The sequence below is a fragment of the Solanum dulcamara genome, chromosome 11 (genome assembly GCF_947179165.1).
Source record: "Solanum dulcamara chromosome 11, daSolDulc1.2, whole genome shotgun sequence".
NCBI lineage: Eukaryota > Viridiplantae > Streptophyta > Magnoliopsida > Solanales > Solanaceae > Solanum > Solanum dulcamara.
The window spans coordinates 36,311,850-36,383,938 of record NC_077247.1 but is presented as its reverse complement, the minus strand read 5'-3'; the positions used below and the strand labels follow the sequence as shown (position 1 = coordinate 36,383,938).

Below are 72,089 nucleotides of genomic sequence, written 5' to 3'. Positions count from 1 at the left end.
TTTGATTTTAGCTTGAATTTTTTTTAAAACATATAATTTGAATTTCTAAGATTGTATTTTTTTCCTCATAAACATCAATGGATCGGAGATATCTAGACTCTCCTCTATATGAAAATTCTACGTGAAAACTATCAAACTTAATTCTTATATAATTTTAACAAATGGGGAAATTATAATATTAATAAATGATATGTCGAATTAATAAATGGCATCTTTGTGGGGTCCAGTTTCTATTGTTTCCAATCATAAAAGGCTGCATTTCTTCTTTCAGCAAGTCAAAAATTGATGTAATTTACAATTGCAAATTGTAAAGGTCAAAGAAGGTGGCACAATTTGTCAAGTGATATGCAAATTTCATCTATAAAAGGAGTTCTTCAGCTCCTCATTTAATCACATCAAATTCAGAGACAGAGAGAAAAATATTTAGAGAGTTGTGACGTTTTCATAGACTATATATAAGAAAATAGTCTGTGAAAAAAAATAGAGCGTGATCGATATTTTTAGTAAGGTGGGAGATCAAAAGAGTGTTATTCCTTTTGAGTGTGTGGTAGTCATTTTTGAGTATTGTACTTGGTACTACTCCGTGTAAAATTCCTTACTATAGTGATATCAGTTGCTCCTCTTAGCTCATGCTTTTTTTCTCTATTTAAAAAGGTTTCCACGTAAAATTCTTGATGTCATTATTTTTTCATTTTATTTCTACTATTTTGACTATATATATTTTGTGTTAGTCTGCGTTTTCCCAACAAACTGGTATCAGATTAAGGTTTTATCTTAGTATGCTTTGTGGTTGCAGCATAATCTCAACTTCCACATCATAAAAGATTTACTTTAATTTGCAATAGTTATATGTTTTGGGGGAAAACTATGGAAACCAACACTAGTAGAATGGTTACTTTGAATGGTGTTAATTTTGTTATTTGGAAGGAAAAAATGGAAGATTTGTTTTATATCATGAATTTTTATCAACCAGTCTTTACCACTGTAAAGCTTGATAATAAAACAGATGAAGAGTGGAATCTGTTGCACAGACATACTTGTGGATTTATTAGGCAATGGATTGACGATAATATATTGAACCATATTTTTGGGGTGACACATGCTCGTACCTATGGGAGCATCTTGAAAGCTTGTATGCTCGGAAGACTGGAAATAACAAAATGTTCTTAATAAAGCAAATGTTAAGTTTAAAATATTATGATGGTTCTTCGATGACAGATCACCTGAATAATTTTCAGGGAATCATGAACCAATTATCTATTATGGACATTAAATTTTGACGAAGAAATTCAAGGCTTGCTTCAACTTGGTTCCCTACCAGACTATTAGAAAATATTTAGAACTTCATTGTTAAATTCTACTCCAAATGGTGTGATCTCTATGAATTCCGTCAAGAGTAGTGTCTTGAACGATGATATGAGAAGAAAATCTCAAGGTTCTTCTTTGTCGAATGTCCTAGTAACTGGCTCCGAGGAGAAAAATAAAAATCGTGGTTCTCAGAATAGAAAATATAGCAGGAGCAAATCTAGAGGCAGGCTTAAGGATATTGAGTGCTATCATTGTGGAATGAAAGGGCACACAAAGAAGTTCAGCCAGAAAATGAAGAGGGAAAACAAAGACAGAGAGGAAAAATAAAGAAGATGATAATGAAAATTACCTAGCCACCGTCTCCATCGAAGATCTTATTACCGTTTTTGACACAGACATGATAAATATTTCTTGTGATGAGTCAAGCTAGGTTGTGGACACTGGTGCCACATCTCATGTGACATCAAGGAAGGATTTCTTCTCTTCCTATACTCTTGGTGATTTTGTAACCTTGAGTATGGGTAATGAGATTGTATCTAGAGTGGTTGGTATTGGTACAGTTTGTTTGGAAACTAGTGTGGGAACTAAACTAGTTTTGAACAATGTAAAACATGCACCTGACGTTCGTCTGCACCTAATTTCTGTTGGTTCTCTAGATGATAAATGATATGTTAGTACCAATGGTGGTGGAAATTGAAAATTCATTAAGAATTCCTTGGTTGTGGCTCTTGGTAACAAACATCGTGATTTATATTGTACTATGACCTCTACTTGTGCAAATATGGTGAATGCAGTTGAGGGCGATAAATCTTCAACGTTATGAAATAAGAGGCTTAGCCACATTAGTGAGAAAGAACTTAATATTTTGGCTAAGAAGAAATTGTTGTCAGATTTCCAAAGTGCAAAATTAGAAAAATGTGAGTACTTCTTGGCTGGAAAACAAATTAGAGTTTCCTTTAAGTCTAGCCCTCCTTCAAGAAAGACAGAGTTGCTTGAGTTGGTGCACTATAATTTATGCGGTCCAATAAAGACAAGGATTCTGGGTGGTGAACTCTACTTTGTCAGTTTCATTGATGACTGCTCAAGAAAACTTTGGATCTATATTTTGAAGACTAAATACCAAGTGTTAGATGTCTTTAAGCAGTTTCAGGCTTTAGTTGAAAGAGAAACTGGAAGGAAACTAAAATGTATTCATACTGATAATGGTAGTGGATATTGTGGACCATTTGATGAATACTGCAAGCATCAAGATATTAAATACCAGAAGACTCCTCGTAAGACTCGTCAGCTTAAGAGATTGGTTGAGAGAATGAATAGGACCTTGATAGAAAGAGTTAAATATTTGCTTTCTAAAGCAAAGTTGCCGAACTCTTTTTGGATAAAGCCTTATTAACCGCTGCACATGTTATGAACTTATCTCATGTTATTGCTTTGCAAAGTGATGTTTCAAATAGAGTTTGGTATGGCAAATATATTTCTTATGACCATTTGAGAGTATTTGGTTGCAAAGCTTTTGTACATGTGCCGAAAGATGAGAGGTCAAAGTTAGATGCCAAGAAAAAGCAGTGATTTTTGTTAGATATAGTCTTGATAAATTTGGTTAGAGGCTATATGATCCAATTGAGAAGAAGCTTATGAGAAGCCGCGATATTGTATTCATGGAAAATCAAACCATTAAAGTTATTGAAAAGCGGAAAAACTAGAATCTTCAGATTTTGGTGGCATAGTCCATCTTGATCAAGTTCCTCATACAAGTTGCATGATGTTGATGGGCTGATGATTATACGGATGCTCAGAATCAAGTCCAGATCAACATGTTGATATTGATGATAACAATGATGTTGTTATTGATGATGCTCCTGCTCATAAAGTTATGGACGAATCAAATATTCTTTTTAAGAGGTCCACAATACAACATATTTCTTCCTCTCGTTATTCACCCATAGAGTATATGCTACTCACTAAAGGAGGTGAACCTGAGTGTTATGAGGAGGCTTGAAAGATGAGCATAAGGATTAATGGATTGAAGCCATGTAAGATGAGACCCTTGAAGGACAAGTGGGTGTTCAAATTTAAAGTTGAAAAACACAACTTGAAGCCAAGATGCAAAGCTAGATTGGTTGTTAAGGAATTCGGCGAAAAAAGGGTATTGACTTTGACGAAATATTTTCTCATGTCATGAAAATATCCTTTATTCGTACAGTTCTTGGTTTGACTGCTAGTCTTAATTTAGAGATTGAGCAGATGGATGTGAAGACGGCTTTCCTTCATGGTGACCTAGAAAAAGAAATTTATATGGAACAATCTAAGGGCTTCAAAGTAAATGGTAAAGAAAATTTTGTGTGAAAACTCAAAAAGTGTCTCTACGAGCTAAAGCAAGCTCCTAGACAGTGGTACAAGAAGTTTGAATATGTTATGGAGGAGCAAGGCTACAAAAAGACTTTCTCAGATCACTGTGTGTTTGTACAAAAATTTTCTGACAATGATTTTATCATCCTCTTACTATATGTGGATTATATGTTGATTGTGGGCAAAAATATTTTCAAGATTAACAAGTTGAAGAAAGAGTTGTGTAAGTCTTTTGCTACCAAAGACTTGGGTCATGCCAAGTAAATTTTGGGCATGAGAATTACTCATTTCAGAGATGAAAGAAAGATTTATCTTTCACAAGAGAAGTACATTAAACGTATATTAGAGCGCATCAACATGAAGAATGTTAAGTCTATTAGCACACCTCTTGCTGGTCATATGAAGTTGAGCAAGAAAATATGTCCTACAACTCGAAAGGAAAAAAAGATCATGGCCAAAGTTTCATATTCCTCTATCGTCAAAAGTTTAATGTATACAATGGTATGCACTAGACCTAATATTGCTCACATAGTTGGTATTGTCAGAAGATTTCTCGATAATCCAGGAAAATATCATTGAGAAGCTGTAAAGTGTATACTCAAGTATCTGAGAGGAAGCTTAGATAAATATTTATGTTTTGGAGGATCAAATTCAATCTTGAAAGGCTATACAGATGCTGATATGGCAGGTGACCTTGATAACAAAAAATTCACTACTAGGTATTTATTTACTTTTTCAGAGGGAGCTATATAATGACAATCAAAGTTGCTGAAGTGTGTTGCACTATCTACAATTGAAACTGAGTATATTGCATCTACTAAAGCTGGCAAAGAGATGATATGGCTCAAGCAATTTCTTCAAGAGCTTAGCTTGCATCAAAAGGAGTATTTCATCAATTGTGACAGTCAAAGTGCAATAGACTTGAGTAAGAGCTCTATTTACCATGCAATGACAAAATACATAGACGTGAGATTTCTCTAGATTCGAAAAAATATAAAAAACGAATCTATGCAGGTTGAAAAAATCTCTACAAATGAGAATGTTGCAGATATACTGACCAAAGTGATAACAAGGGACAAGTTCAAATTGTGCAAAGAACTTGTTAGCATGAGCTCTCTGAGAAGATGAAGATACCTCCTTCTGGTGTACGGAATTGGAGGAGGAGATTTATGGGGTCTAGTCCTCATTGTTTCCAATCATAAAATGCTGCAATTCTTCTTTTAGCAAGTGAAAAATTACTGCCTTCAATTTGCAATGGTCCAAAAAGGTGTCACAATTTGTTTGACAAATTATGAACAGTGAAATGTAAATTTTACCTATTAAATGAGCTCTTTAACTCCTTATTTAATCACATCAAATTCATAGACAGAGAGAAAAATATTTAGAGAGCTGTGAGATTTCCATAGACTATATATAATAAAATAGTCTGTGAAAAAAATAGAGTGTGATGGATATTTTTAATAAGGTGGAGATCAAAAGAGTTTTATTCCTTTTGAGTGTGTGGTAGTTATTTTTGAGTATTGTTCTTGGTACTACCCAGTGTACAATTCCTTACTATAGTGATATCAGTTGCTCCTCTTGACCCATGTTTTCTTTCCTTATTTAAAAAGGTTTTCATGTACAATTCTTGGTGTCGTTATTTTTTTATTTTATTTCTACTATTTTGACTATATATATTTTATGTTAGTCCGCATTTTTCCAATATGTTGGGATCGCACGTATAGCTACCCTAACTTCACATTAGTATGATATTGTCTGCTTTGGATCAAACCCTCATGAATTTATTTTTGGGTACGTCCCAAAAGGCTTCATACTAATAGAGTTGGGTAAACACTTATATATTGGTTCATTTGTTCTTCTCCATCTGATGTAGGATGAGTTTGTTACCCAATAATCCTCCCCTTAAATCAAGACCAAACAATTCGTAACTTCTCCTTCAGTGATAATACATTTGTTCTACTAACCATCTTGCACTGCCACTACTAACTAGTGGGACACGCTGCTTGACCACCACTTTGCCAAGAAGACTTTCGACACATAGCATCAACTGCATATCTCCAATCACTAAGTCATTCCATCTGATCTGCCAAATTATCTTGCATCGCTGTTATCACCCAATGGGACATGTCGCCTGAACCACCACTTGACAGGAAGACTTTTGACATAAGGCATCCCTGCAGATCTCTGGTGTTGTTGTCACACCGAGAATTTCTCACAACCTGTAGTCCACTACTTTGACACACCAAGAACTGACTCTGATACCACATGTTGGGACCGCGCATACTGCCACCCTAACTCCACATTAGTATGACATTGTCCGCTCTGGGTCAAGCCCTTATAGATTTATTTTTGGGCACATTCTAAAAGGCCTCATACTAATAAAGTTGGGTGAGCACATATATATCGATTAATTTCTTCTTCTCCATCGGATAAGGGATGGCTTTGTTACCCAATAATCTTCATGTCAGTGATAAAAAAAAATTAAAAAGAGTGTTGGTTCCTTATATTTAGGGAATGATTAAGGACTGAAAAAGTTTATAAAATTGATCAAAGAAAAAGTTAATCATTCCTTTTTTTTGTTGAGGCAAGGTCAGTGGTCCCATTAACTATTTTATTACTAATTTTTAAAGATTTGCAAGTTGCAACTAAAGAAAAAATAAATAAGAATATAAAAACAAAATATTAAAAGCAATATGTAAGGACAATTCCCATATTTTATTTCCCGTAACAATTTAGACACCTCATAAAAGAAATCCTTTTATAGAAGCATATTCATAAACTAAAAAAAAAGATTTTGAATTCCTATATTATTTGTATTAGGACATATATGATTAGTATTTGTTTAGTTTTTTCTAAAAATAAGACAGTTTTACTTACAATAGCTTTTGTTTGTTTTTTGTTAGGTGTCATGACTCTGACCCGCTGTGATTGACACCCACACTAACCTTCCGATGGTATAACCACTATTACAACCCTCACTAACAACATTCGTAAGAGATAAGAAATTTAAAGATGCAGAAGTAAGTTAATAATGAAAAACAAAGCTGAGTTCTTATAAATTCAGGATGATCTAGTCGACAAACCAACATGCGGAAATAAAACCTAAGAACTGAAAGTCGATGTGCCAAAACTCTGAATAAATAAAAAGTCTAGGAAAGGGGATGCAACCCCCAAAAGTCATAAACAATAACACTGTCTAAATTCTAAGTCTTGGAAGAAGGACTAGAATAAGGAAAACCCATGGTAGCCTGGAAGAATTGGTTCATCCTTCAACTCTGGCACCTAAAGATCTTCTAATCTAGGTCTCTTAGTAGCCGTCTAAATATGCCCTGTACTCAACAAAGACAGAGCAAGTGTAGTATCAGTACACAAAGACAAAGTGTATTAGTAAGTTCACGCGGCTAGCCAGTAATGAGACATAAATAAGTAACTATAACACCAAAATACATATATATAGAATAGACTTAACCATTAACATCTCACAGTCAATACTCAACATGATCACAGTTAAACATTCCCAATTACCACGCAATTTCACATAAGGATCCTCTCGTAGGACCTGCAAACACCCAATTATGGGTCGGAACATGACACTCGGTCCAAAGTTTGTATCAGATATGACACCCTATCCAAATGTGTGTTATAACGTGAAAATCAATCCAAATATGTGTCGGAATGTGACACCCGATCCAAGCATACAAATTTAATTACAATCACAATGAATAATCCAACAATCATATCTACCAAGAACAGGTTCATTGTAAGTCATAGCAGTAAATAATTATTTCACATAATTCATTTCATTTTTTCCTATTCATATACACATATGCATACAACGGAGCAATATAAGAAGTACATGTGTCACATACGGAAAGACAAACCATAACTTATCTCGAAATCAAGCTTTGACAACTCTAAAGTGCAGGAGATTTCCCTTTTCGGGTTCGTTTAACTTGTTATTGGTCTAAAGGGCAGCCCGGTGCATTTAAGCTCCCGCTATGCGCAGGGTCCGGGGATAGCTTGTTATTGGTCTAAAAATAATAAATACATACAAAGGATTGTCGCACCCTATTTTCGAACGGGTCGAAATAGTTCACAACATAAAAATGTCTATGCCTCGGATTTTGAAAATGTTTAGAGTCGCCACCTAATTTTAAGGAAAATATTAGAAAAACCATTATAAATGTAAACTCTGTTATGATTTACGAAATCTGTGAGATTCTAAGTAAGGTTTTTTAGTTACTCGAGGGGAATGTATTAGGCATCCCTCAGAACCTATCCGAAGATAGTCCTTAAATTTAGTTTTAGAAAAATGATTAGGGATATTTATTCATTTTTGTTTGTTTTAGAAATATTAAGAAGAAGAGTTTTTATTAAATTTGAAAAAAATGGTGAAAATATAAGGTATGTCATATATATACGTCTTATATATGAATGACCCAAATTTAATAATAATGTATTTATTGTATAGTAAAAATAAATAATAAATAATATACTTAAATATATAAAAATACAAATGTATATTTTAAAATCATTTGAATAAATAACTAAATTTATGGTAAAATGAATGTCTAGTATTAGCAATGGTTACTTTATTTGTAGCCACAATAAAAAGAAAATGAATAAGATAAGTGTAGATATATGAATGTGTAATATATTATAAATCTAATTTGGGTGAAATCTCTAATAAGATTGAGAATGCCTAAAAATCATTGAGTTTTAAAATATTAAACTACCCCAAATATATATACAAACAAAAATATTTAAAAGTCGACAGAAAATAAAATTATCTGCATTCTTATTTTCTTCGGCTCAGCGTCGGCTTATTAATCGGAAGACAAAATATATAAAGTTTTTGTCATTTTTTTGCTCGGGTCAACTTCCATCATTTCCGAAGGGCCTAACTACTCCTACCCCTCTTAAGTTTATTTATTATTATAATCCTAGAGCGATCTAAAAGAAATAATAAAACTAACGTCTTAAAAGGTATGTAACGTCCCAATTTAATATCCAAAAGGCATTGGATATACTATTTAGGATAGGTTTTAGACCAAAAAATGTAGGTTTCTTAATTAGACACATCGTCAAACAAAACAGATAGGATGAGCAGTTAGCACATAAAGTCTCAAGTAAGCCTCTAAATTAATTAATTAGCATGTTTGAAAACACATATAAATTGTGAAGGTCATAATGATTATGTGTGTGCGTACAATCAGACACAGGTATCATAAACATAAAAACTTGAATAATATGATGGGCAAATATAATTACTTAGGTAATTATAATAAAATAAGCATGCTTGGTAATTTTAGTTATTAACTAATAATATTTTATAAAATACTATTTACATGACTTCAGTTAAGAGCATGCTGAAAATTTTATTGAACACTATAGATATGATTTTCTAAACGTTGATATACTAAAGATGTATTAAAATATAGACATGATTTCAAATATAGAATAACATGATAAATATTTATTAGAACCCTAGGGGCATGAATTCTACTCATAATTGTTATGAAAAAATATTTATGAAGGACTACAACAACAACAACAATAACAACCCAGAGAAGTCCCACATCGTGGGGTCTGGGAAGGGTAGAGTATACGCAGACCTGACTCCTACCAATGTAGGACGGCTGTTTCCGAAAGACCCTCGGCTAATATCCATTTAATTGACATGTTAGAATTATAATACCTATAAACATAATTGTTATATGATAAAATATGCGAGAAATATTGTTAGATCTCATGGACCCAATAGGCTCAAAATATTCTTACCAACATAGTTTTCTATATGCTTGAAATAATATTAAACCCTATAAACGATACCTAGATGATTAGTATGTTGAAATTTATTTTTAATATTATTTATAGACATGGTGTCTAAATGAAATGACATGTTGAAAATTGATTAAAACTGTAAGCATGGTTTTAAAATAAAATAACATGACAAATATTTATCAAATCCTATAGACATGGTCTCTATATATAAACTATGATAAACATTTGTTGGTTTTAATAAAAGGTGCTAAAATCTTTATTAAGTGTCACGACCCAACCCCGTAGGCCGTGACTGGTGCCCGAATTGAGCACCCAAACGTACCCTTATCCCAAATTAGCCTTTTAACCGAATAAACAAAGGTAGTGATTAGAAACAAATTGCTAAATAGATCAAAAAAATAGATGTAGGCACGAGGGCTGATAGGCCGTCACAAAACACACAAAACCCAAACCATATATACAAAATCCACAACATAACTCTGTCTACAGACCTCTACAGATGATAGCATAGTCATATGATGGGACAGGGCCCCGTCGTACCCCTGACCAAAATATCCAAATATACAGAGATAAAGTCAGTACCAAAATACAAGCTCCGAACAAGGGAGCACTGTCAACGACGCAGCAAATATCCTAAATAGATGGATCAGCAAATCAAACTTCGGTACCTGCGGGCATGTAACGCAGCCCCTCCGAAGAAAGGGGGTCAGTACGGAAAATGTACCGAATATGTAAAGCATGCACTGTAATATATAAAATCATAATCTGAATAGTATATGCAAAACAAGAAATCAACGTTTAGAATTTCAAAATGCTTATCAAAATCTCAAACCATATATGCACAGACATATGCCATATCCGACCCCATTATGGACTCGGTGAACAAAGTGTGGTTTCCCTCCCATCATCGGCACCACGGCACAGCATAACACCAGAGTAGGGAATATCTCCATAACAAATCATATCATATCAGATGGCCATATCAAATCATATCATATCACAAACATATATGTACATGGCACAGCATAACTCCGTGGCATAACATTTACCACCCCATGTACATGTCATACCTGCCCCCTCACGTTGGGACACGGCGAACAATGCAGAGAAATACGCACGAAAATATATCCTGGCCCAGGCTCAGTAAAAGAAGCATTGAGGCATCCACGAGTGGAGTAGTGAGAAACTAAATGCAATTTAAATTACAAAACATTTATACAGACTCGATGGCATAATTTCGATAACAAATCATAAAAGGAAACTTGAATAATAATAATAATAGTACAAGTACTTCCAATATCACAATAGTTTACGTAAAAATAGTATTTTTCGAATTATCTCCATACTTCCAAATATATTATGAGAATTATCGGAATAATTATTCATATAATATTAGGAAGCATAGCAAAGAGTTTCTTTCAAATTCTACCTACCGTAATTCAAACGGAATAACAAAGAAAAATTCAAAATAGTGGAGCCCTCCTCGATCAAATGAAGTGGCGTATACAAATCACGTGCGTTAGACTTCATAACATTATTTAGAAGAGTTTCAAGGTATTCAGAATTCATTTGTGCAAAATCTAGAAGTTTAGACAATTTTTCCAAAACTATTCATAATTACCTAATTCAATTCTATTGAATAGAAAAGGGAAATTTTCGAGCTTCGATTTCGAAGAGTGGAGTGATCCCCGAGGTTCGTATTCACTCCTATTACATCTAGGACATGCCAATAGAAGAAAATGTAAAGCTTTACATACCTTTTTGGCCTTTTACGGTTGTCCAAGTTCAATTCCCGTTTCCTCCAAAATCTACAATTGGTCACATTTACCAATTACTATTCATAAGACTTTAAGAATTCAATTTTTCCAATACTTGTCTATAAAAATTTTGGCAGCATCTCCCCTATATATATGACACCCCGAGATTACAACTCGGCCACAATATTAACAACCAAGCCAACAACAACACCAATTCCATCGATAATCAATTTAACACACCATAACATAAATTGGTGTAATTTTTCAATTAGTGCAACAACTTTCAACCAAACTTTGCATTTCCAAATAAATATGAATATCTCATATCCATAATTAATTTCAACTCATTCCAACATAAGTGAAAAATATTTCAAGTAAGTTATCCAATTTTTATCAATTCCATATTTCACTCAAAAATTCCATAAATACAACAAAAATATTATAATTCATTTTCTTCCTCCAACTTCATAATCAAATTCATTTCCTTCTTTCAACTTCACAACCAACAACAACACTCCATACTTTTAATAATTTACCTCCATATTCTTATAATATCATACTCAAATTACATAATTCCTACAAACTAGTTTAATATCAACTTACACCATTTAAACTTTATTTATATCCCCAAGATCATAACCACAACTAACAAATTATACAAACTTAATTTTTTTCCAATTACATCACTTAACCCATATTTCCAACTTCAATAAATTTCATCCAACTTCCATTTTCAACATCAAATAACTATCATAACTACTATACAAATACTACACAAAAATTGAATAAATCTTACTCATATAAAAACATGTATACATGGCACCATATTACCATATAAACTTTCATATTTCCATAAATCCCACACACCTTCACATACTACAACATCAACAAACTTCATAACACAAAGAAATTATATTAATTCTTACATTTTCTTTCACTTCCCCAAATCTCCAAATCAACTAAACAAGTCTCCAAACTTCCAAAACAACTACACCATGTTGTAGAGCACCCTTGACTTAGTAGGAATCCTAGGAGAAAATAATTTTTGGAGCAAGATTTCAATTTTCTCCCTATTTTTTTTCTTTGATCGATTTTTCCCTTATTTTCTTTTCCTTTGTTTTTTTTTCTTCTTTCTTGAATTGTCTTGAAAGTTCTAAGAGTTGATGATTTAAAGGCCTTCATGAGAAATTCCAACTTTGCCCCAAATCTTTTTTAATATTTCCAAGTTGAAATTCCAATTTTGCCCTCAACCTTTTATAGTATTTCCACATGAGAAATTCTAATTTTTCCCTTAACCTTTTATAGTATTTCCACATGAGAAATTTCAATTTTTTACCCTTAACAAATTTTTAATATTTCCACATCTCAATTTAGTCATAAGAATTTTGTATCCAACAAGGTCAAACATAGCCTTGCCTTTGACTTATTACCATTATCCTCAAATTGTCCTAATGTGAAAAATATGGGTTGTAACATTAAGAATCTAGAGGTATGATTTTTTTGTTAACAATATTATACTAAAAATATTTTATAACGGCCTATAGACATGAATTCTACATAACAGATAAACTATTTATTAACTTAAATGCATGATTTATATATATTGACCACATTCTACATTAAACATGATTTCTATATGGTTAAAAATCTTATGGCCATGGTTTCCAAATAAAGTATGTATTGGAACATTAATTAAATTCTATAGATGTAGTTTCTATATGAGTCAATATGATAAAAATATTTGTAATCTTGTAAGCGTAAATTAAATCTTATAAAAATACTAAAAATATTCATTAAGTACTAAAGACGTGATTTATGTATATTTCTTACGGTGAAAATATTGGTTTTTATATGCTTGCAATATTATTCAATTCTATAAACATAGTTCTATATGACATAATATTATAAAAATATTTATAGCAAATAAATAGGTATTGTATCTATTAAAGTAGTCTATTAAACTTATTAAATCTTAAACATGATTTCTATAAAAATTAATATGCTAAAGTCATGTAGGTATAGTTTCAATTAATATGCTGAAAATATTACGCTTAAACCGTGACATATGATTTAATTAACATGCTGGAAATTATTTATCGAAAGCATGTGTACATGATATGTAATAATATAATGATTGATAGTTTGAATAAAATATACAAGAGTTGGGCATGTTGTTTAGTATATATAAATATATGAAAATATTAAAATTGATAAACTAATTAAAGTATAGGGTTTATCAATATTTATTTGTGTGGTAAACGTATTTCATTTAAAATTAAAATCTGAAAGTCAACAGAAATAATTAAAATAACTAATTTCTTTTGGTATATTTGTTTAGCGCACGCAACCACATAAAATTTGTGTCAAAGTAAAAAAAAAAAGTAGCACGTAGATTTCCCCTCCCTTTAGACTATCCCCAATTTCATTATTATTATTATGAAGAGTAGAGTTTACAAGATTATTACAAAATTAAAACAAAAGGTAAATGGACAAATAATACAAAATGTAAACGAAATAATGACATTTTAAACTTTCGCACTCCTCGTGTCTTGAACTTTGAAGTTCAAACCCTGCTAAATCATAAAGAAAACACAACCAATATACAAATATATTGTCACGCCCCGAGAGGGTACCCTAGGCGTGGCCGGCACTCAGAAACCATTTCTGGCTTCCGAGAGAACCACTTGGTCTCATTTCTTATTTATTCATCAGCGGAAGACTTAAGAATACTAATGTGGGCTTGTCATAATCAAAGGAAAAATAGATAATTATTATAAGAAGTAGTTTCTAAGGAGAACTACTCCGATTACATCATCAGACTCTGTCTATGAAGCCTCTAATACTCTTAGATGGTGCCAATGACATATCCATGGCTACCTCAAAAGAAACATCACACTCAACAATAATAAAAGGATAAGGAGTTCCTTCGAATACAAGAAGGACTCACCAAATAGCTGAAAAGAAATGATCTTCAACGATGCGCCTGTTGAGGATCTCTAACACCTGTATCTGCATCATAAAACGATGCAGGTCGAATGACGTCAGTACGTGGAATGTACGAGTATGTAAAATGGCAGGAAGGTAAGGAAAGATATCAAGAAACTCCTCTCAAGAAAACTCAGCTCAGAACTCAACATTATCTCAACATCAATATGTAATGCAAGTTTAAAATATAATAATAATAGTAATAAATAATGCTTACTCAGTTGGGAGTTTCTCTAACCGACAACCATCACTTATGAGCTAGCGATGATACAACGAAGCGATGTCGTTGCCACATCCATCCAATACCTTGCCAGGGTAAAGGACATCACCATCTTGGATCCATTCATCAAAGTCCTCGTTTTGGGACTTAAGAGGCATAGCCTCCATCCTACGCTGGTTACGTAGTTCTGGGGTTTGAGTCAATTAAACTCTTACCCAACTCGGTGCTCAATACTACTCCCAAAATATGTGCTCATATTAAACTCATCATCTAGTCTCATTGGACTTTAATTTAAATCATCAAACTCATTTCATTTTATGTTCATCAATCATTATACTTCCAAAAAATATCATTTACATCTCATCAAAACATCTTGCTCAAAATATCATTTGCTCAAATTCATTCTAACTCAACTCTTTTGCTCTTTCAAAACTCAATAAAATACATATATAGTATTAATTCATATAACTTTCTTTTTATCAATGAAAATAATAAAAGCCAACATCTTTACTCAAAACATGTGTAAAAATATTCATGAACATCAAATCAATTAGGATTCATGGGAAAGTAGCCATGAACAATAATTCCAATAATATGAGAGATAACAATAATAATAATAATAATAATAATGCATAAATATATCTAACTCAATAGGAGAAGAATTATTTCATTTAGAATTCACGATTTGGATAAAACTCAACTATAACTCAATTATAATGAATTTAAATATTGGGCGCATGGAAGAACTCAATCCAATGCTATGAAAGCCTTACATACCTTAAATCCGAAGGTTTACTCCGAATTGGAATACTCTTGGATCCCTAGCCTTTTCTTCTCGCCGGAGAGTTTTGTGTACTACCCGGAGTATAAGAATAACCGGAGTAGTATTTTTATACTACTAAAACTAAAACTATATTTAAGAAGAAGTATATAGAGAGAAGAAATGCTTAGGAAAGCTTGATGAATAAAATGAGGAAATAAGGTGGGTATTTATAGGTGAGAAAGAGGGACCTAACAATAAATAAAATAATTATAAAGAAAAATCTGAAAATTTAATGAAATATATTGATGTCATGGATGATGTTAAATGGAGGACAATTTATGTCATGCATGATGTCAAATGCATCTAGATGTTTCCATGGTAGGTAAGATGAGTTCTTTTTAACAGAATACTCATTTTCGAAGCTACGTTTGAATAAGATAAATTCCTTATTAGGATTTGGTTTCTTCATAAGAATTGTAGATATGGAAGTCTAGTTTCATATCGTTCAAGAATCAACCAATTTGGAGCAACCTACAGTGAGATATGAATTTTCTTCTATCAACACTCAATTCCGTCACAGCACTATATCTTGCAAAGATTAATTTATTTGACCTACTTATACTCCGAATTTGAAGTTATGTTCTTCATGAAAGTTGTAGGTAAGGATGTTGTGATTACCCAGAAATTTGAATCACCTAATTTGGACCAACCTATGAAAAGTTATGCCCAAAATACAAAGACTGTATTATTTTTGTCGAGAATTGAAATACCGACATACAACATTTTAGGGGTTGTTACATATATAGAGAGATATATCATGATTATATAATTTGCTACAACAAAGCAAGCAAATAGAACAAGAACACATTTCAAAAATAATAAACCAATATATCAAAGAAAGTGGGAACTAACCTGGATACTTCATGTATTTTAGTTTGACAAGATATAATATGTAAGAACCTAGAGTAAAGACAGTATAATAAAATAGGAAAAGAAAGTACTAACCAGTTATTATGAGTTTTATATCAACGAAAGCGGTAGCATATCTGAGATCCAAACAAGTCGGAGTAGCAAAGAGGCAAAAGAAAGAACTTAAAGCAATTAGGTATTTTGTTAAAAGCTTCTCTAAGTTCTGGTGTTCTTTTTGTTTTGTTTTGTTTTGTTTTTGTGTCCTTGTCTCTCTCTTTTTTTTTCTATGTTTTTCTCTCTTCTGTTTTTCCTTCTCCTGTTTTTTCTTCTTCTGTTTTTTGTGTGTGTCTTTGTGTCTACTTATATTGATCAATCTATTGGTAAGAATACCATCAAGTCAACAAAGACAAAATAGCCAAAAACTTTAATTCAAAAATTTCAAATAAGTGGACAATCAATCAAATTAATAACAACTTTTCAAGATTTACTCCTAAAATCATTCAAAAGATGTTTCATTTCAAAATAGTGGAGCATTAACCTTAAAGTGGTGGGACATTAAAATATTTAAAGTTGATAGTAACTTTACTTTAAAATTTCATAAAGGGACAAAATTAATTATGACACAATACAAAATGATTATATCATATTAGCAATTACTATAATTAATTTTAACACTAAAAACTTCAATCAACAAAAATTGTCATATCAAGTAAAACAAATTTAACCTTCTTCCTAAATTCAAATGAGAAAAACAAAATGTCATTTATCAAATAAACTATTCCGATAGACATCCGGATTAAAAGATATGTATTTTATACACTGGTGAATAATAACAATCTTATTGTAGAAAACAACATTCAACTATACTTATACATAATTAAATATAAAAATGTAAACATGGACAGAAAACAAACAATACAAACATGTATAATAATCTTAATCGATTAATAAGCAAGTAAACATCTAAAAATGAACTATATTTTGTGCATAATTAAAATGTAAGAACATGAATATGAACACTAATATCAACATGGACATGAACATGAACAAAAAAAATAGATATATGCTTTGTAATACTAATCGATTAGGAACTAACAAACAACTTCGAATCTCAAGTTTAACAAATCATTTGAGGTAGACAATCAACCCAATATTTATTTTAAAAACAAAAATCTTGAATGAACAATACATGAATCATGATTAATTAAATCTTCCAAACAAGGAACATATCAAGAGTATTGAATACATAAATACAATCAGCCCAACATCAACACAACAATCCTACAAAATTTAGATTTTACAAGAAACATAACATATATATCTATATACACATATAATGAAGTAAACTTTAAATGCAACCATACCAACAACAACCATATGAAATCTAAGTTTGCAAGAAACACGATATATATATAAATCTATATACGTATATAATAAAATAAAAGTAAAATGAAATCATACCAAGACGGATCTATGAAGATCCGTTTTCGATTTATTGTTTTGTTCGTTTAGCAACGACGCTCGAAGAGATCGTCTTCACTGGTTGGTGGCCGCCGTCGTCACTGTCGCTGTGCGTCGTCGTCGTTGGAGATGCGAGGAAGGAGCAGCAGTTGCTGCTGCTGCGTTCGTGTTGCTCGCTGGAGGTGTTGCTGCCGATTGGAGCTGCTACCGTCAGTGGCTCGCCGTTGCAGCTGCTGGTCGCTGGAGCTTGCTGTCACTGGTTGGAGTTGCTGCTGTTCGCGTGCTGTAGCTACTGGACAGCATCGCCAGCTGCTTGGAGCTCACTATCGCAGCTGCTAAGCGTCATCAATGGCTGCTGGCCAGTGAGGGAGATGGATGTGGAGCGGTAGAGGGAGAGAAGAAGAGAGTGAGGGAGGCGGCTGCTATGGCCTTTGTTGTTTCTTCTCCTTTGGAGAAGATGATGAATAGAGAGAGAGAGTTAGGTGAAAGAGGTAGAGAGAGAATAAGATAGTTTTAGGGTTTTGGGTGTGAAAAAGGATAAGAACGAATGAGAGTCGTCCGATCAAAATGCAATCTATGGTTGAGATTATAATTTGATATAAAAATAGACTACATTAAATTTAATTAGGATATAATTATAAGTAGTCATACAAATAAAATGTCATATGATTAGTTGTCAAATACATGTTGAATAAGTAAAATCATAAATCTATAAAATTATAATATTATATATGTAAAGTAAATATGCATGTACATACAATATAAATATTTTTGTATATATACACATAAATGCCACTTATATATATTATATACTAAAAATAGATGTTTAATAGGTATGTTAACATAAACAAATTAAAATATATAACAAACTTAAATAATAACCCTTTTATATACATATGTACATAAGACCTATTAAAATACGTATATATTAATATGAAGAAGTAAATTACAAAAAATAAACTTAGTAAATAACATATTTTATAAAGAAATACTTATGTATATACTAAAAATAGATATGACAAACAATTTAACTAAAATTCACAATAAACTTAATTAAGTAATAACCTTATATGCATATACATATAAGTCGTATTAAAATAGGTATGCAATATGCACAAATTAATATGAATAAGTAAATTGGTAAAATATACCTAATTAAGTAATATTTATACAAAGAAAACACACACACACATATAATATATATTAAATAATGCGAAAAAAATATATTTGAATGTACAAAGCTTGTTATTTTCATAAACGGTAAAAAAAAAATGTTAATAATATTAACAAATAGAAAAAAATATATTATGAGCTATGAACGCCAAAATATATGATTTTTTATTATTATTATTACTATTTTTGGTAAAAACTAAAAATTTTAACTTTATACATATATATATAATACAAGAACATAATTTTTAAAAATGCCTATCTATTAAGATAGTGATTCAAAAAATAATTATAGGTCGATCAAAATTGGGTGTCAACAAGGATTAATAAATTGATCTAATATTACGACCATCATAAGTTTGTTGAATTGACAACATGACTCGAATGCATTTTGTAATTGTTTAAAGTTGAATTTTCATTGGCTGATATTTTATATTGAAGGAGTAAGGGATAATTCAGCCAGTGTAGTACATTAGGGGACTCAAATCAAGGTATGTAACAGTGCCCCATTTCCTTCATTTTCAAGTACGAATATATGTCATTGATAAGACTAGTACTCCTATATTTAAAACTCATATCAAGGTATGGTATGGTACTATTAAAAGGTTGAAAAGACATGGTGATGATCTATAGTTGGTTATGATAGATGAATGTGACGTAAATGACGATATACATCTACAATTATTGTTGTAGTTAAAAATCAAGTTTGGAGATCCCTTATAGTGGGCACTGTGAGCTGGTCTTATACATATTTTCATTAAGAAATAGTCATGTTTATGAGTTCCATGATTCCATATGACTTAGGCCAAAGAATTAAAAATTATTTGTGATTATCGACATAATAAGTTAATAACGAAAGTCCAATTATATAATTATCGACACGTGTAAAAGAATCACTTATAGACAGAATATATATGTATACATACAGATTCTTAATGTTAGAGAGTTATATAGAAGTAGAATTATACGTGCTCTTATTCAAGATATACGTTAAGGCGACATAAATACCTTTAGTACACTGTTCATAAGCCTACTAGACTCTTCATGGAATCTAAACCTTATTAAGGTTGTTTTAAGTATTTAGTAGGCGTACTTATATGCTATCTTAAAGCTTTATACATTATATGTCCATAATTGCAGTTCACGAGTCCTAGAGATGCCTATTGACATTGTAGTCGTATAGTCAGCTTGCATATATACTATGCTTATTAGATATACTAGATATGAGCACGGTTGACTCAGTACGTGATAATGGTTATGACTTTATGTTACACTACCGATGGGATAATATCAATAGGCAGATACAGTAATAGCTGTGACTATAGTTCACCATACCACCACGACGGGTATGTCTGGTAGGCAGATGTTTATCAATTTACTATACCACCGAGATGGCCACTTGGCTGGACAGGGCTACCATTATGATGGGACTAGCATATAGTGAGCCCTTAGAGCAGTATGATTTATAAATGTGCTTACTTACATATCTCCTTCTAGAAAGGTTATGTTGTTATCTTATTTTAGCTCTCGAGGATAGAAGTTGTCTCTATCCCTAACATACTGGTAATGTTATTCGTACTAACATCCCTTTGCCGGGGGATGGTGCGTTCATGCTGCAGGTATAGGTAGATCTCCTAGTCGTCAAGTGTAGTAGGAGTCCGATTTCAGTTGAGAGTTGGTATACTCTTTTCATTTAGGAGCTAGGTTCTAGTTTGCTAGTATTATGTTATGATCCTTTGTATGGGTAGGCCAGGGCCCTGTCATGTGCATTATGTTAGTTACTTTTTAGAGGTTTTTGTGGACGTGTATGTACAGTTTAGTTCAGTTTAGTTTTATGGTCTTGTCAGCTTTCGTTGCTCAGTTCAATTGTATTATGGCCTAGCTGACCTTATGTAGTTTTTTCAGATTTTATTTAGCTGCGACCTTGTCAGTCCAGATTGTTGTGAAAGGTGGCCTGATTGGCCTAAGTGTTGCAGTTTCAGATGTTATATAGCCGTCTTTTTTATTTAGTCAGTATCGAGGTCAGTCTCACCCTCCCTAGTTTTGGGGTATATATGAATTATAACATAATTCCTCTCTTAGGCCCCACTCATGATCCTAACCCCCATCTAAGGCTATTTTCCACCATTAGTTTCAGATCAAAACCCTCCCCCAATGATCAGAAAGAATTCCCCCTAGGTCGCTTCTAGTCTCTTAAGAACGAAGTAGGATGACTAAAAGCCATTTTGCGACTTTCCTCTTCTTTATTATCATCTGTCTTACCATAATGGAACCATCTCGCTCTGGCGGCCCCGCCTTTGCAGAATTATTCCCGCTCTTGCGAGATATGCAAAGACAGAGAGCTTGTAAAAAGTGTTCAAGTCCCTCATATCACAACATGCCCTTCTCCTAAGATCTCTTAACATATACTCTTCATGCCAAGTTTAATTCTGAGAGTTTTACTCGCCCGAATACGATTTCATAAAGCCATACAAACTCCGTACCATCTTGGATATCAACTAGATAAATCAAACTATAGGTTCAATACCCATTCATTTTTGGATCACCCTAGACCTCACCTGACTCATAATTCATCCAACTCTAGCCTAGACTCAATTTTTCTCAAGTCACCACCCGAAGTTTTCTGGTTCAGATTCCTTCCCTATTGACTTATTTGTTAAAACAGGTAGGTCGTTACATTAAGACTCTTACTATATTGTGTAATTTATTTTCTAAAAGTAAGTCAGTTTTATTTATGGTAGCTTTTGTTTTTTTATCAAGTGTATTGATAGTTTCGTGAGAGGACCAGTTGTTATCTGGCATTCTGGGGAATAATATTCTTACATGTATAGAGGTTGAGGTGTTGATATTACTTTGAACAATCCCACCCATTCAGTGATAGATTTGAGTTTAGGATTTGGAAGGAAGTATAATACCATCTAAGGACACGAGTATGTGAATTGGGTGACCAAGTTATAGTATCGGTAGTATCTCATGGAGATCAGGCATAAGAGTAGAGTTTGTATTGTTATGTTAGAAGTCAGCTACTTAGAGCACAAAGTCCAGGTGGTAGAAGAGTGTAGCTATCAAGTGAGGATCAAAATTGGCCAAGAGTTGTGATTGTGGGGTGACCGAGTTCTGTATAGTAAGGAAATAGCCGATCTAAAATGGTTGATAAAGTCTTGTTTACTAGTAGGAATAGGGTGTTGTCATATGGCCTTGGGAGTGTGTAAGGCTAGCACGGTAGATTTAGTGGTGAGATAATTTCGTAAGACCTATCTATGCTATAGAAAGTATAATTGGATGTATGATCGGAATTCACAATGGGCCAATAGTTAATATGAGAGTGGCTTATTACAAGAGTTTTTGCGAGGAGGTGAACGTAAGTTAATGGAGGGACGTTGGTGTAACTCCTTGATGCTTGTGTTTTCTTCTGTTGGTTCCTATATATTATGCGGTGAATATCAGGTTGACCAATGATGCCTACTAATACGTGTTGTTTATACTGATAATATTCTTGTTAAGCCATTTATTTTATTTATACTCTGCCTCTGTAGAATATCATGTACTTGTTTTAGACTAGTATCCTTGGGGGTGTTAGATGGTTTCTGTATTAGACTTGAGTCTTTAAATTAGTGCAGGCGTTTTTATAACTTCTCCGGCTCATTATTGTACTCTCTTCAACTTTCGCATTATTAATTCTTTTTAGGAGATTAAGAGTTCTCCTACTTAGGTGTTAGAGTAGGTGCATGCACGTCCAAGTGAGTTGGGTCGTGACACGTGTAAAGTTCAAAGTAGACGAAAAAAATAAACAAAGAGATCAGTACTTTATAACCACTAAGTAAATACATGTTGATTTATCCAATAAATCTCTCCAACAATACATAATTGAAGAACTGCTTAAGCTTTTGTGAATTTTCTTCATATGAATCTGTCAAATCTTTAACTTTAAATGGTTAATTAACCAATTGTAGTGAGGAGTCACAATATAAGTAAGTTGTCACGACCCAAAAACTGAGGTCATGATGGCACACATCTCAAAACCCAATCTGATGTGTAACCCTAAAAATAAAATTCATACAAGACTCCCAAAGGGGAAAGTGATTCCATGATTTAAATAAAAAGAAAAAAAACAATGAAAAAATTATCCCAAAACCTGATGTCATAAGTATAAAGAGCATCTAATACAAGGTTCGAATCTGAAGATATAACATAAGTTTCTGAATGATACAAAAGACTGAAAAATAAAGATAGACTAGTGACGATCCGAATTCTGGGACCTCACCACTAATCTGACAATTACACAATCCGCTAGAATATTAACTGCCACGTGGGGTACCCCAACTAGTATCTGCATCAAAAAGGGACACAGAAGTAGGGGTGAGTACAATTCACATGTACTCAGTAGGTTTTAGCTGACTGAGTATAAGGAATTAATCAAACCTATGAAATAAACTAAGGAACGCTTCCACCTGCATACAGAAAAGTCCCACTTCGGCATCGGTGCCGCCAGTTTATATATATAGTGGCACGAGTAAAGTAAACCCATAATAACAACTCATAATCACAATTAATCAAATAATTCAAGCAGCACAAATGTCAATGCAATGCAATATGATGATGCAATGATGTGGTGGTACGGTGGAATCAAGACTGTCGCACAGCCTATCGTATACACCTGCCGAGCTGTGCTACCAAGCAGGACCCATGGGGGTCTCGCAGACCATATACCTCAATCACAATATCTCATTATCCTTGCCACCTCCTCGTGGTCAAGGGATCACAATACATCCACTACCCTGCCGAAAAACTGCCTCGGTCAAGGACTCAAGATACAAAGGTTAGGATCACAATGCATCCACTACCCTGCCGGAAAACTGCCTCGGTCAGGGACTCAAGATACAAAGGTTGGGATCACAATGCATCCACTACCCTGTCGGAAAACTGCCTCGGTCAGGGACTCAAGATACAAAGGTTTAAAGGTGTTTCATTTTCTTTCTCAAAAAGAATTTCCATATTTCTCAACTTCCCATGTTTCATGATATGATGAATGCATCAAAACACATATGCATGGAAGTAATAATCAACTCACATGTGGTATAAGGTTCAAAGTTCTCAAAACTTAACCTACTCATGATATTCACCCTCAATAAATAGTAACGGAAAGAACACACTTTTATTTAAATATTCACCCCTTTCTTAATAATATTTAAATACTCAAGTATGCTCAAAACCCCCAACTTAATCTCTCAGGCGGCATCACAAGTCAAATAATATACTCAAGCCTCTCTCTTAGGCAAATCATAATTCACATGCTCTCAAAGCAAATAAGATAACAAATAAGGCCCCCACACGGGCTATGTAATACAAATAAATCCCGTCACGGCAACACATTAATAAATAAGCCTCCACACGGGCATCACAATATATATAACATTCTCAACTCATACTACAATCCCATCCCAAAGTCTATAATATATGAATGACTAATTACCTCATCTCAAAGAAAGATAGCCAAACCTACCTCAATTGCCGAAACCGCACTCGAATACCTCCACCGGACAAGCAACTCTCGAATTCAGTGTTCAGAATGACAACCCACTATTAACAATAAAACATACACGTCACAAGGAGTCCAATGACACCCATATTGATAGGTTTCGGAACCAGGGGTAAAATGGTCCAAAAATTAACTATTTTCAAAAAGGGTCAAATCTGGAAATTTATTAAACAATCCCATTTTATTGGTAATAAGGAACTCATGATTGAAAAACCCATAAAAATAGAGCTCAAAATGAGTTGGAAATCACAATTTTCCTTAAATTCGGATTAGGGAAGAAACAAAGATTTTTGGGGTTTGAAACTAAAATTTAAGAGTTAAAATCGTTAAAAACTTAATGAAAAAGGAAGGTTTTAGGTCAAAAATCACTTACCCAACACTTTGCCTCAAAAATTTCTTCTCAAATCACCTCAAGGAGTTCAAGAACTCAAACAAATGATGAAAAATATTGAAATGGGAAGAAAAGGGCATTTTCTGCCCAAAAAGTTACTGTTCACGCGTTTTTGTACAATTTTTTTGAAAATCACCCTCAAGGTCATTACATCAGTCCACAAGGAAAATCATAAACAAAGAATCCTAAACAAAGAAATTAAACCTAAACAACCTAAATATGACAAGAATATTTAAAGGAAAATTATTCAATAAATGATGACATGCAATAATATTCAACATTAATCACAAATAATGAGACAACTCTTTTAGGTAGAAATTACCTCTACACGACACTCTTCGGTCTTTCCCGATCACTCTAATATGTAGCCATATTAATTACAAACAAAGTGGATCATGAATAACCCAAAATAAAGCTCCCAAGCTGAGATACTGAATTTTGAAAGATTGTAAGTGAGCTGATTTACGACTAGTTTTAATTTAAAACACCAATCAAAATGCCCTTCGCGATCACAAAGCTCTAAGCTTGCGATCGCACCACCAAGGGACAAGGCATCATGCATGTGAAGGGTGGCTTGCAATCGCGCAAGGCAACGCGTCACCAGGCCTTCACGAACATGGAGGCCAATTCAATGGCCATTGCGATCGCGGACCCTAGGCACACCAACGCGAAAAAGGATTTGGTGCTACACTAGCTGATGTACATTACTTGGTTTAGCCCAACTTAAAAATCTGTGACGAAGTACTTGGGATTCGATCAAAATTTTATGCGAGCAAATGAGATATGCTACCCCGCCAAATTTAACATTACGAACTCAACGTAGATGTCGAAACTTCTAATCGAGTTTGTATCAACAAAAAATGGGTCTCATACCCAATCTCTATTTTAAGCCAAATTATAAAGGAGGGCTCAGAATGAGCCTAGAAACCTCGAGATCCGCACGAAAGGTTCTTTTAGGCCAAAATCAACATTTTAATGCTAACTGAACCATCAAAATTGCATTCTGAGGCTGTCTTCTTGGAGTTTTGATTGAATTTACCCGTTCAAACTTCAAGAGCTCTAAAATATGAAAACTTACATAAAACCCAAACGAACGACCAGATGACCGAACTATCAGTCCCAGTAAGTCATAAATGACTTGGATCACTACAGAAAAGCTCTAAATGCTAAAAAGATCATAAAATGGAGGAAATAACCTAGAGGGTCATTACACCTGTGTACTTATATCAAAAAATATTTTTGTATGGTCAAAGTAAATTCCCTGAATGGTCATCCATCTTTGAGAAATTGCCTCCTAATATCACTTTTATTTCTTTTAGGGTGATTAATGACATGTATACAACAACAACAACAACAACCCAGTGAAATCCCACATCGTGGGGTCTGGGGAGGGTAGAGTGTACGCAGACCTGACTCCTACCAATGTAGGACGGCTGTTTCCGAAAGACCCTCGGCTCAATAAAAGTATAGAACAAGGTTAGACAAGAATATTAGAGTAAATAAGTAGATAACAAAAACGGTCCAAACAATAGTATAATCAAAGCACAAAAAATAGTAGATATTATTATTGGATAATAACATAAATACCATAAATAACATACAGCAGAGTACCAGAAATCATAGTGCGTTAATACGCCTACGAATCAGGGAGAATAAAACCACTATGAACTAGCCTTCTACCCTAATGTGTGTCCTCCACACCCTCCTATCTAGGGTCATATCCTCGGTAAGTCGTAAATGCGCCATGTCCTGTCTGATCACCTCTCCCCAATATTTCTTCGGCCTACCCCTACCTCTTCTGAAACCATCCATGGCCAGCCTCTCATATCTCCGCACTGGTGCCTCTGGGACTCTCCTCTTCACATGTCCAAACCATCTCAGTCGCGTTTCCCGCATCTTGTCTTCCACCGAGACCACTCCTACCTTTTCTCGAATAGCCTCATTTCTAATCCTGTCACTCCTGGTATGCCCACACATCCATCTCAACATTCTCATCTCGGCAACCTTCATCTTTTGCACGTGGGAGACCTTAACTGGCCAACACTCTACCCCATATAACATAGCTGGTCTAACGACCACTTTGTAGATCTTGCCCTTAAGTTGTGGTGGCACCTTCTTGTCACATAACACACCGGAGGCAAGCCTCCATTTCATCCATCCTGCCCCAATACGGTGTGTGACATCCTCGTCGATCTCTCCGCTGTCTTGCATGATAGAACCAAGGTACTTAAAACTACTTCTCTTTTGGATGGCTTGGTCCCCGAGCCTAACTTCCGCGCCAACCTCTTGAGGTGTCTCACTGAACTTGCACTCTAGGTACTCTGTCTTGGTTCTACTCAGCTTAAACCCCTTAGACTCCAAGGTTCGTCTCCAATCTTCCAGTGTAGCGTTAACTCCGCTACGAGTCTCATCGATGAGGACTATGTCGTCCGCAAAAAGCATACACCATGGTACCTCACCTTGAATTTGTCGCGTCAATCCATCCATCACCAAGGCAAATAGGAATGGGCTAAGAGCTGATCCTTGATGCAACCCCATCATAACTGGAAAGTGTTCTGAGTCCCCTCCTACTGTCCTTACCCTGGTTTTGGCACCCTCGTACATGTCCTTGATCACCCTTATGTACGCTACAGGTACACCTTTAGCCTCCAAACATCTCCATAGTATCTCTCGTGGGACTTTATCGTAAGCCTTTTCCAAGTCGATGAACACCATATGCAAGTCTCTCTTCCTCTCCCTATATTGCTCTATTAGTCTCCTCATAAGGTGGATGGCTTCTGTAGTTGAGCGTCCCGGCATAAATCCGAACTGGTTCTCTGAAATAGACACGCCTCTCCTCACCCTCATCTCTACCACTCTTTCCCACACTTTCATAGTATGGCTTAGAAGCTTAATACCTCTATAGTTGTCACAGCTCTGGCTATCCCCTTTATTTTTGTAAAGCGGGATCATGATGCTCGATCTCCATTCTACGAGCATCGTTGCCGTTGTAAAGATGACATTAAATAATCTAGTCAGCCATTCCAAACCTACCGAGCCCGCACTCTTCCAAAATTCTCCAGGGATCTCGTCAGGTCCGGTCGCTCTTCCCCAGCGCATCCTACGAACAGCATCCTTAAGCTCATCGACCGTAATACTCCTACAACCCCCAAAATCGTGACTCATTCCTGTATGTTCCAAATTTCCCAACACAATTTCTCTGTCCCCTTTGTCATTCAAAAGTTTATGGAAGTATGACTGCCATCTTTGTTTGATAAGGGTCTCCTCTACCAATACTTTTCCGTCTTCGTCTTTAATGCACTTCACTTGATCCACATCGTGTGCCCTTCTCTCCCGGGCCCTGGCTAGCCTGAATAATTTTCTTTCCCCACCTTTCTCTTCCAGTTCAGCATAAAGACGTTCAAAAGCTGCCATTTTCGCCGTTGCAACCGCCAACTTCGCCTCCTTCCTCGCTATCTTATACAGTTCTCCATTCGTCCACTTCTCCACCTCATCCTTGCTCTCCATCAACTTAACATACGCCACCTTCTTTGCTTCCACTTTCCCTTGCACTTCTCCATTCCACCACCAGTCCCCTCGATGCCGACTACGACTACCTGTCGAGACTCCTAGCACTTCCTTTGCTACAACCCTAATAAAACTAGCTGTCCTTTCCCACATATCGTTCGCATCCCCACTACTATCCCAGGCCCCCATATCCTTCAATTTCTCTCCCATCTCAAGGGCACTAACCGTTGTCAAACTCCCCCATCTGATTCTAGGTCGTTCTTCCCCGACCCTCCTCGTCCTTGTCATCTTTATCCCTAAATCCATCACTAAGAGCTTATGTCGGGTTGTAAGGTTGTCGATCGGGATGACCTTACAGTCTTTGCACAAACCCTTATCATCCTTCCTGAGGAGTAAGAAATCTATCTTAGTTTTAGCTACTGAACTACGGAAGGTTACCAAGTGATCCTCCTTCTTTGGAAAACTCGAGTTGGCTATCACTAACCCGAAAGCTCTTGCGAAGTCCAATAGTGCGGTTCCTCCTCCATTTCTGTCCCCGAAGCCAAAGCCCCCATGCACATCATCATACCCTCCCGAAATAGATTTGATGTGCCCATTGAAATCCCCTCCCACGACAAGCTTCTCAGTAGGTGGTATGCCTCCCACTAACTCGTCCAACTCCTCCCAAAAGCGCCTCTTATACTCCTCGCATAAGCCCGCTTGCGGCGCATAAGCACTAATAACGTTCAACGTGATCCCTTCAACGACCATTTTAATCGACATCATCCTATCATTGACTCTCCTAACCTCCACCACCTGATCCCTTAAATCACTGTCTATTAAAATGCCTACCCCATTTCTATACTTCGATTTACCAGAAAACCAAAGCTTATACCCGTCTACTTCCTTAGCTTTAGAGCCGACCCATTTTATCTCCTGGACACAGGCTATATTAATCTTCCTCTTCTTTAGAATCTTAACTAGTTCTATGGATTTACCCGTTAACGTCCCAATGTTCCAAGAACCTATTCTCAGTCTAGACGCTCCTTTAACCCACTTACCTCTCCTTACCCTCGTCCCCGTCCATGAGCGAAAACATGACCCTAGTCTACCATCACTATCCAAAGCCACGAAAACACGCACGAACTAGTAAATTATTCACAAGTCTAAAGTTAGCAAGATGCAACGATAGGTGTATGATCAAAAAATATATGAAAATCGGAGGTACCAACTCCACTCGAAATGAACCTGGTTCACGCCGGAAAATACTGTTAACGCCGAAAACAATAAATCTAGGCCAGATCTGAGAGAGATGCACGATTTGTATCTCTGATTTGCGATGGTAGAATTTTTGGAGTAGATTTGGCAGCAGTGCGTGGATTTTTGTCTCCTTCTAGGTCACTGATTTTCAACCTCGCCGGAGTTGTACAGATCTGTACACCTGCAAAACAAAGAAAAAATAAACAGGAAAAGGGGAAAAGGGGAGTACAATCGTTGCTAATTTCCAAAGAAATTATATATAATAGTTTTCAGGCAAGTAATTTGAGCAATAGGAGCAGAGACGGTGATGAGGAAAGAGGCAGCGGCGGAGGTTATAACCGGAACTGAAGCAAAATCGGTGAATGTCCAAATGGGAGCCGAGACGGTGAATGTCCAAATGGGAGCAGAGATATGAAATAGATATTAAAAAAGAAGTGTTCTGATGATGATGTGGTTATTAACATAAATTGTGATAATAATCCTAGAGTGGAAACTGAGTTCTCCTCCTCCGTAACTAATAAGCAAATACAAGAAATCAAGAACAGTAACAATAAGTGGAGAAAGAGAACGGAAAATCAAGAACAATAATGGTAAGAAAAAATCAAGAACAATAACTGTAAGCAAAAAAAACAAGAACAATAGGCTACCACAACTAACTCAAACTGATCTAGAAGTAATATTAGAAGATGAATTGGTGCACACGAAATCAGTTAAGGAAAAAAAGAACCTGGAGCTGCAGACAGTGGCTGGAAAGATGCCAGCGTCAGCAGTGGCGGAGGTGTGAGATCTGGAAACCCTTTGCCGAGGAAAGATCGGAGAAAGATTTTGATCGGAAAACCGTGGATAAAAATAAACAGAAAATGCGCCTGATTAATGACATGTATGAGAGTGTTAAAACCAGGGTAAGGACAGTAGGAGGGGACTCAGAGCACTTTCCAGTTGTGATGGGGTTGCATCAAAGATCAGCTATTAGTCCATTTTTATTTGCCTTGGTGATGGATGGATTGATGCGACAAATTCAAGGTGAAGTGCTATGGTATATGCTTTTTGCGGACGACATATTCCTGATCGATGAGACTTGTAGCGAAGTTAACGTTAAGTTGTAGGATTGGAGACAAACCTTGGAGTCTAAAGGGTTTAAATTGAGTAGGACCAAGACAAAGTACTTAGAGTGCAAGTTCAGTGAGACACCTCAAGAGGTTGGCGCAGAAGTTAAGCTTGGGGACCAGGCCATCCAAAAGAAAAGTAGTGTCAAGTACCTTGGGTCTATTATGCAAGGCAGCGGAGAGATTGACGATGATGTTATACATCGTATTGGGGTAGGGTGGATGAAATAGAGGCTCGCTTCCGATATGCTATGTGATAAGAAAGTGCCACCACAACTTAAGGGCGAGTTCTACAAAGTGGTGGTTAGACTGGCTATGTTATATGGGGCAGAGTGTTGACCAGTTAAGGTCTCTCACATTCAAAAGATGAAAGTTACCGAGATGAGAATGTTGAGATGGATATGTGGGCATACTAGGAGCGACAGAATTAGAAATGAGGCTATTCGAGATAAGGTAGGAGTGGCCTCAGAAGAAGACAAGATGCGGAAAATGCGATTGAGATGGTTTGGGCATGTGAAGATGAGAGACACAGATGCCCTAGTGCGGATGTGTGACAGGTTGGCCATGGATGATTTCAGAAGAGGTAGAGGAGGCCAAAGATATATTGGGGAGAGGTGATTATACAAGACATAGCGCAGTTAAATCTTACCGAGGACATGAACTTAGATAGGAGGGTGTGGAGGATTTATATTAGAGTAGAAGGCTAGTACAAAGTCTTGTTATTCTTCGTTATTAGTAGGCGCATTAGCGCGCTATAATTTCTTGTGCTATGATTTCTATTATTATATACTACTCTCTGTACTTTGATTACTTTATTTTATCTATGACGTTTTTGTTATTTATTATTTGCTTTTACATAACACTTTGAACATCTTATACTTCTTAGCAGTATCTAACCTCTTTTTATGCTTTTATTGAGCCAAGGATCTCTCAAAAACATCTGTCCTATCGTAGTAGGAGTAAGGTCTGCGTACACTTTACCCTTCCTAGACCCCACGTTGTGAGATTTCACTGGGTTGTTGTTGTATTCCTATTTTTCTCAAATTATATTTTACATAAAAAAACATTTTTCTATCATAGTTAGATGTCATGTCACATTAAACTTTTGTTTAATAATACATTTATTAACTCTTTAAAAAAGGGAAAGCCTGGTGCACTAAGCCTCCCGCTATGCGCAGGGTCCGGGGAAGGGCCCGACCACAAGGGTCTATTGTACGCAGCCTTACCTTGCATTTCTGCCAGAGGATGTTTTCAAGGCTTGAACCCGTGACTTCCTGATCACATGGCAACAACTTTACCAGTTACTCCAACGCTTCCCTTCACATTTATTAACTCTTTAACCTAATCAAATTTTATATTCGATAAAAAATAATATAGAGAGGCTTGTTTAATTTTCTATGCTACTCTAGATTTAACAATTCATTTATTAACTAGTAAAATTTGATCAACTCGGCTGACACAGAAGAGAGAGAGAGAGAGAGAGAGAGCGCAATTCCTAAGCAAAGGGTGAGTGTCAAAAAAAAAAGATGTACAAGCTAGTCTATCAAAAGGAGAAAGCAAGGGAGAGAGATTTTAGGTTTCTTTAGGGTAGACTGAAAACCAAGCCAATCTCGAAATAAAAAAAAAGAAACTTGATACCTTATTGTTTGGACTTTCATTAAGGATAGAACTAGAATTGAAAAAGTTGCAATAGATGGATAACATCTTCATGGGATCGATGACTTCTTTAGGAAAAGTTTGGCCTCAATAAGATGAGGACTTTTTCAGAAGGATAAAGTCATGGTATTCCTAATGCTGATTCTCTTTTATGATGATATTCTATTGAATGGAGGCTACCTTCTTACTTGGCAAGATTGGGTAGACTTATAGTACAATTGGATTGATGGATGGTGCACTATCCTTTTTTCAATTATTTCTCAGTAAAATCAATGAGTACAACTTATTAAAAGAAAACTACAAAAACGATTTTAGAGCTAGTTGTCAACTCTGGAACTTATGTTCTCTCTTTTATACTGGAGTCATATCTTATCTAAATTCTTATTCCCACCCTTTCACTTGGCGTTGAAAGAGATTTGAGATTCCGTAAGTATCTCAGTGATTGCTTTTTAAGAAGGGCTTGGAAGAAGTTCTATCACTTCACTTTATTCTAGAGATTTGATCTCACCGGGCCGATGAAGGAGATGAAAGAGATGGGTGATCCGGAAACAACAAGAGAGGGCTTGTAGCCCCCCTCTCATTCTTCCCCATGCCTATTTGTTCACCCGAGATGCAAAACTCATTTTTTTCTATGAATAGATAGAGCCAAGTTACATTCCGAAAAATTATAAAGGTATATAGACTCTTTCCGCCCTTTTTTTATGTCTACTTGAGGACTTATGTTAATGTTTTGGCAAAAGAATGTTCGTCTTTTGTAATAAATAAATCCATGATACAAACTAATATATATTCTACCCATAAACTAACACGAAAAAGGAAAGACGATGCATAATAAAGGTGAAGACGATGGAAGCAAGATTGAGTTGCTATAGAATAGGGGCAATCTTAAGAAACTAGTCTAATTATTTCCTCGATAGAGCAAAACTAAATTTTGTAGGAAGAGAAGTTCACACACAAGCAAATACTCATGAATATAATGTAAAATAAAAAATTTGCTATAACATTGATTTTTTTTTCTATATTTAATTATTCATCGGCATCAATTAATGTTGTCTCTACGAGAAGTAAGTATAAAATATTTGAATGAATTAACAAATGAATTATTAAATCTTAAAATAACGTAGAAAAATTAGTAAATCTTTTTGTATTAATTTTTTATTGAATAGAAAAAATTGTTAGGTTAAAGGGTTAGTAAATATCTTATTAAGGATTTTTCTTTGATGTAACATGGTATCGAAATAGCAGAGAAATCAATTTTTTATTATATCAAGTATATTTCAAGAAAAATAAGGATAGTTAGATTGATATTATAATCTTAAGAAGTAAAAGTGATATTAGAAGATAAATTCTCAAAGATTGAGGAATTTACTCTATGGTCGTATAAATAATTAAAGTGACCTTTGTCAAAAATTACCTAACATAATCTACCAACACCGCTGTATCTGACGTGGCTTCACATTATTGGTGGATTCTGAGCTGTCACGAAACCTAGCAGTAACCAAATCATTACCCTTCTTTTTCAGGTATATAAATGGTGATAAAGACATTAGCAACCCCTTTTGAGTGAACTTTCTGCTTAAAACCTTTTTTCTTTCTGCAAAATTTTCTATAAACACAATCGTTAACCTTCATTAATCGTTTTACATATTTATCGCCGGCAGTGACCGGAAGTTGCAGCCGCCGGCGCAGTAAGTGGAAGGACTTGTAAGCTAGCTTTTGAAGATGAAGATTTTTGTGAAGACTTTGAAAGGCACGCACTTCGAGATCGAAGTGAAACCCGAAGACACAGTAATTTTCGATCTCTCCATATCTTTTTGTATTGTATGATATACATGCTTTCATGTGTTTATGTTTGTGAATTGTGTTCAATTATCAAATTGAGTTGTTGTAGCGGCGATTGGACTCTGATTAGGGTTTCCTCGCGGCTGATGCAGATTAGGACTTTAAGTCATCGATTACTTAAAAAAAGTAACTGACTGCTCCTCTGGAGTAATGAATGTGGAATTGTAACAAAAAAAGTAACTTTATATATAGTTCTAGTCCGAGAGTTACTATGACTCTCTTAAGGTATTCAATTATCAAACTGAGTTGTTGTAGCAGCGATTGGACTCTGATTAGGGTTTCCTAGCAGCTGATGCAGCTTCAGGGTTTTAAGTCATCGACTAGTAAAACAAAAGAGTAACTGACTGCTCCTCTGGAGTAATGAATGTGGAATTGTAACAAAAAGGGTAACTTTATATATTGTTCTAGTCAAAGTTAGTGGCGACTTTGTTTGCGAATTTTAGGTTCTAATGATGCATGGTTTGGGAGGGGGTTGTTTCAAGTATTATTGATTTGTTTGATTCGAGAATTGATGGTATTGAATGCTGCTGAGTAATTTTATGAGAATTCTTCTGAGTAGAATTGGATTTGGATTCGGGTTAGTGATTATTTACTATTGAGAAGATTCTATAGTGAATTATCTGCATTGAAACCTTGGTTGCAAAGAATGCTTCAAATTATTATTTCTACGTCTTCCCGTTTATCCCAGCCTTAGTGGACCAGATACCTGGTACTTGTTGCTGGTGGGAGGTGGCAGGTATCCACTATGGTTATCAAATAAATAAATTTGTTTCCACATAAGTTAAACTGGTGGAAGCTTTGTTGCAAATTCATTTACTTTATATGGAAATAAATTCTTTTTTTTCTTGGGAGTGATTTCATTTGAGTTTGGAATTGGGAGTGATTTTAATTGTTATGCTTAATGTTAGCGGAGCCATTGGTTGTGTTAGTGGAGTTTCTCTATTTCTGAGAATATAGTATTGTCCAATTCTTGTTCAGTTCAAAGCTAGCTTGTAGGGTTGAATTAGGGCCATTGTTCCTTTTTAAAGCACTTAATATTGCCCACTACCCTTGTATGGCCCTTATGAGTGCAATTCTTCTTGACCCGGGTGTTCTTGAATCTACAACTACTCATTCAACTTTTCAAGAGGTAGATGACAAGAGAATTAAAATTACATTGTATGAGATGGTAAAACCTCCTGCATGCAGTGAATTAGAAGAAACAGCTTTGTTTATTCTTTTCTGTTGGCTTTTTGTTGATACTGCTTTTTAATTATTATTTTTCCCCTTTGGTGTCTTTGTGGTTCCCGTTCCTTTCTTTTAATGCAAAGAATAGTGTGCAGACAGGGTTGAAGAGCTTGTGCAGCAGTTACAGTTACTTCAACCCTGTCTTCCTTAGTTGAAGTCCTTTTGTGTACATTCACATGTACAAACCCTTGTTTAAAGATAGAGTAAATTTAGCAATAAAAACGAAACCAGAACAGCATCCCAATCATTGATCTCATCATTTTACTTTTAGATAAAGCCCTGATCTTAATCATGTTTGCAAGTTCTTTGTCAATGCTTTCTCTCTCTTTTTCCTCTGTTGCACAAACTGATGTGCTCCATATATTAAATATTCAGGTTGCTGATGTGAAGAAAAGCATAGAAACAGCTCAAGGTCAAGATGTCTACCCCGCTGCACAACAGATGCTTATCCACCAGGGTAAAGTTCTCAAGGACACTACAACATTGGAGGAAAACAAAGTTGCTGAAAATAGCTTTGTCGTTGTAATGCTTTCCAAGGTACCTATTCTTTGCAGTAATTTAAGCATGTGCTCTTCAAAGAGTTTGTCTATTAAATATCTGTTCTTCCCAGATGATTTTATGGGTACTTCATGCTTCCCTGAGCTGTGTGAATGCATATTTTTCTGTTTCTTTTGGCTGATAATGGTTTCTCTCCAATTTTTGCCCCCCATCCCCCATCCCCCCATGACCATTGTAGAATAAGGTTTCAACAAGTGGAACCTCAGCTACACAGTCAGCACCTTCAAATTCGGTGAGAGCTTATTTACTTGCTGACTTATTTAATGCATTTTCTTCCACTGCTGCACTTGACTGTATCTGTTTCTAGTGAGACGTTTGAGATTGTTTTCAACTTCCTTTAAATACTATATATATACATCTGTTGTGATAATTACCTTCCTTTAATATTTTATGTTGTCCTGTTGCAAAACATGTGATGAATGATGATTGTTTTACAGCCTACACCTGTAATTGTATACGTGGAGGCAAATGTTTGGTTTATGGGTTTTGTAGCTGAACCATGCAGTGAAAGAGAGTGATTTCGATGACTTGTGAAATGATTATATTACCTGTGCTATTCTGGGATACTTGAAGTCTAACATCTTATGCTGTGAAACATTTGAAGATGATTGTAAGAATTTATAATGGTTATTTAGGAGCTGATGACATCTGTTTGATGTTGTCCTGTTGCAAAAAACATGTGATGAACGATGATTGTTTTTGTAACCTACACCTGTACTTGTATATTTGGAGACACATGTTTGGTTTATGAGTTTGTAGCTGAATTATGCGCTGAAAGAGTTATTTTTTGCTGAGGCTTGTGTAATGATTATATTACCTGTGCTATTCTGGGGTACTTGAAGTCTAACATCCTGTGCTTTGAGCCAATTGAAGATGGTTGTATGAATTTGTAATGATTATTTGGGATCTGATGATATCTGTTTGACTAGGCCCAACCTGCAACATCCACAGGCCAACCTACACAGACAGTAGCACCTCAAGCAACTGCTGCAAATGCGGCACCGTGAGTTTCTGTTCCCCACAACATTTTACTGTTGGTCGGAAGATACTTGGAATCAATCTTTATGTCTGTGGTTTAGTTAGCTTATGCTTATCTGTTTTTTTAGTGCACAATCTGCTCCTGCTCCTGCTCCTGCTCCCGCTCCCGCTCCCGCTCCCTCTCCTGCACCAGCTGCTGCTAAGTGAGTACATATAGGATATCTTGCTAGAAAATTACTTTTTGGTGATGCTATGTGATTAGTTAGGTCATGTTTTATATTTCTTTCTTTGTCAAACAGTCCCTTGACAGATGTGTATGGCCAAGCGGCATCAAATCTTGTTGCTGGAAGTACCTTAGAAACTACAGTTCAACAGATTCTTGATATGGGTGGTGGAAGTTGGGATCGGGATACAGTTGTGCGTGCCCTACGTGCTGCATATAACAATCCAGAGAGAGCTATTGAATACTTGTACTCTGTGAGTTTACAGTTGATTGAATTGTTCTTTACTTTGTGCATCTAATGCGTTGCAATGCCCTTCTATGGTAGCATTCCTGAAGCTTCATACTCTCTTGTAGTTACTTTGCCTTAGCGCAGAAAGTAGGAAAATGTTCACCTTCTGTTGGCAGTTAGTGCTGTGTGTTATGCGAGATTCTAGTATTTTCTTGTCTTCTAATGTCATATCTTTTTATTGACTTTAAAGTACACCTAATATTATTCAGGGTATTCCTGAGCAAGCAGAAATCCCACCTGCTGCTCCTGCCAGCGGACAGGCAGTAAATCCTCCAGTTCAGGCTTCACAGCCAGCAGTTCCGTCTGGTGGGCCAAATGCTAATCCTTTGGATCTCTTTCCTCAGGTGGTGAAATCCTCCAGAAAATTTAAGTTTGTGCTCGCACTTGTTAGTCAAAATGTTAAAAATTATCTCATATTTAACATCACAGGGCCTTCCAAATGTGGGTTCAAATGTTGGAGCTGGAAATTTGGATTTCTTAAGCAATAGTCCACAGGTGCACATCCTGCCTTTGTAAAATTGGTAATTAAATTTGTAAGCATAATTTTATAGCTTTTTCCCCCCTCAACAGTTTCAAGCCCTTCGAGCAATGGTGCAAGCAAACCCGCAGATATTGCAGGTATCACTCACACAAAAACGTGGCTTTTAATTTTGTTTGCTCAAAGCTTTTACAAATGTGTTCTGGAACCTGGAACAGTGACTTCTTTTTTTCACTATGCAGCCTATGCTCCAGGAGTTGGGTAAGCAAAATCCTCAATTGATGCGGATGATTCAAGAACATCAAGATGACTTTTTGCGCCTCATCAATGAACCCGTTGAGGGGGAAGGGTGAGAACATCTTGTTTTGCATTAGGGAGCTAGATGCGTATGGGGCACATTAACTTTAGCTTCTTGCTGTCCAAAATATTCTTTCTTTGACATCTCCACGTCTGTATTTGTATATGGTGCTATCAGGAATGTGCCTGGGCAGGCGGCAGGGGCTATACCACAAGCTGTGACTGTCACACCCGAGGAGCGTGAGGCTATTGAGCGAGTAAGTTCTTTATTTATCATTTAGCTTGGATCACATGGTTACAGGTTCAGTTAGAATTAGTACATTTCATAACAGTTTTGCTGTAAGAGTGGAATGTCACTGGGGAATTTCAGTGTGATTGCTGGTGCCTTTTCATGTTGTTGGAATTATACTCTTCTTTTACGTAATACAAATCCATAGCATCTATGAATTGAGTTTCCAATGATTCATAAAATCATTATGAGGAAGGACAAGCCTACGCCTTGTTCCTACTTCCTTTTACACGACACTGGTAGGATTTGCAAATTTTTACTTGATAGCTGAAGTGCTAATGTGTTGAAATATCCTAGCTTGGAGAATTTCTTTTACATACGGATCCTTCATATTTAGGAATGCCATATTCAACAACTATGTCACTGTGTTTAGGCTTCAAAGGTGCTTAAACTGTATGGACAAAAGTGGCCACCAGTATTATGCTACCAGTACATTTCTAAATGCTGTGTTCAGTAACCACCTAATGTATAATATTCCACAACAAATGCATTTACAGATTCTTAATGCAAAGAGCACTAATGAATCCATGAGATTTCACCACTTCCTCTACATTCTGCCTTTCTCCAAAAATACACCTGGCACAAACAGTTAAACTTGATTCTGCTTTTTTTCTCCCCAAAACACCTAATATTCCTATCTTTACATAGTGTCCGCCAAATGCAAGAAGGTGTAGTTTGCCATATTATTCTTTTCTCCCCTTTTATTCATTAGTTCCTGTCTTAAATCTGACTTTTCCCAAAAACCATAGCTCTTTTATATGATTCCGAACCCCATGGCCATGTGAATGAGTTACTAAGTTGGTACACCATTCAATATTTGTACCCTACTGATATGGAATTATCTTTTTCAGTCTCTTCTTCCTCATATCAAGATCCAAATGGTAAATTTGTGTGGAAAACATTAGGCGACACTTGTCAGCATGTGCTCTTTTGTTTTTTAAATTATGGTGGTGGTCTGGCCAGTTCGTGTGTACCTCAATTATTCGACCACCAATCAAATTGGATAATTCTGCCCAGCAAGACTTAGGCAAATGTGAAAAAATCATTTTTCGTCTTGAAGCAAACTATGATGGATGTTACTCGGTTTTCCATATTTTACGTTTTCAGTTGTGATATATATATTTCTCTGAGCTTTAGCAGACATGAAATATTATTCTGATGTGATAATGTCCATTTCTGCTTTGTTGGTGTTGATCTCAACAGCTTGAAGCTATGGGTTTCGATCGAGCTTTGGTATTGCAAGTATTTTTTGCATGCAACAAAAACGAGGAGATGGCTGCAAACTATCTGTTAGATCACATGCATGAGTTTGATGAATGACATGGATGAAACAGAGTGCACTTTGACCTCTTAGAATTTTCATTATACTTGTTTTTGTTTTTCTATCTTCTAAATCCGGGTGACATACTTTCTATCTTGCCATGTGGAGTAATTCAATGCCCTCATTCAGAGTCTTGGATCTAAAACTATTTCTTTAATGGATATGTTATATATTTAAGGACCAGCAAGCTTTCATCTTGTTCAAGTGCCATTAAGTTGTAACATATTTGGGGCTTTATCCTGCGAAGTCTGTTATGTGCATCGATTTCAATATGGTTGCCATTCTTATTGTTTGTTGCGTGTGTTTTTGTTCAATCTACAGTTTTTCTTTGTGTGTGAACTTTGGTATCTACTTAGCTGTTTTTATTTTTTCCTTCTCTTTGTTGTGTTTGAAATTGTTTTTTGATTTGTTCTAATGGAGTCGACCTAGCTTTGAGTCAAAGATTTCAAAGGAATACTTCCCTTTCCGGGCATCAATAGGGCTTTGTTTTGGCTCTCCCCGACTCTATTTGTTCTAATAGAGTTGATCTAGCTGTTTGTGTCAAAGGTTTCAAAGGAATACTCCCCTCCCCCAGCATCAATAGGGCTTTGTTCTGGCTCTCCCTTATCTTATTATTTCCAAAGGTCTTGTGCATCCACGACTTGGAAAGGTTATTGCACTTTCTTCCTGTATCTTTGCTTCCTTAGTTTAACATTAGAACAATCATCGTACCAATAGGCATAAATGTCCAAATTACGTTTTAGATATTCTAGAGCGAAGGATCCAACTAAATCTGTGTAAAAGCAAGACTACAGTAGTCAATAAATATTAAATTTTAGCAGTTCAATGGATTTAACGTAGAATTAAGTGGCAAAAACATAAAACATGAATTCGACAGACTTAAATTATGGATCTGAGCTTTCAAAGATACACATCTGATCAGCCTCCTAAGATCGTATCTTTCACAACTGGTTGTTCATCTAATATATTCATTAGCATCTGCTTGGCATTGCAGCCTGCAATGGTTAGACATTAAACAGCCAAGGCCTTATTTACAAATCTACTCCCACACCTACCAAGCTTAGCATATTTATCAAAAGAAATACGATGACCTTTGATAAGATATTCCCTTCATTCTTCCTCTATGTTGTTTATAGAATGACATCAACCTTAATAGTGCATATTAATAGGAAATTATTTTATTTTATTTTTTGTTCTTAAAGATAATTTATTAAATAGAAGTGAAGAGTTACCTATTACAACAAAGAAACATCCGAGTAGTTACTGAACCAAAAGAGTCCCATAAGCTCCAAGACAGAATGAAAGGGGTAGGGAGTTTCAAAGATCATTGATGTTATTTTCCATCATTGGATGGTGATGTTTTCCAAATATTGCAAGTTTTATCCAATGACGTGGAAAATATTGATATAACTCCTTCATGCCAATTTTGGCAAATCGAAACGGAGCTAGAATTTAAGTTGGGATTTAAATTTTAGGATAATGATATTAGGTGTTAGTAATTTGATTTTAAATCTTAACTTTTATACATAATTAGTGAATTTTTTAACTAGAAATATAGGATTTAAGCTAAAACAATTGGACTCAATGAACTCGTACGTTGGCTTCTAGCATATCGGCTAGCATTGTCTAACTACGAACAACAAAATCTAACAAGTTCACTTTTTTCACGATCATGGAAATGGAATTTCACTAAATTTGACTTATTTTCTGCACCATTGAGGAAATAATATGTTTTGAGCAAAAGAGCAAACCCAGGTACAAATCAACCTGTCAGTCCTCAAATAACCTTTTCTTTTGTCAATGCGATGTGGATCGAAAAATTACATTATATTTATATATATATATATATATATATATATATATATATATATATATATATATATATATATATATATATATGTGTGTGTTGACTTCATGAAACCTTAGTATAATGGTTTGCTGAAGATGCAGTGCACTTGACTTATTTGTTTTCTTGTCTTTGACTCCAATAGTTGACTAGGCTATAACTAAATTTATCCTTTGTCTCAAGATGTTTCATGAGATATTCAATTTGAGAGTACCTTCTCATTGGGGCATGCTGGCAACCTTGCGACTGAGAACTATCTGGTGCGGGAGTAATCGATCGAGTTGAATGCTTGGTTGAGTACTGTGGCGAAGCCACCTTGTGGTTAAGGAGTTCATCCAAACCTCCTTCGATAGAAAATTATACTATTTATACATGGTTAAAATAATTTTTTATGTATATCTAGTAGATGTTGAACCCCCTTCGATTAGTTCGTATGTCTATTTCTTCAGATTTTGAATTCAATCCCCTTAGTCAATATCTTGGTTCCGCCACTGATTGAGTATGCTTACGCGCCTAGTAAAACATGCATCTGTATACCTATGTATTTTGTATGCTTATTAGTGTTGTTAAGGGGTGATCGAAGGTTAGGCGTACACATGTGCTCATCCCCACCATTGATCTAAAAACTTTATATTTTTAGCAATTTTGATTGTCAAGTCGAGATATGAGTGTATTGGAACTCCAGACTCTCTGTGTTGTGATGAGTTCTACTATGTGAAAGTTGATATTCCAAAAGACCTAGTGATTTTCTTTAAATTAGCCTACGAGTGAAACAAGTTGCCTAATGTGTTCCAACGAAGTAAAAACAGTACGTAAAGAACACACTATTTTTACGTGAAAACACTCGGCCCATAAATGTGTAAAAATCACAACCTGTATCTCTACAAGATTTACTCCCAACTTCACTAAACCACAATAAGCCTTTCAACAAAAGATTACAAACATATGTAACATAAGGCATTATAACCTCTAATTCCTAACAACAACACAAACCTCCCAAGGTATGTGTTTCCAAGTCTTCCAGTTTCTCCAACTTGAAGAAACACTCTTAATTTAGTTTATACCTCACTAAAACTAAGGATACATCAAAATTCAAACACTAAGAAAAACTCTCCTAGAACAAAAACTTTGTAATATGACCTGGTTCTTCAATGTGTTCCTTTAGTCCGCTGGTAGCACTTTGCAAAGTCAATTTTCCAATTGCCTTTTTTGCTCTGTAAGTGCACAAGTATTCTGGACGACTTCACCTCTATTTAAGCACAACTCTTCATAGAGTTATTCTTCACTTCAAACTCCACATTGACTCAAACTTTCTTGACTTAGAGTTCTACTTCAAGTGAGACTCTTTCAATTCAAACTCCTTGCCTCTTTAGACTCCTTCAAATCAAACTCCTTGATTCCTTAGACTCCTTCTTCAATTCAACATTTGTTTGTTTCCTTGAGTTTTATTACAAAATTAACATTATTCCTTCCCCGGACCCTGCACATAGCGGGAGCTTTAGTGCACCGGTTTGCCCTAACATTATCCATTCCTTGATTTATGCACTCTTGTCTTTATTCATTCTAAAAGCTTTCCCCTTATCCAACTGCTTGTGATGGTGTACCTTTGGGTCATGATGACTGACGTATTTCATCTTTCTTTTTCAATCATCAAAACTGCATAAGTCCCAGCAAAAGCGATGAACTATTTGTCATGGCTAGGCTAAACTATAATGATATGTTACTAGAATTCATCTCTCCCTTCACTATGAAAGTCTTCTTCATATTCTAAGAGAAAAAGAAGATGGAAACAAAGCTTGATTATCTAATGGAAGGAAAGGAATAAGTGAAACTTTGCATAAAGTTAAGATTGCTAGGGGTTAATAGAAATGAATTGCTTATCATAAATAGTACGATTCCATTTTATTTGTCTACTTCTTCCCCCCCCCCCCATCCCACGCCCCCTCTCCCCAAAAAATAAAAAGAATCTTGTTGAAAATTTGTTTGGTTGTTGACCATGACAAAAAGAAATAGGAGTCTTTGGACATTACTTGGGCTAAGTCAAACTTAAGACAAGTATTGTACACCTATTTAGTGATTTATAAATACCGTCGTTGGCCACTACAATGACTATAATAAATCCCTTCTCATTGTACCGAAATAAAATTTCGATTTAAATAACTATATATATGTGTGTGTATCATTCAAGACAAGTGAATGATGTCCATTCTATACTTTCTGGGTGCATTTTAACTTTTCAATATCCTGATTTACAATCGAATTTAGTAAATAGCTTTTTACCTTGTATTCAATTAATTAATTCATTTTTATCCAGTAATTTATATGCATCTTCTGTTTATTTTTATTTTTTTTACTCCAAGTAAACGATGTAGTTGAGGTAATGGAAAATAAAGAAACAAAATTAATAAAACTAATAAAAATAAATCCAAAAGAATATGCAGGACTAGAATGAAATTTAGACAAATTAAGTAAACCAAAAATGTTTGTACCAGAAGCCCATTTAATGTATACTAGTTAAAAAGAAGAAACATCAATTAGATTCACCGACTATACCTATACAAGTCAAAAAGAATTAGATGATAATGAGAAAGAAAGCACTATAGAAACAGAGCAAGAATTCTTGAATATAGAAATAATATAAGAAGGTATGAAGTAAATAAAGTCATAGAAGAGGCAAAAAGATTATATGACGAAAATAATTATATAGTCTTTATATGTAAAGGATGTAAAGAAGGTAATATGAATATATCAGAAGCTATAAAACATTTTAAAATATGTAAAGATAGAAATGATAACCTAGCGTATATGATAGAATATTCGGAATCTCTATATACAACTTCTGATAATGAAGAAGACATAGTATCTATAACAACTTATAAAGAATTAATGGAAGCAACTAGCTCTACTAGTGCTAGTCCTTTTCAAAAGACTGCTCCTGCACAGACGGTTGATTATAGCACAGAAAATGTACCACGAAGAAGAGTATATAGAACGAATCCAGATACAGAAATAAAAGAAAATATAAAACCAACAGGCCGAAGGATACCAATAGAAGAACCCATTAGATTACAAGAGGGAGGAAATAAAGGAAAAATATTAAATATAACGGCCCATGATCCACAAATGTGGAATACGGTTATTGATTTATGGAAAGGAATAGTAGTAGCAGACTTTATAAAAGCTTATAGTGAAACAGACACAGAAACAATGTATAAATACTTAAAAACTTTTCTAGGAGAATCTGCTAAGGCGGTATGGGAAGCATTTAAACAGAACTTCCCTCAAGAATTTCAGGTATTAATAAGCTTAGGGCCAAACCCTTATAATTTTACAAGCAAAATACATAATTTACTCACAATAGAAGACCCGAATGGTGGTTTAGTAGCATTACAAAGAAACGCTTCAATCAAGTTAGAACAACTAAGTATTTTAAATTGGGTACCTATAAAGAACTTTCTAAAGGACTATTTCTACTATTGTACCATTAGTGGAAATATTTTTGATGAAGAATTAGGAAAGAAATTGTTTAATAAATTACCATGAGCATTAAGAAGAGAAATAGAAGATAGATGATATAAAAGATAAGGGGTAGTTCAGAATTCCACAGCTTTATGGTTTATTGGATAAAAAATACAACATGTAATGGAAGTGTTACAAGAAAAATATACAAATACAAAAATAATTAAAACAAAATGAAATGAATTTCTGTAAAATCATGATATATACAACATAAAGTTATGATAAAGAACAACGTAAACCAAAGAGATATAAAAGGCGATCTAATTATAACCAGAGATCATATACTCGTAAAAAATACTTCTTACAAAAATCCTCAGCTAAGAAACCATATCTAAATAAAGATAGACATGTTAAAAAATATAGAAATGATAGAAATTATAAGAATAAATTAGAATGCTATACTTGTGGAAGTATAGAACACTTAGCAAACATATGTCCAAAAAAAATAACAGTAGAACTAGAAATTCTCAATTGATAGAAGATTTTCAAGAAAATTTATTAATGTAGACAAATATATGTCTGATACTAAAAGTATATATTCCATTATGAGTGTAGAAGTAGAAGAGAGAAACCAATCAAATTCGTCTGATTCTGAAAAAGATGAGTTAATAAATGAAATAGAATTAAAAATAAATGAGCTAAACTTGGATAATTTACAAATAAATAGTATGATGAATATTACCCAAGAATGTAACCATGACTTTGAACGACAAAAAAGAATAGATAGTAATCAATGTAGTATATGTAAACGGTATCCTAGTAAAATAAATAGGGCTAAATGTCAAAAATGTTATATGAAAGCTTGTATTAGTTGTATAGAAGATAAACTACAAATAAATGTGAATAAAAAATAAGAAAATACACAAACAGGTAATCAAACTACTAATCTAAGATTACTAACTTTAGAAACAAGGATAAACGAACTAGAACAAAGATTAACTTTATTAGAAAAGGGAAAAGACAAGATAGAAATAGACAGTATATCCACACAAAGAACCATACATTTAGAACAATTAGAAACGGAACTTATGAATATCGAAGAAAATAACACAAGCTTGATATGTAATAAAAAGGCAGCCCGGTGCACTAAAGCTCCCGCTATGCGCAGGGTCCGGGGAAGGGCCCGACCACAAGGGTCTATTGTACGCAGTCTTACCTTGCATTTCTGCCAGATGCTGTTTCCAAGGCTTGAACCCGTGACCTCCTGGTCACATGGCAGCAACTTAACCACTTATTCCAAGGCTCCCCTTCAAGCTTGATATGTAATGAAGATAAAAAAATTGAAACGATAAAAGTACTAGCTCAAATAAGAATAAAGGATATAGAAATAGAAACGTTGGCTTTAGTAGATACAGGATGCACATGCTGCCTTATAAACAAGATAATAGTACCACAAAATTTATTAAAAGTTTTAAACAAACCAATATCGGCAATACAAATGGATGGAACTTATAATACTTATGATCATTACATAGAGAATGCACAAGTAAGTTTTATAAATACATTTAATGAGTTCTACAAACCAACATACAATATGTATAAAATGTTAGTAAGAGATTTAGATATAAAAACTGATTTAGTAATAGGACTACAATTTCTTCTACAAAACAATGAAAGCTGCTTATTTTCTAGAAATGGGATAATGTTATTTAAGAAAATAACTTATACTCCAGGACAAACAATTTCAGACGAAAGGAAGATCTCAGATAAGAAACATAGAAACTCCACTATCAGCCAAAGGCTCGCAACCATGTTGTGACGACTGCGGCAACAACGATAAATATTCTTTGAAAAACCTGTATGAAGAAAAAGAAAGCCTAAGAGACTTAGAAAAAAAGGTTTATCCAAAAAAATTAGCATACCTAGAAGACATAAAGAAAGATTATACATTAATAAATATTGAAACAAAATTTTATAATTTCCAAACAGGAATAAATAAAATAGATATGATAAGAAGCCCGAAAAACTTAGACAATATAGTAGCAATACTAGATAAAATGGAAATAATTGGTGAAAACCATTAGTACATTGGGGATCTAACAAAATCATGTGTAAATTAGATATTATTAATCCCGAATATACAATAAAAACAACATCCACAGAAGCAAATAATGAACATACAGAAGAGTTTGGTAGACAAATTAAACAACTATTAAAATTAGAAGTAATAAGAAGATTCACCTCTAAACATAGATCCGCAGCATTCATGGTGAGAAATCATAGTGAACAAGTAAGAGGTAAGAGGTAAAGCTCATATGGTAATAAATTATGAAAGATTAAATCATAATACTAGAATAGATGCATACAAATTATCGGACAAAAATGAATTAATTAACCGAATACAAGGTAAAAAGTTATTTAGTAAATTCAATTGTAAATCAGGATATTGGCAAGTCAAAATGCACCCAGAAAGTATAGAATTGACAGCATTCACTTGTCTTGTAGGACATTTTGAATGGTTAGCTATGCCTTTTGGTTTAAAAACAGCGCCTCCTATATTCCAAAGAAAAATGAATGATATGTTTGGAGACTATAAAAAAATTGTATTAGTTTACGTAGTTGATATTTTGATATTTAGTCAAAATATTCAAGAACATTTAGGACATTTACAAACGGTCTTTAGATTATTTGTTAAATATGGAATAATAATTAGCAAAAAGAAGATGGAGTTATGTAAAACACATATAAACTTCTTAGGAGTAACTTTAGGAGATGGAAAGATAAAGCTCCAACCACACAAAGAAAAAAAGGTATTAGATATGCCAGATAAATTAAACAATACAAAAGATTTACAAAAAATTCTAGGCCTTGTTAATTATGCAAGAACTTTTATTCAGGATCAAGGAAATATAGCAGGACCCTTGTATGCAAAAATAGGAAGTAAAGGGCAAAAGCATTTTAATATGGAAGATATCAAATTAGTCCAACAAATCAAAGAAAATGTTAAGAATATATCAGATCTAAAGATATCATTAGAATCAAATTATTTAATTGTTCAAACAGAAGGGAGTAAGCTAGGATAGGGAGCCATTTTAAAGGTCAGACCTAATAAATATAGCCATAAAAATGAAGAAAAGATTTGTGCATATCAAAGTGGACAATATAAAGAAAAGGAAATGTGAGTAGTATAGATGTAGAGGTATTAACAATTATATACAGACTAAATAGTTTTAAATTATATATTTTAAACAAAAATGAAGTATAAGTAAGAACTGACTGCGAAACCATAGTTAAGTTCCACCAAAAAATAAATGATAAAGCTAGCAGTAAGAAAAGATGGCTCAATTTCATGGATATCATATCTATATATAATAATATTGTTTTTGAAAATGTACAAGGAAAAGAAAATGATCTAGCAGATCAATTAAGTAGATTACATATTAAAATTAATTAATATAACATCTGTTTCAGCGTGAGACCAACTGGCCAACTGCTAGCAGACAAAGGCAAGGGCATAGCCCCAGCTCCAGACTCATACGCTCAGACTTTGTTAGGTAATATAAATTTTAGACCGCAAAATTTGGTAGAAATGATGGAATGTATACATTTTGATAAGCACAATTTAATTTCGTATCCTCAATATAACCTGTCATTTAGGATACTATCATATTGTACCTTAGATAAATCCCAGAAATGCTTAGTAGACAATTTATGGATAGCATATAACAAAAAGACACTAAATATTTTATAGCTTCAACAAATGCATTATGTCAATATTTTTCAGATAAAAGTAGACAAAATAAATTTAAATATTACGTAGTCATATATGGAAAGACTAATGGTGTTTTTTAGACATGGATTGAAGTAGTATAATTTATAAATGGGGTAAAAAATCCACTTTTCAAAGGATTCAATAATTTTAATGATGCTTTAGATTACGCCAGAGAAATTCTTGGGTCAAATTATTATATTTCTCCAGCCCTTTGACAAAGCCCAAATCAAATTCCCCAATACAATATCCAAAAGGATACAGATAATAATTTTATGTGATTACTATTCGTCTATGACTGAGGCTTTCAAAAGACTTAATGCTAGAAATGAAGCCCTCCTTTAAGAGAACGCCAAGCTAATAGAACAGGTAAAGACACCCAAAAGCAAGTTTGTCTCTCAAACTGATGCCAGTACTCATACTCCCCAATCAAGTTTTTCATCTCAAGACAAAATGTATAAGAAGGGTGTGCATTCCCTCCTGAATGCTAGGAAATCCACTATATCGAATGTAGATACAACTAGTCCGTCTTAAACAGTAGTCAGTAAAGATTTATCAAATCCGTTAATGACTTTCACTTTGCCAAAAAGTGAAGATGAAGGGTATTCTTCATCTCGATGAAGATTACCTAGATCTTTATCTCAAAAAGACAATTCCAGGAAGAGTATAGTTTCAAAAAAGAAAAAAAAATGAAAAAATAGAGTCCATAATAAAACAGATTTTAGAACAATTCTTTCATAATCAAGGACAAGATAAGCATGTTATTAGTAAAGACAGTCCGAGTACAGATAGACTAGTGCCAAACACAGACGAAGTTATAGACCAAACAGAATTCCAAGTTCAGAAGATGAGCCCTATAGAGACCATACTTAGACTCTCAAGATCCGTATGAATACGATGATTCAGAAATGAGTTTTGATTCCATTGCTTTACAAAATTTAGATACCTAAAGCAGATAGAGAACCAGAAAACAAGGAAAAGAAGACGACAAGAAGATAAGATTGAATACGTGGCAGCAGTACCACATATTATGTAAATAGTAGTGTGTAGTATGCCATGTGGGTATGCCCACAATTATCCTGTAAGTGTGCCTACTTTATCATTACCCTCCAAAGAGGAAAAAACTGTTTAAGCACGCGTCTGTCAGTCGGTCTGTCAAAAAGAAAGATATTGATAATGCATGTGACGATGGGGTCTATTGCGCATCCGACTTGCATTATTAAAGGAATCTTATCTTAGTTTGTCGACCATCAATACTTGGGCCACGTTGCTTATTTTAAACCGTTCGTTCGTTTCTCTTATGCCTATATAAGAGATAATTGTGTGTGCAAAAGAAGCAGAACTTAGAGAGAAAAAACCAACCTACATCTTTCAACCTTCAACAATCCCTTTGCCCTCAATGTTAACCACTCTTACCCAAAAATCAACTACCCTTTGTGTGTAATCAAGCTTGAATAATAATAAGTATGTGATTGTTTTAATAAATCTCAAATTTTTGAAAGCTCTTCGGGGGTTCCCGAAAGGGAAACCTCTCTCGATTAAATCATGTAAGTCTTTATGATGTTTTATACCCGAATTTTCCCCCAAAAAATATATTTTATTACTTTCATATGTGTAAATTACTAGTTTCATATGTAAATTTCTGTGTGATTTTAATGTTTTACCCTTAGTATATGGTTAACCTCTTAACTTCTTAATAGCGACGATGGATTAACCTATAAATTCCTAGGACTCCTGACCTTGAAAGTCCTCCTAATGAACAAAGGACGTATTTGTTGCCAGACACATATTCGGGGTGTGGTTAAAGAAGAAGTTGAGAACATAGGTTAATAGAGAGAGATGAACAGGGTAAGATAAAAAAAGTAATAATAAAAAGTAAAAACGGAGAAATTTAGGATTTACATCACGTACAAACATGGTAAGACTAAAACGAGAGAGGGAGTCTTGAGTAGGATTTACAAAATATGTGATCAACTACATCGTTGTATTTTCTACTAAATTTACCAAAATCATCTCAAACATTTCATAATATATATATATCCCAATGACACAAGCCAAAAATTCAACTCAACAACAAAAAGAGTTCAAATCTGTTAAGAGGACAAATTCAATTACTACTTACCACGGCTTCTAATCTTTTTAAACTTTAGGCCTTTTTAAAAAAAAAAAAAATCATACCTTTGACAAAAAGTTTGCCTTCACCACTGGCCAACGCTCATCACAGTTAAAACATCATTTTCTCTCCCCAGTAGGGGTGTGCAAGTATAATTTAATAAAAAATAGCATTGCCAGTCCAAATAAAAATCTTGATATTTTTTTTTTTTGGTTATCGATCACATACGATTTTAATAAATATCAAAATATTGTTAGATAAAATACACAATACTACTTATAATAATTTGATCGAGCTAAAATATGAAATGCAAGCTAAAATCTAAACTAGTAATTTGATAAAATTAGTAGTTTAAATCCAAATTGTTATAAGTTGTTTGAAGTTATAAAATAAGATCTTTGTATATTTTAATCTAGGAAAAAGGTTCAAATATGCCATCAAACTTTGAGAAAAAACTCATTTATGTCATTTGCTAAAAGTTTGGTTCATCTATACCATTATTTTTTAACTCTGATTTTGCAAAACCACTCAAACAACTTTTAACACTTTTCTATTGAATTTTTGAATCAAATGTACTTTTTTTTTCTCCTTCTTCTTCAATAACATATGAAGAACATCAAGAACTCCAAAGTTTCAACATCTTCAATTTTTCACGAAATCACCTCAAATTTCAATAATAGCATCTGTAAATAACAAATTTTCGAGCCGAGAAAAATAAAGAATCAAGACCAAAAAATTGGAGTAACAAAGTGTAATATTTGATTTCAAAATATAGTGCGGGTTACAATCTCTATGATAATCCTCTGATTCTTCAAATAATATGAAACACGTCGAACTTGAATTTGATTTAGAGTCAAGGGCTTGAATAGCTTGATCTTGAATCTTCGTCTTCAAATTTGGATTTGAATTATTCGTTACGAACTTTTGTATGGTTATGACGAACAGTAAATATGAACAAGTAACTTGATCTTGATCTTCTTGATATTCTTCTTCGTTTTTTAGCTTAAACTTGAACTTGAATTTAATTACTTGAACTTTGTAGATTTGTAGAGAATTTGCGGTCTTTGATCCACGAGCTCTCTTCTTACTTCTTGTTCTTGAAACCCCCCCCCCCCCCCCATTTCAGAATAATGAGGACCCTTATTTATAGTTGTAGGGAGTGATATGAGGGTGTGATTTGATTGGTTGGTTTGAACTGACCAATCAGATTTCTTTGTTGAAGAGTTTTAATTTGATTGGTCAGAACATGTCACATAGACACGTGGCATTGTTCTAGTGGCTCATTTAATTTGACTTAGATTGCCATATAACTTTGACATGTGGCATGATTTTAGTGGCTTATCTAATTTGACTTGGATTGCCACCTAACTTTGGCACATGGCATAATTCTAGTGGTTTATTTAATTTGACTTGGATTGCCACATAACTTTGACATGTGGCATGAAAATGGGCCTCTAGGATGAGATGATATTGGGCTTAACAAAGTGGGGTCATCTTTATAGCCCAAATTAATGGATTTAGATTTTTAATTAAATCCACATTTATTGGGCTTAAATAATTGACCCAATTTTATTAATCCAAAATATTTATTTGCACTAATATATCTTGAATTTAATATAAATTGAACCATTCTACAAATTTATATTTAATAAATTGTAAATGATTACAGCATGCCTCCGAGCTAGATACTGAAATTCAATATCTTTTGAACTCGAATTCAACCTAACCCAACAAGACACATTTAATTTTTTTCAAAATTTTAAAACTTTAACCTCCTTTAATGGTGTAATTTTCTCCACAACTCCATATCACTTGAAATTTTGAACATAGACATAGTAAACTTTAACATAGTGTTTTTTGAGTCTATGTTCAAAATTTGAAGTAATTTGGAGTTGTGGTGAAAATTCTACCATTAAAAGAAATTAAAGTTTTGAAATTTTGAAAAAAATTAAGTGTCTTGTTGGGTTAGGTTGGATTCGAGCTCAAAAGATAATGGATTTTGGTATCTAGCTCAGACAGATGTTATTATTGAAATTTGAAGTGATTTCGTGAAAAATTGAAGAAGTTGAAAATTTAAAATTCTTGATTTCTTCATGTGTTCTTGAAGAAAAAGGAGAAAAAAGAGTACATTTAATTCAAAACTCCAATAGAAAAGTGTTAAAAGTCGTTTGAGTGATTTTGCTAAACCGGAGTTAAAAAATAATGACATAGATAAACCTTTTCTCAAACGGCAATAGCATAAATGAGCCAAATTTTTAACTGATGAAATAAATAAATTTTATCTCAAAATTCGATTACATATTTAAGTCTTTTCCTTTTAATCTAAAATTATTTATAATAATGTTGTTCGAACATTCTTGCACGTATGTATATCTACTTTTTACATATCTTTGTGTGATATTTTTAATAACTCTCAAAAGTAAATATAATATTTTTAAAATTCTCATCACCTAATCATTTGTTTTTATGACTAAACAGAATATCAAAAGATAATTTCACTTGAACAATTCAAATTTATTTTGAAGTTTTAAAAAATAGCTTTAAACATGACTTTTTAAATCTCATCATCTAGTGATTTTAAGATTTTACTGCGTAGAACGTCAATGATTGCATACATTTGAATAAATTAAATATCCACTTGGGTGTTTAATCTTTTAGGTTGATAAAATATATAACTTTAAAAAGTAATACTAAAGCTGCACAAACTAAAGTTGAAAAATAGAAAACCAAAGCATATCGAATTTCCTATCGAGTACATGATATTGGTATAATAGGAAAAATGGAAAACCAAAAATACGGAAGCAAAATCTTTCAGACCAATGAACACCCTACTCTCCACCTTCGTTTTTTCTTCAATTTCCGAAATAATCGCAAGATGAAAACCTGTGAAGTATTTTCAGACAGAAAACTAAGTTGGTTTCCTCATGTTTCGTCCAGCACGAATTACTTCATCGACAAGTAACAGCTGAGATGCTATTACAGGCCTGCAAAGATGAAAAAAGAGTAATAGTTAGACACACATAAAACAAGAACAAAAAGTTTTAGATTTATTTATTTATATCAAGTATGAAGGAAAGGGACCATTTGGTCCTTGGAGAGTTCTTTCAAACAAGGGTATTCATTGAATTGTCCTCATTCATATGCTTAGTCACAAGGAATAGTCCAATGGAGTTGAAGGATTTACCTAGGTCAGTTTATGGGATAATCAATAAAGGATTTCTTTTATCTTTGAAACCCATTGGAAAGAGCAGTGCAAGAGAAATCATACCAAAACGATCTGATCTTATTGTCAAAAGCAAAGGGATACCACAGAAGAAGAGAAATCAAAATCCAGGAAATGATGCAATTTAAACATACATAAAACACACACATGCACATACAGCACAGCAAAGAGAAAATGAATGAAAAGTTCCCCACATACCCAGAATTAACAATCTGACGCTTCACGGAATAATTATCAAATATCCCCTCCATTTGTGGATCTACAGGTTCTCCAGTGTGTTGATTTAGTCCAACAACATTTCCTTTGTCATGCTCTCCCTGAAAATAGTTGAGATGTTACAAAGACACTGATTTAAAGCATCTGTTGTTGCATGCACAAAAGATAGTAGTAGTATTGAGATACCGTTAGAGCAATGATCACATCTTGAGTATCAAGGCCAGAGTTCTCAGCAAGTGTCTTTGGTATAACAAGGAGGGCATTAGCAAAAGCTTCCACTCCAAGTTGGGCACGCTGTACATATATTGTCGAGAGAAACATATAGAGAGTGAGAAGACAGATACGGTACTTGAAGATATTTAACAGATGGAAGTAGCGGATAGTGATAAATCCATATACGCACCCCCTTGACAGTCTTTTTCACTTCATTAATAAGGTGTTGTCGAGCCGCAACTTCGAAGGCTCCGGCACCCTGAAAAGCCAGCATTCAAGACTACACCTTAGGAACAGGAAATGCATGTCCTCATTTTTTCCATAATACAAGCGTAAATTGTGATTAAACAATGAGAAAACTTCAATTCCATCAGATGTAGGCATGCAAATTAAATTCAGTAATTTATAACACATCTAGTTTTGGAGTCAGAATTGAATGATAGTTAAAGCTGTAACCTCCATTAATCAGGGGGAAAAATTGGGTTATGAAGTGAAGTCAATAAAGCCTTCCTTTGTCGTACATCATTGTTTGTAAATGTTCAACATAAGACACTAGCAATTCCTTAGCCCCAACTGAGAAGATACCAAATAATGCACAGGATTATAATGATATCTAGCAGTATACTCACATAAACTAGACTGTGTTCCTATGCATACAGACTTTTTTCTCAAAACCGAGAAATCTCTGAGCACCAGTGGCACACGATTTGAAACTCGGTGGATGATCAGCCTGCCCCTCTACCCTTTTCCACTTAAATACCATACGTCTGTCTACAATAGGGTTCAAACCCATTATATGCGCCTAACCCACATATCACAAAACTAAAGCCCTAGGAGCAGACCCATGCATGCACATCTTGGTCATCAAAGATAAACAAGCAGCAAAAAATAACCGATAAAAACAGTACAAACATCATGTGAAGGAGCTTCCATGTGGAAGCCCACAGATATATCTTGCTGATCAAATAACAAAACTATTGTTTTATATTGGCAAAAGCTAACATACAAGTATAATTGCTTCATCCTCAATGGTATTTTTTACTGCCCTTAGTCCATCACGAACTGCATCCTTGATTTGAGCTATTGTGTGGTCATTAGGCCCTGTAAAGAAAACAGCACTGCAGGTTAAGATCGACTTCTCCAGCTCACTACAATGATAAGCAACAGGAGAACGAACAATACAATTTGACAAACATTAAGCACCTAAAAGTACCTTTGATAAGAATTGTACAGGAATGAGGATTTTTGACATTTTCTACAAAGGTATACTTCTGTTCACCAAGAACATGCTCGTAGACCAGGCCAGCCCAGCCAAGGCACTCAGGAGTTAAGTCATCAACAGAGTTAACTGCCTCCCCGCCACAAGCCAAAACCAAACGTTCCATATTTCTCCTCTTTGCCCTCCGAAGTGCAATGATCTAGAACATGAAACAAGTATGATTAGATAAAATGTTAAGGAAAGTCAAAAGAAGACGAGGCTTTATGTTCATGTAACCCATTTAAGTCATGCAACCTCCCGTTTAATTGTTCATATTGCAATCTTAGTTTTAAGGGGAAAAATACTCTGGGAAAGAAGATCCAGAAATACTAAATGGTTGCAATGTCCAAACAGAATGAAAACTTTATGTTGTGAGTTGTGACAATGCATCAAAGAGAAGTGTCAAACTCTATGCTCTGTCATTAAACCAAGAGAGGAATTGCTAAAAATAAAAGCTAAAGGTGTAAAAACTTGCATTTGCATTCAGATACCTGAGCAGTGTACTTTAGGAAACAGGAACCTTGGATAAAAGGTTACTAAGTCAAATTATCTTTCCACAACATTTCTACCAACTCGAGCTCTTGCACATGATAAAATGGAGAGAGAGCTTGTTGCATATGTTCTCATAGATCCTTTAATTAAGTGCTACAACAACAACTATGCCTTAATCCCAAACATGTTGGGGTCGGCAGATACTTTGACTGAGTACTGACAACAAACTATTCAAAAAGGCACAGAACTTGTGTAATAAAGCGAGCTAATTCGCATATGCTCTCAAAAAACCTTTTTTGAGTGTTGAAAAGAAGTGATTTGGAAAGGCACAGCGCTTATGCAATAAACCAGTTCTGCATTCTAACAAAGAACAAGAGAGGAGACAAGCAAGCTCCATCCAACTGCTCCATTGTATTAAGCAGTTTATGATGAGTTCCGCAAGTTTCAAATGTCTTCGTTGATCTTTTCATGAAGATATTTGGATTCTTTAGGATCCATTCAAACATTTTTATTACCATTAAGCCCCTGTCCCCCCAGCCTTTCTCTTGTATGCCTGATAAAAGAACGAAGAGGGGAGGATTATAGGGGTTCTAGGCAGTTCTCTCTATTTTACCAAGACAACCCCAAGTTGTACAGGCATAATCAGACTAATTAGTTCACAAGGTGCTAGCACAGCAATCATAGAAACCAAAATGAAAAAGGTGCAAGCTTGGTTGATTGAACGATTCAGCTACTAGAAACTGCATAAAGAGAGCAACAACTTACTCCTGCCCGAGCAAGTTGGTCAAGAGATGGAGGATCAATCCCCTTCTGATTGATAACAACAAAATTGTTGTCATTTCCAGTGCAGACCTGCAAAGAACCAGCAGCATTGAACGTTATAAAGATTTTCTTACACTACAGGAGTTATAGCAAATAACCACATGCACAGCATACCTTGTTCTTTAGGTCAATAATCTTTTGCACCCTCTCATCAACAGAACGCCGTTCTGCAGCAACCATTGCCTCTCTCTGCTCTGCATTTGAGTAGAAAAAACCTGCATTTACTTCACTGAGAAAGGAGAAGATTGATCAATGGTATGAACTTATCAAGAACAAGCAAATCAAAGCAATGTGAATCTGGATTAACACTATTACCTCTTCTCATATTCAAGAGAGACATTAGAAGTCAAAATGTAACAGTTCTCTGCTCGTCTTTTCATGTCTGGATGTCTTGAACCGTGATCAAGTACAAGGCCCTCAACCTAACAGTAGCAAGAATTAATGAGGTGACACATTAAAATTTGCATGACGGTTTCTTTGGCACCCCCAACCCCCTGGGAAAAAGGAGGAAGGGAAAAAAAGCACTATTTTTTTGCTCTTCATCAGGCAGAACAAAATATCATGCAGAAGTGAGGACAAGTGCATCCACATCAAGGCATTTTGACATACTTAGTGAAATTTACACTGCTGCATGAATATGCATCATACCATATCTTTCCTTAACCCACATGGTAATGTATCTTCAAGACCTCCAACATGATCAAATTACTGGCATCTTTCACTTTCTATGACTATCATTAAATGTGTAAGATTAATTTTTCACTTTTTCTACCCTAAGCACTGACCTACTTTTCTCTTTTTCATTTTTCAAATAAGTCCAATCATACTTTTCCTTCTACACCATCCTAAATATAGAAAGTAAAAAAAAATACAAAAGTGTACCTCAGAGTGAAAATATTTTCAGGTAGACAGCATTCTTTATTTTACTATTGCTTAAACTTGAATGAGGTTCATTATACTGATTTTCATATATTTAAAATTTTATGTGAAAAGTAGAATATACTCCGGAATCATCAATAATTTTGAAATTCATAAAATCTTATTCTCCAGTCCAGAAGTTGACTAATCAGATGTGCATTATTCTGCTCAGTGATGTCATCATTGTCAACAGCTTAAAACTATTTTCAATACCATTGTCATTTTATAAAAATGTTAACCAAAATGTAGAAAAGCCAAGAATAATATTCCACATACCAAACGAGTGTCTACGTCGAATTTGTGACGCATGTGCATTATCTCAACCATAAAAAGATCAATAGCTTCATTAGGCTTGCGAATGCAGAGTACCTGTGCCACAAAGTTGCAAAGAATGAATTTTATTGCCAGAATTGGGCATAAAAACCGTATAGAAGTTGCAAAGAATGTAATGAATGATGATGCCAAATAACAACCAATATAGTTCATCATGCATCATTTCACCAAAAGAAAAAAATCATCACAACATTAAATCTTAGGCGTATTTCTCCCCCATTACAGGACTTATGTATGAATAGATCAATGACGAATTCTCTTCTTTCAGAGACTGCTGATACATCTAACATTCAAACACGATAAAAATCAGCATCAGCTGGTCCCTCTTCCCCGGAACACTATGTCACAAAGAGAAAAAATAAACTAGCCAAATAAGGACGAATATTTTGGAGACTAAAGAATGGGTGCTTACAGCATTTGCAACAATGTCAGTCAGCTGATCAGCCAGTGATTCATACAACTGCACCAAAACAAAAAATTGGCATTAGCACCAGTAGGAAATGAAGAACTTATCATCAGCAGAATCAAAATCTTTATTAAATTAAAATTGCAGAAGAAACCTTTGTTCTCAATGTCGTTCTTGCAACCATCTTCAATATCTCTTTATCTGGCTCATTACCCATCACTACAGGAGTCTTAAATTTTTCAAGAAATTGTAGAGTTGCTCTTTTTGCAATTTCAAAACCATCAACTAGCACACGAGGATGCATCCCTGCAAGAAAGGGACAAGCATTGGTTACCTAATTTAACCCAAAGGAGATGATAATGCATAAGATTTCATAAGGATCGCACAGGTGTAATACTAAAATACTGAAATAGTAAGTAAAAAGACCGAAATTTTTCATTGAATGTTCTTCTGAGAGCTTCTCTTCCAATTATATTTCTATTTTTACTTTCCAAAGGAGTGCTTAAACCATCATATGCTCGAGGGCTATTTTTTATGAACAAGAGCAGCACAGTTTCTTGTTTTGCTTTTCTTTTCTAGAGTCATGGATGAAGAATGCACCAAAATATAAGGCAATAAAGTTGCTTGGAAAAGTACATATATGCCAAACCTTCATCTATGCATCGTTCAGATTGTTTCATGAGCTCCCCAATGAAAAGCACAGTAGATGTAGTACCATCCCCACTAGTATCATCTTGAGCTACAGCAGTCCTAGCAATCATTACAGCGGTTGGGTTCTGAATTTGCTGCAGTTTTTAAGTTCAAAAAAGAATTAAAAACAATTACCTCAGAGCAACAAGATTTATCTTCCATTTATCCTCCATAAGAGCAAAATCTAATCTTCAGATAAATATTCTTAATTTAGAAGAATTAACTAAGTCACCTGTGATATGCTCACGAGACTAAGACAAGCTTTGGTTATTAAGAAGAACAGAAATTCTGTTACAAGACAGTTTCCACTTCCTTGAAAAGATTGATTCTTGTACTTGACTTCGGAAAACACAAAAATAGAAACATTGACGACTTAATACCAAACTGGTTGGGGTTGGATATACGAATCCTCTATATCCATTCCTCTCCTTTTAAGCCCATTTCACTTCAGTACTCACTACTCAATAGTGTTTCTTCTAAAACAAACTAGGAGTCCTCTAAAATTTGGAATTCCCTAAATTCCAGACTTATCCTTGCATCTACAAATGTGTAGCCAAGTTTGCAGGACACTGCCAAGTGACAACATTAACACAGAATCTATGCCACAAGCAGCATCAATTCATTTTGTTTGATAACAAAAGGCAAAATACACCCCAAATTTTTTTTTAGATAAAATGGGTAGACTTCTTATTGGAAAAAGGTACTTTAGCCCTAAGCTGACCAGGAAAGTTAGCTAACATGGTGAGTATTGCCGACGATCATATAAGGATACAAAAGCTCATACACTTAAGGAAAAGAAATCCATAAAGACCTCGGCAGGATTGGCAGCATCCCCCTCAAGGCACGATTCCGAGACAGAATCTCTTGAACGAGAAAAAAACAGATGTGGACTTCTAACTGTCCCACATGCCAGGAACTAGAGATGTGGAGCTTTGAGTTAACATGAGTAACCCAACATTGAGTAGCCAAACATCGTAATTAAGTCTAGTTGGTGTCAGAAAAATGCACATTACGCCTAACTCTAGCTAGCAGATGAGTATTGCCCAACACCATTTACTACAGCTCATGCATTTTAAGAGTAGTTCTCATTTTGTACCTTAATGTGTCATCTGCAGAATATAATCACCATAATATACCCCCTAACTAGTCATTTCTTTGTGAAGTCACAAAAACATCATATTAGCAAAACGAACAGGAATAATATAATTGTTGGGGAAAGGAAGAACTGACCATCTCTTTTAGCAATGTATTACCATCCTTAGTGAGCTTAATGTCACCAGCACCACCAACAAGCCTGCCAATTGTTTGTAACATTAGACTCATGCATATATCAAAATCGAAGACTTCCAAACAAAGTATAACCATCAATTAGTGAAACTCACATCTTGATGGTTCCTTTTGGACCAAGATTAGTCCTGAGAACATCCTGTAAACCCTTGGCGGCGTTGATGTTCATATGAAGGGCTGCAGATTTGTTGAGAACCTCTGCATTTGGATTCAGAACCTTAACAGACATCTTCGTCAAAAGAAATGGAAGCTACACCACAATCCAGATCGATCGCCGGAGAGTTTACAGAGAAAGCGAACAAGTTGTTTGTGAACTGAGGGGCTGGGTTTTAGGGATGGCAATGCAGCGGGGCGGGGCGGGTTTAGAGTTGGGCGGGGCGGTAGTGGTTATGGGTTTATGGGGATTTAAGTATCTAATATGAATTTCAAGAAAATTAATTTTTTGTAATTAGTAAAAAATTAACATATAAACTTTTTATACGAAACTTTAACTTTAATTTTAACTTCTTTAAAAAAAAAACTAAACTAGACAAATTTTAATTAGCGAATAAGAAACAATTGTTGAAATATTAACTAGAAACAATTAATTAGTTGTTGAGATGTCGAAAAATGAAAACAAATTATGAATTTTATTTTTTATACTAAACTCAATTAAAAAAGAAAAAAATATAAAAATTTATGCGGGGCAGGTCTATATAGAACAGAGTGGGGCGAGTTGAAAATAAAAAAAATTGTTATGCGAGACGGAGCAGAGCAATTTAAAAATGGGAAACTTACATAAATATACAATATTAAGAAAATATTTACCATTTATAGCAATAAACATTTTTTTCAGTGAACACTTATAATACATTTATAATACAATTTTAATACATATTGTAGAGAACTATTTATAAAACATATATAATACAAGTTTTATAGATGAATAATACATTTATCACATATTTTAATAGATTTATAATACATTATGTTAGTTTCTTACTACACAAACATAATATATATTTTAAAACACTTATAATACATTTATATTGTATGTATAATTCACTTTTAATACAAGTGTAGATTTATCATAGTATTGCTATATATTGCTATAAACGGTAATAAATAAAAAAATATCGCTAAAATCGATAATTAATTTTTTAAAAGCACTCAATCAAATAATTTTTCCTTTAAAAAATTCGAATATTGAGCTCAATTCACCCCGCCCCACCCCTCTCCGTTGCCATCCCTATTGGGTTTAAGGGCTTTGTAGAAGGGTTCTTATTTTCCTTTTTCCTTTTTCTTTATTTTTTAAACTTTTGGAATGTGCTTGGTAACTCGACCAGTTTTAAGATTTTAAACGGTCCGCCCGGAATTAAAAGATTGTTCATATAGTACAAGTGATAATTAGAATGATAATTTGCAATTTAATGTTAAGAGTACTAAACGAATTGATTAGCCTAAAGAATTTCTCTCTATCAATTACTTATATGTTAATTACATTTGTTATTCTAAGTAGGAATCAATTGATAGACATTTTTTTTAGGAAGAGAATTCAGAATAAACGTTTTTTTCATTTGTTATGTGTTGAATGCGTACTCGCTGATCAATCGATGGACGAGAAAATTGCGTGAATGATGATAAGGGTGTACAAGTCAAACCATCAAATCAAATCGAACTGATAAATCAAGTCAAATTGACAAAAAAAAATCAACTTGTGGTTTGATTTGATTTTTTTAGCGTTGAAAAAAAATGATCATTACTGATTTAGTTTGGTATTAACCAAAAAAAAATCAAACCAAAACAACATAATATCATACATAATTTTAATTCTTTTATACACAAAAAAGTATTTATTATAATATGATTTGTAAGTATTTTTTAAAATTAATTTATAACTTTCAATGTTTATATATATTATTTCATATTTGAGCTTGTAATATGACTAAAAAAATTAACATGTATTATGCTTTTGTAATTTTTATTTTTATATATGTCAGATTTTACCGGCATATATAGTATTTTGAGTACCCTCAAAATCAAATGGAGACCTATAGCGCTGTGACAAAGATATGCATGAAACTTACATGGCACCTGGTAGATTGAATCACAATAAAGTTACCATTTTTAAAAATTTACTAATCAAAATTTGGACCCCCTTTACAAAATTTCTTGCTAAACCATTAATTCTGAGCAGCAAATATGATAAGCAACTTATTATCAAAAGTAAATTTATAATATAACATATTGATCGTGTAGATTGAAAATACATTTTTAGTACCTTAACATATATATACACGTAGATACGAAACAAGAGACAGATATAAGGATAAAAAGATGATACGTAGATATAAATTAAGTGGGGGGTGGGGGGGACAAAGATAAATAATACCGAATTAGACGAACATTCCTATCATATTTACTGATTATTCCTATAGTTTGAAATCATTATATATTGTCTTGTTAATTAATAATTTTATATTAGATTTCAAGTCAGATACATTTAGATATATGTATTTCTGCTGCCAAATACACTAAAATAGGAAGAGAGACAAGTGAGATAGGACGGGGGCGAGCGAGATAGTTTAAGTATTTCAGATACATGTGAATTTCACTAGGTACATGTATTTATTATACCACATACAGGGAGAGGGGTAAACAAGATAGGAGAGCGAGATAATCAGATACATGCGAATCACTTAGATATAGTGTATCTAAAATAAATTACACCTAATTTTGACCTCATGTATCTAAGAAACATGCATCTAACGTCTAGATATATGTATCTAAAATTCAAATTCTGATAAATTTCGTAATAATGAAAATTGAAGGAAAATAAGGTAGTTAAATACTAAATTAGTGGAATTGTTATAAGTTACCCAAGATAAAAAGGTGAGAGAAGACACTTGATGACGAAAGAAGATAAGGTAGAGGATTCTTCAATACGCCTACCAAGTTACTCCTTCCGTTCTTCTTTACTTGTCCACTATACTAAAAATAGATGTCTAATTATACTTGTCCAATTTATGAAATCAAGAGATAATTTATACTTAGTTCCTAATTTACCCTTATCATTAATTAGTAATTATTTTTCTATTACATTTTTTAAGACATTGTATTTATTATATTCAAAGAATGATATGATAAAATTACCCTTATGTTTATAGTTTTTTTAAGAATTATGAAAAGTCAATAGTGGCAAGTATTGTTGGACAGAAGGAGTAAAACCAAAGATAGGCATTTGAAATCCAATTTGATGTCCGACATATATACATTTTCTTAATAAAAATCGATTGACATGATTGTTTAAACAATTCCTTTTAGCGAACAAATACGTAGACAGAAATTATAATGGCAAAATTGACTCAAGTTAAATATGAACTTTAGCCAATCTGCCAACGAAGCTTTAATTAGATAGTTAGAATTGTTTATGAGTACCAACGTTCACCAATATAATGTTAGGAGTTAATTTAGTGTTAATTCGGTTCAATAAAAGTTGGTTCCGGTTTCTTTTCTACATACCGTGATACCGAACAAACAAAAATGGGTTTCTTTTCGTTATTTATTTGTTTGGAAAACTAATTGTCATAATTGGATTATGTTATATTGACACGTACATCCTTTTTTTTATAACTGAGATGTCCTGTTCAGCTTGCCCGCACCTTTACTAATTTCACAAGATACCTCTTACCTCCAATATCGCAATATGGAGAATCAACAAACTTGAGAAAATAAATGAACTCATCTCAAAATGACTTGCATAACTGAAATAAGAAGGGGGGGGGGGGAGTTCACTCCTCTCCCAATTTGAAAATTAGTGACAGTGTAGCATGTATATAACTTAAGAAACCACAAATTTACTCAATTTTCTGTGAGTTCCACCAGGAACTAAATGCACCCAAATACATACTGCTCGAACACAAATCACAGCCAAATCCTGATAAGAAAGTAAAGGCCTTCTGAACTGCAGAAGATGGGGAGGCAACTTAACTCCAAGTATCACGAAAGGCATACTCAAACTCTAAGTGATCCCTGTTCATTCTGTTGGAGCATGTATGCTTTCTTCATTTCTTCCAAAACAGAGTCATTCGTGCTACACGAAAGGAAACAGAGAGGAAAAATGCAGCTTTAGAGGATGTCATAAAATTTGAAGTACTAGGAAGTTCAGTCAAAAGGGGTTATTTTGTTCACAGGTACAAGTTACAACAAAGGACGAATCAGGTTACAGTCCCTGAACTCATTTATCCTACATTTGCTTTGTTTCGAAAGTGTTGGAATTAGATGGACTAAACATATCTGAGTTAGGTGTGAAAAAGCAGAATTCGCACTGCGCTACTATATCCCCCTGGATGGGGACTATAATCGCTCAACCCGTATTCTTTTTATGTAATGGATGATATTTATACATCAAAGCACATGGTATATGGTCAAAAGATCACATAATAAGGACTCAACAAATTTCACCTTTGCTCGCAAATACGGAATAATAACTTACTTGAAGTGTAACAGCTCATCTACGGTCTGCCAGAAATTTCCTGGACTAACTAGCCCAGAACTAGATATCAAAGTAAATATGAAACCACTACAACCTCGACAGCCAAAAAAATGTTAGGATTGACAGTTCACCCATCACCAACAGTAAATTTTTTAATTTTTTTTTTTTGAAACTGGTAACTTGTCACCAACTGTAAATTAGTATACAGCATCCACATTATTGTCTGTCTAGTTTCTAGTACCTTGAGTATTTGAAATCTGCAGTTTAGCCAGTTTCTCTGGAGCACCAGTTGAAAGAATTTCTCACAAGAGTGTAAGAAAAAATAATAAGAACCACACTTTAAAGGTCGGCAAAATATGGAGCCACCAAACCAGATATAGCTATAATTGGGCTCATCAGCAAGAAGTTTAGAATTTTTTATTTTGGCATAATACATAAATATGACCCTTAACTTGGCTTCAACTGACAACTGTGACCTCTAACTTTACTAATGCACAAGTAGGCACTTTAACTATCCAAAACTTGAACAAATAGACACATTCGTCCTACATGACAATTTTATGTCCTATGTGACGTCCAACGTGTATTGTGCCACATAGGTCATGTGTATCTACTTGTTCAATTTTATACAAGTTTAAGTGTCTACTTGTGCACACCCAAAGTTAGAGGGCATAAATGTGAAATGAGGTCAAGTTAAAGGGCATATTTATGTATTATGCCTTTTATTTTTGCAAGAAGTTAGGTGTATTGGGTGTAAGTTCAACAGATACACATTCGGATACCTACCTTGTCATTTGGAAGGCACCTTTTATGACACTTCTTAAAGTTCAATCTAAGCAAGAACAAACAAGAAATTACCGATTTTCAATGAATTTACAACCATAGCTTGTAATATTAATTAGAATCTTTTGTAAAAGGATGTAGTGCCAAAGTGTTGTTAATATCCCTCCAAGTAATTGATTTGTAAAAGGGGGTGGCATAAGAGGAAATGGGTGGGAAGGAGGAGGGAAAGGTGATGATGTGTTTGAGAAATTGAGAATGAAGAAGTAGAGAAAGAGCAAGAGGGGAGAGGAGGACAAGGATGAGGTGCAGCTCCTGCTTCTAGGTAGAAAGATTGGTGGAAGGAGGAAGAGGAGGAGGATTTTGTGGAGGAGGGAGAGGTGGCAATGGAATAGAAGAAAGAATTTGGAGGTGGGCTGGGTACAGAAGATGATAAAGCGAAGAAAAGAGAAAGGGATAATAAACGTTGGGAACTTGCCACAAATTCTTGAAGGCGGAACTCGTCAGAAATTAGATAGCTGGAGGACGGCATTGCACTTCTCCAGATCATACTTTATTCTGTGGAAAAATTGTTCAGGAAAACACAACAGTAGTAACTTCCTATCTTACTCCTTGTAACAGGAGATGTGAATGAGAAGGGTTTTGCAAAACAACTGCACGTAAGCCTGTAAAATAACAAAAGCATCCCCAAACAGTAGTCCATGATTTCATTTCGCCCTTGTGGTTTCTCTGTAGCCTACATGGATTTTCGTAACATTTGTTTTGTGTACTTTCAACAATCGAAAAGAAAAAAAGCATCCTTCTTTTTTGTTTTAAATAAGCAAGCATGTATAAGAACAAAATTGCCATGGTTACCTCAAGGACAAAGAAACTTTTTACTGATTAAAAAGCCCATAATTGACCGTTAAGTTAAATTAAAGAAAAGGGACTTACTACTGATGAAGACACTCATTTAATTCCTTAGCTTGTTTGCGACATTGCCAAACAACAGATATTGTTCTTCCTGAGGCACACTCAGCGTATTTTGTAGTATATCGATCACATTCTTTGAGCGCTTTCTGCTTCATTTTACTACGCAAAGCTGAAATATTTGATACATAAAAAAGCTTAAGTTGAGAGAAAAATTGATGATACAAGTAACCATAACAGATATTTGTCAAAGTTTCATGACAGATATTCACAGACGTCAGACAGCATATGTGATCACAAAGACTCGCACAAGTCACAACATAAACATAAGTGACTTTGTAAGGAAGAGAACAGAAAGTCAGACACAACAAAGCCAATGCAATATGTACATGGACTGTTCCACAAAAGCATGAAATGAACTTTTCTTCAAGTCTGAGTAAATACTCTTACATGAGTTTATGAGACAGGAAAAGGGACAGTGAAGAGCCCATAACATATCTATATGTTGAAATGCAAAATTCATCAAAAAGCTTTTAAAGAAAAAATCTATCATTGGAAGGTAGACTGATTCTCATTAATAGTGTCCTCGACTTGCTACCCACTTATTCATATCTCTATCTCCAATGCCTGTAAGTGTGAGAAGGAAGCTAGATGCAATCAGGAGAAACTTTTTATGGGAGGGGAGAACAAAGATGAGAGGTTTTTTCATTTATTCTTGTGTAATAGCGAGGTGGAGTGCAGCAGTCATCTCTTTTTGCTATGTCCAGTGGCAGGTCAGATGCAGGCTCTCTTTTTTAATCTCTTCAAGATGACTACTGTTAGAAAACTCTTAAGAAGATTTGGTATACCATTCCTGTCTGCTTATGCAGGAGTATATGGAAGGAAACAAATATCTACTTAAATACAGATGTTTATAGCTTTTAGTTTTTTGGTGTAATCTACAGGATGTAAAGGAGGTAGATAGTATGTTAGACTTCATTGACTACTTGCAAGTTTAGGACCATCATAGATATCCTTCTTCTTTTTGTGTTTGCTCAGAAGGATTGTTGATTCTTGCACTGCCTAGCTGGTGCTAAGTTTCCTTTTCTTCTTTTCAACATACTAGTTACTTATCTTCTCAAAACAAAAACAAAAAAGCTCTTTCAGCCTCAGAAACTATCACACACACCTATTTGTTGTTATCTCTAACCGTTTCATGTGGAATAAACTCCTTGATTCCCATATTAGACATAAAAAACACAAAAGCCAACCGAATATACCACATAATTCCCATCCACCTACTAAATTTGGCTCTTGGTTTACATTTCGACCGCCAAAACAAAAATGGCAACCGAATATACCACATTATTTCCAGTCACCTAAACTAAGCCCTTGGTATAGCTCCATTCTGGAAAACCAGATGAGAGAAAAAGAATCCTAAAGCAAAATGAATGATGACCTTATTAATGGGAAGTTATAAAAACTTTTCTTTTCTTTTGGGTAAAGAAATAAAATGTTCTACTTGTCACATTTCGCTTCATGAGAATCAATTTGACTAACTTCATATAGATGTTCGTAAAAAATACAAAAAATACTATAAGTTGCAATAATTCTCATACTAATATAAAATAAATAAATCTTATAATCGAGAAGCCAAAACTATGACAACTAAATGAAAGGGAGTAGCAAGGAATTTCCTTTTTAAAGGACTTAGAACCTGTTTGGATGAGCTTATAGATTAGTTAGGCATTGTAACCTTGGCTTAATTTTTTTTTTCTTTTTAGCTTAAAAACAAGGGGACTTTTTCATTTTACCCAAATACTACTATAAAAGAAACCATTTTTTTTGGCTTAAAATCATGAAGCACCAATCCAAAGAAACTCTTAATTAGTTCAATGAGAAGTAAATATCCCTTGTTCTCAAATTTGAAAGCAATCACAGTATGAACATTTTCCTAATTTGAATGGCGAAACTGAGTAATTGACATCTAGGGTTTTAGAGAAAATATACCTTCTTCGACCTTCTTTTTGACGTGATTTTCTCTGGCTTCTTGCACGTATCCCATTACCAACTGATACTTCAACTCTTCACAACAACTCTCCTCCAACACCCTAAAAACCTAAAACCTCACTGCTTACAAATGTTTATCTATTTATTACTGAATAAAAATGAAAAACTTCCTTTTCACTAGTATGCCACGGCCAGAGTGTTGTGTGATTTTTTATTAAAAACAAAATCAAATGTCACATTTTATATTTTGAAAAATGAAAAGTATTACACCATTATATTTTTTTCATATAATGAAAATTTGACCAAAGCTTATATTATTTACTGTTTGGTTTTTAAAAAGAAAATATGAAAAGTATTTTAGAATGAAAGAAGTACATATTTATTGATTTAGTTCTTTTCAATTGGTTTTGTTTTTTTATTTTTAAGAAATCTAATGGTGTTTCATTTTTTTTTTCTTTCCTACAATTAGGAAGAATTTTTCATTTTGTGTTAACTTATATATTTTTTACTAACATTTTAATGATTATGATAGGGTGAGTTTGATTTGAGTGTTCATTGTTCAATTAGATTTATACGTTAGAAAATGGGAAGAAAAAATTGGAAGCGTGATATTATCATTTCTCAAAAAAGTGATTGTTTATTTATGGGGATAAGATTTCATTGGAATACAACAAAGCTTATTCTCAACTAGTGAATTTGCTCGCATTTCACGCAATAATAAAACATTTTATTATAATTACAAAGTAATTTTTTAAAATATTCAAATGATAAAAAAGAAAATGATACAAATTGTATTGTCCTAATTTTTGTGACTTTCCCATTCTCTAATTTCAAGAAAATTAAATAGAAAGATAAAGGAGATAAATTCATCTATTTATATCATCCGCGTATGGTATCATAATTGTTTTTGTTAATTATTTTGGCACAAGTACTGTAGTAAAACTAAATGAGATGCTATTTTACATTTGGTTAATTTGAAACTGATTATTTCTTTTCTTCTTTCTATTTTCCTCTTCTTTAGCTTTCTAAAGGAAAAATGACCCTTATAACAATTTTGATTCTTCCTTTTGTTTTCACCTTAACTAAATACGATATTAAATAATGACTTTGTGATTATATATGTTTTATTGCTACCGTATTTGTTTTAAAAGAAATACTCCTAAGTTTACTTATGATTACGAATTAAAAATTCACATATATATAATAAATAAAATAACTATATAAAATAATCGAACTCTCTGAAATAATAAATTTTGTTATTTAATTTAGCAAATGAGCTCTTATCTCAAAAGTTTACATGTGACAACAACAATCAAGAAAAAAATCATATTGTTATATGGGATTTGAAGCAAATTAAAGAAAAATAATTCAACCAATAGGACATTGCAAATATCTCCAAATATATAAACCATGGAAAGAGAAATAATAACAAAACGGCAAGAACTACATAATAGGTAAAATGACATAAAACTAATTAGTTAGAGAAGAACAATCAGTAGGAATAAAAGTTTAGGCAACTAATCAATCACATGTGAATAACGACACAACCTATTTAAAAAAATATTATAGTCATACGTAAGATTTATATGAAATAATTCAAATCACTAATAAAAATATATTTAAAATTAACAAATAAAATATAAGTTTATTTTATCATATTGCGTAAATTTCCTCCTTATACTTCTGAAATCCTTATCATGGCTAAGAGATAGACTGACTTTCTGAACGATCACTTTATAATTTTATATCATAAAAATATTACCTCTAAACTTGAAAAATTGAAAAAGTTGTAAAATTTAGAAATATGAATTTGAAAATGATCGTTTTTATTTCTTCCTCATTTTTTTTTATGTACCTTGAAGGGATGATTAACATCTTAATTTCAAAGTGTGATACATTTAAGATGATTAAGAGATAACTAAGAGAGTTAAATGAGTAACTTTTGAGTTTTTTTTTTAATATATAACACATAAATGAAAAAAATTAAATAAAAGGTTTTAAAAAAAAATTATGTTTCTTGAGTAATGTGAAGTGTCACATTACTTCTTTTTTTTCCGCCTATCTATCTATCTCTCTTACTTTTTCTAGGGAGATAAATTAGATACCTATGTTGTAAAATAGAGATCATTAAATATTTTTTTAGCAAAGTCAAATTTAAAGAAAACTAACAATAATTTATTTGGATGAAGTAAATTAAAGAAAAAGCATTACCAAAAAGATTATTCATATCAAATGACCAGTCGATAGTGATTCCTTTCTCCTTATCCTTAAATTTCCCCGTAATCATTTTCTAGTCTTCTTTTATCAGTTCATTATTTTCTGTTGCAAAACACTACATCATAAAAATTCATACACGACAAATAAAAATTGTAAGTGAGCAAAATAAAATTACCCTACATGTTAGGTTCTTGCTTAGAATCAATAAATGATACAAAAAATAAATTTATTGAATGAAAAATCTTAAAATAAAATAAAATTATACAAGATATTTTTATTATTAAATATTAATACTACTTTTATGGCACAGCCAAAAAAACACACAAAGACAACAGATGAATAATAATAATATATATATATATATACATGGACAAACAGTAGAGAGTATCAGAGGCAAAGAAATCAATTGTCATTATAATTATCAGTGATTAATATCAAGAATTAATATACATTACGTGAAGCGGATTTGTGGGGAGAAAACGACTCTAACTTATTATAGAAAAATAAAATTAGTGCATTAGTAAATATTATTGTCATGGGCTGTGAATCAAAGGATCACTTGGGCTTTAATGCAAAGATGTACGTGAACTCATTCTTTACATAGGAATATTCAATTTGTTAAGCATTTGTTGATGAAATTGGTTATGTTATAAATAACTTAGCAAATAGCAAAATAATTATAAGGGGATATATTGAGAGGAAGAGATGAATGTTAGAGAGAAAGTGTCTGTATTTTTTATCTATATCTGCATTCGATATGTATCACAGGAAGAAAACAGAACAAGTTGAGGGAACAAATTTGAGTGAAAAAAGGAAAAGAAGGAAGAAAATGGGGAAAGGGAAAAGGGACGTGGACCTAACATCCACTTTTCTAATACTCCCCCTTGAATGTCCACGTTTAGTGTGCCCCATTAAAATTTTACAAGAAATAATATGCATAGTTATTTCAATATCCATATATATTGTGCCTCGTTAAAACCTTACTAGTAAAAATTCAATGGAAAAACCCTAGTAAGAAAAAAGAGTATT

General features: G+C 34.0%; 4 protein-coding genes across 5 annotated transcripts; 1 reads left to right on the top strand and 3 right to left on the bottom strand.

Annotated features, from left to right (window-relative positions):
• Positions 1 to 29,022: 29,022 nt before the first annotated feature.
• On the bottom strand, positions 29,023 to 33,691 carry LOC129872543 (uncharacterized). The gene is made up of 3 exons (XM_055947501.1): positions 33,602 to 33,691; positions 30,110 to 30,248; positions 29,023 to 29,563 (listed from the first exon to the last, which is right to left on the bottom strand). The coding sequence occupies exons 1-3, from the start codon at positions 33,689 to 33,691 to the stop codon at positions 29,415 to 29,417; spliced, it is 378 nt and encodes a 125-aa protein (XP_055803476.1). The 3' UTR covers positions 29,023 to 29,414.
• A 12-nt stretch (positions 33,692 to 33,703) lies between these two features.
• On the top strand, positions 33,704 to 39,843 carry LOC129872884 (ubiquitin receptor RAD23c-like). Of its 2 annotated transcripts, XM_055947830.1 has the most exons (12): positions 33,704 to 33,932; positions 35,589 to 35,750; positions 35,950 to 36,003; positions 36,701 to 36,774; positions 36,878 to 36,952; positions 37,049 to 37,226; positions 37,471 to 37,605; positions 37,691 to 37,756; positions 37,832 to 37,879; positions 37,982 to 38,088; positions 38,215 to 38,293; positions 39,529 to 39,843. In XM_055947830.1, exons 1-12 carry the CDS (start codon positions 33,867 to 33,869, stop codon positions 39,643 to 39,645), a joined length of 1,161 nt encoding a protein of 386 aa, XP_055803805.1. In that variant the 5' UTR covers positions 33,704 to 33,866; the 3' UTR covers positions 39,646 to 39,843. The 2 variants fall into 2 exon arrangements, with proteins under 2 accessions (XP_055803805.1, XP_055803806.1); XM_055947831.1 differs by lacking the exon at positions 35,950 to 36,003.
• Positions 39,844 to 53,426: 13,583 nt separating this feature from the next.
• LOC129874325 (T-complex protein 1 subunit zeta 1-like) lies at positions 53,427 to 61,006 on the bottom strand. Its single transcript, XM_055949585.1, has 15 exons — positions 60,787 to 61,006; positions 60,635 to 60,698; positions 59,364 to 59,499; positions 58,869 to 59,020; positions 58,721 to 58,768; positions 58,252 to 58,344; positions 57,373 to 57,479; positions 57,172 to 57,286; positions 57,001 to 57,087; positions 55,699 to 55,903; positions 55,492 to 55,586; positions 54,676 to 54,744; positions 54,459 to 54,566; positions 54,255 to 54,373; positions 53,427 to 53,817 (listed from the first exon to the last, which is right to left on the bottom strand). The coding sequence occupies exons 1-15, from the start codon at positions 60,918 to 60,920 to the stop codon at positions 53,742 to 53,744; spliced, it is 1,608 nt and encodes a 535-aa protein (XP_055805560.1). The 5' UTR covers positions 60,921 to 61,006; the 3' UTR covers positions 53,427 to 53,741.
• Positions 61,007 to 64,476: 3,470 nt separating this feature from the next.
• LOC129875074 (uncharacterized) lies at positions 64,477 to 69,039 on the bottom strand. The gene is made up of 3 exons (XM_055950502.1): positions 68,844 to 69,039; positions 66,879 to 67,026; positions 64,477 to 64,763 (listed from the first exon to the last, which is right to left on the bottom strand). Exons 1-3 carry the CDS (start codon positions 68,896 to 68,898, stop codon positions 64,685 to 64,687), a joined length of 282 nt encoding a protein of 93 aa, XP_055806477.1. The 5' UTR covers positions 68,899 to 69,039; the 3' UTR covers positions 64,477 to 64,684.
• Between the last annotated feature and the right edge of the window lie 3,050 nt (positions 69,040 to 72,089).

Excerpts from the sequence above, each read along its gene's own strand:
- LOC129872543 (XM_055947501.1), bottom strand. The coding sequence starts at position 33,691 with ATGTCTTTATCACCATTTATATACCTGAAAAAGAAGGGTAATGATTTG. Across the intron at positions 30,249-33,601 it reads GCTCAGAATCCACCAATAAT|GCGCATTTTCTGTTTATTTT; the intron begins GTGAAGCCACGT and ends GTCATTAATCAG. Across the intron at positions 29,564-30,109 it reads GCCACTGTCTGCAGCTCCAG|GTGTACAGATCTGTACAACT; the intron begins GTTCTTTTTTTC and ends TTTGTTTTGCAG.
- LOC129872884 (XM_055947830.1), top strand. The coding sequence starts at position 33,867 with ATGAAGATTTTTGTGAAGACTTTGAAAGGCACGCACTTCGAGATCGAA. Across the intron at positions 35,751-35,949 it reads TCGTTGTAATGCTTTCCAAG|AATAAGGTTTCAACAAGTGG; the intron begins GTACCTATTCTT and ends TGACCATTGTAG. Across the intron at positions 38,089-38,214 it reads GAACCCGTTGAGGGGGAAGG|GAATGTGCCTGGGCAGGCGG; the intron begins GTGAGAACATCT and ends TGGTGCTATCAG.
- LOC129874325 (XM_055949585.1), bottom strand. The coding sequence starts at position 60,920 with ATGTCTGTTAAGGTTCTGAATCCAAATGCAGAGGTTCTCAACAAATCT. Across the intron at positions 57,287-57,372 it reads TCTCTTGAATATGAGAAGAG|TGAAGTAAATGCAGGTTTTT; the intron begins GTAATAGTGTTA and ends CTCCTTTCTCAG. Across the intron at positions 54,374-54,458 it reads ATGTGATCATTGCTCTAACG|GGAGAGCATGACAAAGGAAA; the intron begins GTATCTCAATAC and ends AACTATTTTCAG.
- LOC129875074 (XM_055950502.1), bottom strand. The coding sequence starts at position 68,898 with ATGGGATACGTGCAAGAAGCCAGAGAAAATCACGTCAAAAAGAAGGTC. Across the intron at positions 67,027-68,843 it reads CAAAAAGAAGGTCGAAGAAG|CTTTGCGTAGTAAAATGAAG; the intron begins GTATATTTTCTC and ends CAAATATTTCAG. Across the intron at positions 64,764-66,878 it reads AATGAGTGTCTTCATCAGTA|CACGAATGACTCTGTTTTGG; the intron begins GTAAGTCCCTTT and ends CCTTTCGTGTAG.